This window comes from Vigna unguiculata, chromosome 3, assembly GCF_004118075.2.
Source record: "Vigna unguiculata cultivar IT97K-499-35 chromosome 3, ASM411807v1, whole genome shotgun sequence".
NCBI classification, from domain to species: Eukaryota; Viridiplantae; Streptophyta; class Magnoliopsida; order Fabales; family Fabaceae; genus Vigna; species Vigna unguiculata.
In genome coordinates this window covers 38,400,601-38,472,689 of record NC_040281.1, presented here as the reverse complement: position 1 = coordinate 38,472,689, position 72,089 = coordinate 38,400,601, and the positions used below count along the sequence as shown (strand labels likewise).

General features: G+C 30.9%; 2 protein-coding genes across 2 annotated transcripts; both read left to right on the top strand.

Moving 5' to 3' along the window:
- The first annotated feature begins 36,885 nt into the window (after positions 1–36,885).
- LOC114177490 (zinc-finger homeodomain protein 1-like) lies at positions 36,886–38,211 on the top strand. The gene has a single exon (XM_028062858.1). The coding sequence runs from the start codon at positions 37,102–37,104 to the stop codon at positions 37,855–37,857; it is 756 nt and encodes a 251-aa protein (XP_027918659.1). The 5' UTR covers positions 36,886–37,101; the 3' UTR covers positions 37,858–38,211.
- Positions 38,212–46,316: 8,105 nt separating this feature from the next.
- LOC114179371 (ATP-dependent 6-phosphofructokinase 5, chloroplastic-like) lies at positions 46,317–53,529 on the top strand. Its single transcript, XM_028065696.1, has 13 exons — positions 46,317–46,874; positions 47,414–47,504; positions 48,013–48,086; positions 49,476–49,587; positions 50,266–50,361; positions 50,486–50,587; positions 50,702–50,776; positions 51,034–51,174; positions 51,273–51,389; positions 51,469–51,573; positions 51,682–51,762; positions 52,675–52,803; positions 52,953–53,529. Exons 1-13 carry the CDS (start codon positions 46,561–46,563, stop codon positions 53,118–53,120), a joined length of 1,605 nt encoding a protein of 534 aa, XP_027921497.1. The 5' UTR covers positions 46,317–46,560; the 3' UTR covers positions 53,121–53,529.
- Positions 53,530–72,089: the final 18,560 nt, after the last annotated feature.

Genomic DNA, 72,089 nt, shown 5'->3' with positions numbered 1-72,089 from the left:
ACTGACACTTGACACGAATGGTAAGACTCTTACAATTTTCAAAATTAGAATATATAATTATGAGTTGTTTAAACTCACAATCAACATTTAATATATTCAAACCCATCTATTAAAAATTCACTTAAATATAACAATATGTATGTATTTTTGATGTTATAGTTTCAGTTTATAAAAATCATTGTATATGTATGAACTTTTTCAAGAACTTTCTTTGCATTCTTTTAAATTTTTTGGAAAAAGATTGTTTGACATCATTTGACGACCATTTGACAATTTGTATAAGGGTAAAATAGTCTTAACAAAAGTTAACTTTTATATTTTTAGAAGAAAGAGAAAGTAAATAGTTATGAGAGGTGGTGTCAAATGATAGTAAAAAAAAGAATGGTGTCAACATGAGTGTCCAAATTTTTTAGTTTATTTTTCATTTGTTTTTTTGATCAAAGATCACTAATGAACTCAAGGCGAAGAAATCTACAACATTAACCAATCAAAATCTTAAACAAAATTAATTGTTTGTCAATTTTTTTTTGTCTTTTAAGAATTTTGTTGCATATGAGGTGTTTTGGACTTGCATGTAGCATTTAAGGGTTCAAGATAAATCTTTGTTCAAGTAGGATTGTTAGGGTGTGTTCTGATAATTGATTAGAGTTTTCTATGTGTAGGTAGAGCAATCTATGTGAGGTAGAGTTTGTGTGGAACATTTTTTTTTTAATTAGGAGTGTCTATCCAGTTAAGGAAAGTTAGTTTATTTATAATGATTGTTTTGTTTTAAATTGATGAATTGAAGATGATTAATTTAAATTGTTGTTATTACTTTGAAATGTGATTTTGGTTAATTGGAATTGTTGTTTGTGGAGCTAATTTAATTTGGTTAGGATGATCCAATTTACTCTACCTAAGGGCCATTTTGAACTAAACCAAGTATTTTAAAGTAAGAAAGAGCCCGTCTCGACCATAGCCCTAGGTTGGACTATCTTGTTCGTCGGTCTCGACCGATTTGTCTCGTCAGTTGGCCTGACAGGGTCTTCTCGGTTGTCTATCGGAGTAGTTTCGGCTCGTCTTGTTCGTTGATCCGGGACGACTCATTTCGGCCTTCAACCCGACCCAACATGTCTCACTATTTGGTTCGACCCGACCTGGTCGCCCAATCTCGACCTTCGGTCCGACTTGGTCTGAGACGACTCTACTTAATTTTTAACTCAGACTCAGAATATTATTTTTAAAAGTTAATTAAAATATTTTAGTGAACTAAACCCACGTCGACTCTCGCTCTATTCCACTTAAGAGGAGGCTTTGGAAACTTTTAGATTTTTTTTTACCCTCTCATTTGGGATTTCCTTAAAGGGCGCTTAACAAAAAAAATCTAGAACTGACCATAGATCATTGGCCAAATTGACACCTCTATAAACAAATATTTTTTAACTTTTACACTTTTTCAAAACAAGTGTTTGATATATGAGTATCTAAGTGTGTTAATCTTAAATATGTGTGAAACAGGTGAATATATATGAACTTAGAAAATATAAGAATTTTAAAAATGATTAGAATATAATTAGGAGATAGAAGGGTTAACCAAAAGTAAAAGTGAAAGCAGAGAGGTCTGTAACAGTGATTGTTCAACTCTTGTTTCTTAAAACAGTAGCATTTTTTTGCTCTTTCGGCATGGAAGTGTTTTGGCACTAATCATTATTAGAGTGCCATCATTATTCACTCTGTAATGTCCTAATCAACATATCCACTTAATTATGCACAAACCACCCTTCCATGGCCCACTTAGATCTTTCTTCTGCACGCGCCAATGTCATTTCATTTTAGATTACCATTCACTTTTCTTTATAAATTAATTCAACTCCTAACCCCACACCATGCAAACAAATATTTTAGGAAGCATATGTTTTTTTTTTCTTTTATCTATACCATTCAATTACCAAACTTTTTTAGCTTATGCTACTCTATCCCTAAAACATCATTGCACAAAACGATAATCTCATCATTACTTCTTAAAGTCCATCTTAAATATTTTAAAATAACACATTGCATCACTCACACGCATAATTTCATTTGCGTATTTAACTTTTAATTATGTTTCTGATTTTTCTTTTTGCTTTCAAATAGTAGTACCCATTGAAGCTGAAATGGGAGGGTAAATGATTACATTCTAATTATATTCTTCTAGAGTAGGTAGGGGCTGTCTTAGGTTAATAAACTGTCATATTAGTTCCAGAATTATTTAACGTATGCATTGAATTTCATTGGTTTAATAACTTTATTATAGTGCAAAACAACAAATATATGTTTTAATGATCTTGATGTAGAAGTAGTATTTGGAGAAGGTACGTGAGAATGATTACCATGTTAGTGTAAGTTGAACATGGTTTATTTTATGGTACCAAAACAGTGATCAGAACCACTAAACCAATTCATAATGTTTAGAATTGTCAAACACTAAAACTAAAAGTATGCATTTCAACTGTTTGATTAAATAACACTTCATTAAAGTTGTGTCATTGAATGATTATCTGCTTTAATTTCCTGGCATTCTTAACAAGAAGTTCGTGGAAAGGCATATATGTGTCGGTGTGCTCAACCTATAGGGATTATTATGGACCTTAATATTGTAGGCTATCATTAGTTCTCGTTTTAGCCTCAAGATTGGTCTAATCTTGCTTTAATTTCTGGATCTTTTTTGAAATATTTTATCCTTAGAATGCTTTTGAATCTTCCATAAATTGTGTGTATATGCTCTCAAAAGCAATATTTGCCAATAACAATTTTATGTTGTGAACAATCCAAGAATTTTAAAGGCGCATTATTGTTCATACATAAATAAATTTGTAATATTAAAAATAAATTTTATTAAATTTCAAGTGTTCATAAATTTAACTATTTTAATTGAATTTCTATTAATTTAAAAAAGTGATTATTTAATTTTGGGTTAAATATGTTTTTGGTTCCTTAACTCTCAATTAATTTTGAAATTAACTCATTTTGAAACTTTGGACCAATTTAGTATTTCATAATTCGAAATATGTGGATTTAGTCTTTTTAATCAAATTTTGTTAATTTTTTTTGATATTTCAAGCGCGTCTCATAATAGTATTTGACTTAATATTAAAGCAAAAAGTGTGTCAAACATTATAAATTCACGTATTCCGAAAAATGAAAGACTAAATTGATCCAAAATTTTGAAATGAATTAATTCCAAAATTCACTTAAAGTTAAAGAATCAAAAACATGTTTAACCCTTTAATTTTTTATACTTTTTTGAATAAATTTTAACTATTTTTTTCATTAACTGTGTAATATGATTGTTAGTTTGTTTCCTTATTTATCTATGTAGTAGAAGGTGTGAGATTTTATGATTAATATAGAAGAATAATATTATTAAAATAAAATTAAAATAAAATTGCAAATGAATCTATTGTTTTAATTGAAAATGGATTAATTAGTGAAACTTTTTATACTTTTTCAATGTTTTTTCGTGACACATACTAACAAAAAAAATATTGTTATCCAAACATATTTTTAATTAAATCATATTTATCATTTTATATTACATGCAATATCATTTTATATTGATACAACTTTTATAAAATGATTAAATAAGATAGTAGAATAAACTAAAAATCACGTCCCTCAATTAATAAAAGATTTATATAATACTCATGTTAGTTTTCTAAACCTATATTAGCTTGTTAGTTTTAGTATAATCTCAAATAAAACAGAAATAATTTAGTCTTAAACTCATATTCTTTTTTAAATGATTAAAAAGATACTTAATCTTTAAAAGTAATTAATAACTCAACTTTGAGAGCTATCTTTAATTAGTTAAAGAAGTGTAAAAAATATGATAAAACACTACATATATAAAACAACAAAGAAAAATGATGATATATTTTTTTAAATGACGTCTATTTTTTAAATTATTGATGAAGATTAGACAATAGTGAAGTTAGAACCGTCATGTGTTATTTTATAGATGACAATTCTTTTAATGAAAAATCACTTATGTTGTGTTTGGATTGGGATGTGGATTTGGGAAGAGTGAATTTGCATTGATTTGAGTTGATTGGTAGGTAAATATGAAAATGTTTGAATTAAGAAAAATATAATATGATTTGAGTGAGTATGAGTGGAAAATGTATAATGTGATTGATAAAATTTAATAAATTATAATTTTTAATAGAGTAAATTGTATGATTACCATTTTAAATAAATTATTATTATTGTCAATGATAACTTCAAATAATTTATAATATAGACTACTTAATTTATATTTCCACATTTATTTAAATTTATTTTATTTTATATATAATTAATTCATTTACAAAAGATATTTATTTGAATAATAATAATATTATTATATATATATATATATATATATATATATATATATATATATATATATATATGTAGACACACACGGTGAATTCTTAAAATTATGTATATGTGAAAAAGAAGAAAGACAAGTTACAATTAACTACATCATTATTAAATACATTTAAGGGGAATTTTTAAATAACTCATTGTTACAATGAAGTAAGTTTGATGAAGACCGAAATTGTATTAAAGGTTTATTAAGAATATTTGGTGGTATTCATATGATTCTTTATATTTGTAATCGTTAGAGCAGAATTATACTATTCTAAAAGTGATTTTTAATTTATAAAATAACTTGAATATGCAAATAAATGTTAACAAAGAAGAAGAAAAAAAGAGAAATATACAAAAAGACATACAATCAAAATGTCAATTCAATAATCAAATTACCATTCTCTCTTGTAGAGATGGCAAATAAACCCGTCTCTGTGGGTATTGCCCGAACCCGTCCCCGTTTTGACAGGGAATCTTCGCATTGACTGGGTATGGGTATGGGTATGGAGAATCCCCGACTTTTTCAATTGGATATGGGGATGGGTATGGGGATGTACATATCACCGCCATAATACCCGTCCCCGCCATATCTCCGTCTCCGTTTAAATTATTAAAATATTCATAATTAATTAAGTAACTCTCTCTCTCTCTATATATATATATATACTTTCTATTTTTTATTTCTTTTAATTATTTGGTTTGTCATGAAATTAATTCGCATCTCCAATATATTTTTTATCTTATCATAACCTTTATGTAATTATGTTAAAATGATGTATGTTAATTAAAATTTTTTTATGCCTTACATTTGAATATTTCTATTATTTTTTAATATTTTTTTTATTATATATTTTCCTTTCACATAAGAATGTTTATACTCTCAATTTAAGGTAATATAAAAAAAATTCTTTACTTATTATTATTAATTTTTGTTTAATTTGAAGAACTCTTTTGTTTCATTAAAATAATTTTCGTTATTTTTCAACTATTGAGTATATATGTTGATATTTGAAAATTTTTCTTAGTTCTCTAAGGTATTTTTCATCTTATCATACCTTAATTATACATTTGATTTCCTTTGTGCGATTTCTTTCGATAGTCTCTCAAATTATTTCTAAAACACACATTTGTTAGTTTTTTAATATTTTTATTTATTGTTTATTTTCATCATGTAGAATAATATTTCGATATATTCTATCTAATTATTTTTTATTTTATAACTCATTATTAATCATACTGTAATTTTTTCACTTTAAATTATGTTTGAAGTGGTTAAAATTATATATATATATATATATATATATATATATATATATATATATATAATGATATTTAGGAATAATATATGATAATTCACTACAAGAAAAACATGAAATAGTGACTAATTTAGTCATTAACCCATATCAATCACTATTTTTCGTCATTGGTGGTAGTAGTTGATTTATTGTCTGAATCAGTGATTAAATTAGTGACTGATTCAATGATCGAATCGGTACTTGATTTAGTGACCAATTTAATTACTAATTTATTTGTAATTTAGTGACAAATTTTTTGGGCACTAATGATATTTCTTTTTAATTTTAACCACTTCAAACATAATTTAATAATTTGTTCTCTAAGGTATTTTTCATCTTATCATACCTTAATTATACATTTGATTTCCTTTGTGCGATTTCTTTCGATAGTCTCTTAAATTATTTCTAAAACACACATTTGTTAGTTTTTTAATATTTTTATTTATTGTTCATTTCATCATGTAGAATAATATTTCGATATATTCTATCTATTTTTTTATAACTCATTATTAATCATACTGTAATTTTTTTACTTTAATTTTATAAATAACTTTTATTTACTACAATATAAAAATTTAATGTAATTGCTATGAATATTTTTTTGTCACTATCCAACATATATTGAAGTTCAAAAGATACAAAATCTATGTCAAAATTTTATTATTGTGTTTATTATTTGTTCTTTGTGTCATTTTGATCAAGTGATGTATTATAACTTTTATTAGTGTACTAGCGTAAACACAGGCGCTATCGCGCCTATGTGTATGCATTTTTTAAACTAAAATGTTATTAAGTTAATATATAAACTAAAATTATAATATTAGTAGATGATAATATTGTAATGTTATTAAGTTTATATATAAACTAAAATTATATTTATTAAAAATAAAGTGAAGTATATCAGAACAGATGAAAAAATAACCATTGATAAATAAAGAAGAAGAGAAGAAGCAGAGATAGTCGATTTTATAAAAAACTTATAAAAGTAATGGTCAATTTTTAAAAATTTAATAAACTATTATATTTAAAGGGTAAAATTGGTATTTTGAAATGTGGACATAAAAAGAAGAATCTCCTTTATATATTGTTATAGATAAAAAAGAGATTCATTAGAATTTAAAAAATTGAAGTAAACAAACATTTAAAATATATTTTAATTTGAATATTTGTTTTCCTTTTATATTTTTTTGAAATATTTTTTAATTTTATCAACTAAGTTTCATTAATGTTGTAGTTTGCAAATTTAATAAATGTTTTGGTTCTCATGAAATTTTATTTGGTATTCTAATATAAAATGTAGACAATTATAATTTATTTCAAAGTATTTGATATGGAAGAAAGAATCATCCTCCTAATATTGAATATTTGATAATATCATATTTTCTTTACCGTAATTTTTTTCTCTTATAAAAATTAATATTGAAGTTGTTAGAACACGGGTACGGGTATGGATACGAGATTATACCCGTTACCCGGTAGGGATGGGGATGGGACAAAAGTTTAATACCCGTTGGGTTTGGGTATGGGGATGAGGATGAATTTTTTCTGCGAAGATGGATATGGAATAGTGAAACCCGTCCTCGCCCCGCCCCGTTGCTATCCCTACTCTCTTGTCCTAAATTCCAGACAGCAAAATATTAAGCGTTTAAAATACCACCTACAAAAGGCGATAAAGATGTGAAAATATATATTTATTCAAATTATATTTTATTATAGCTTAAATGTAAGAAAACGTATTTTTTGTCTCTTCATTCAAATAATAAATAAAGTCTTAATTTTTGATTTTATTTTGTGGCTTTATTCTCTGGAAAAAAACCATTGGGGTAGTGACAAAACAGATGTAGCAAATGATAGGAGACAAAAGTGAGTGGGGACAGAGATGAAAGGAAGAGAAAGCCTAAAAGCGTAAGTAAAAATCACTTAAATTGAGAAGATGATGCAATCGTGATAGATTTGAAATTAGACAGAAGAAGTGATGGAATATTGCATTTAGGTAGAAAGTGGAGTAAGCACTTGGCAGTGTCAGCCCAAATGTAGCATAAGAAACGAGTGATCAACAAAAAAACAACACAACCTATGTACCTACATACTAATAATAATACACCCTCTTCCTCTTCCACTGCTCTTTTTGCTCCCCCATCAAACCTTTCCTTTCTCCTACATCCAAACAACCTTCAATATTTCATCTTTCTCTGTCCCTTTTTTCCTCATAAATGTTTATTTTCTTCCTCTTGTCTTCTTCCCCTATCTCTTCTACTCTGTCTCGGCTCCTTAGTACCTCTGCTTCTTTTTGTAAAGCCTGAGAAACACTGCCATGTCGCTTCAATCACTCCTCTTGGATTAACTTAATCATCTTACTTTGAATCATTTTTCATTATTAATATGTGAAGTCTGAATATGTTTGAGCTATAGTTGGAAAAGTAGTTTGTTATGATATGAAGTGAGAAAGCATGGTTGTGGTAGTGATGAAAGGGTGAAGGGAAGCTTTAAGCAGATGATGATTACAATTTACAGTAGTGTTGAAATTGAAAACAAAAAGTTGGTGCCGTGGGTTAGTTATGGGTCTTTCTGTTGGCACTTAAAAATAAAAGTGGTTATTCTAATTATGGTTGTGTTAAGAGACGACCAGATTGCAGTTATGTTCGTAGGTAATCATTCTCGTTGGCTTCTTTGTATCTTGTTTTGGTTTGCGTCTACAGTGTTGGGATTCATATACTGCACGAAACACCCAATTTCATGATAAAATGGAAAACGCTTCAGAGATGAAAAGGAAAGAGCGAGCATTCCTTTGTCCCTGCTTCTTGTTTCAATAGCATGCTGTAGAATCTCTCGTATATATATGTATGATGAGTTTAAAACAGTGAAAAGTAGAAAGCAGAGGAAGGAGAGTGGTTTTTGTTGGTGGGTGAAGCTCGGATATGTCTGGGCCACATTTTGACTGAATACTATATGTAATAATAATGTTAATCTATGCGTACAATTTGTGTGTTTGTTTCCTTATTTATTTATGTTTTATTGAAAATTTTCTTACTGTTATTATCGAAAATGAGCACAACCTTGTGTAATGATGTTAGACCGATGATCAACAATATAAATAACTAAAAATGGAACATTCATCTGCAAAATATTATTCGATGTTCAAGAGAGGAAAAACATAAGAGAATATAAATATAAAAAAGTATATAGAATTAAATGTATTCCATATAAAAATGCCTCGTATTTATAGATAGACATAAATAATTAAGGTAATTAATTGTAATATCATTGACAAATTAGCCTTTAATATAATATCAGATTTGTAGATGATGATCCGTTTAATTTATTATTATATCAATTACTTATTGACATTATATTTGATTGTCATAATATTGAGTCACTGTAACATCCCGATTTCAGCAGCTTAAAACTAATAAAAAGGGAGTTTCATCATAGTTCCAAAACAGATAATCCAGTGTACACAATATAATAATACGGTCTTACAAAAGGTATGACTATAAAAATATATCACTTATACACTTAAACTAAACTAATAAACTATGTACTACTGACTACTAGTAAAACTCCCACTGGAAACCTCCTCTTCAACACTAACACGATGACTCTTCATCCTCCAGAAGTGCCTTTGACACTGCAACCACATCTGCTCCCACCGAATAGGTGATCATCGCAAAAGGAAACATACAACACAAGACAGGAACACAAAAAGCAAGGGTAAGCTAATCTGATTAAGGAATCATGCAGTTCAATTATAAACAGAAACCATGCAATCTTTCTCATTATCACCAGAATCATATAGACCACCACAACACATATACATGACTCTAGACTCAATATCTGGATCATGTAAGCGACATCAGATCTCTTGGTGGCTTGCACCTGTGACGGTTCCCAAACTTTGCAAAGTTTGGACACAAGGGGTTATCACCCAACCACTCCCAAGGTAAGTCCCATCACCTCTATGGCGGATCGGGTCCATAGACCAGGACCTCCTGCTACTCCCCCCGACGTAATCCATCATACTCTACATGAGTCTTAATGGTTACTAGGAGCGTCAGGATACCAACCAAAACTGAGTCCTTATGTCCTTACATACACTAAAACATTCCTCTTAGAATTTCCTTTGAAATCCTAGTTCAACCATTTCTTCTCATATTCCAACTTCATGCAATTTCACCATACATATTACCAGTCATAACAATTCATGCATATCATAACTAAGTTCATATTTTAACATTCAAACATAGCTTCATCCATTAGAAACAAAGAAATAACACTCAACTGCAGGGGTTCTCGCCCAAGCTAGAAGGTCTCGCCTAGGCAAAAAGGCTCTCTCGCTTAGGCGAGTCATTCTCGCCTGAGCGAGGCTCAAAACAGAGAACAACCTAAACTCTAGATGAATTCTCGCTCAGGCTAAGTTGTCTCGCTTAGACGAGAGTGACTCTCGCTCAAACGAGACTGGCTCGCCTAGGCGAGATCTCGCGCAGAAACAGGGGATGAGTTTCTGGTGTTTTCGCTCAGGCGAGAGCTGCTCGCTTAGGCGAAAATACTAGATTCCCAATCTGTTCTCACATGCAACAGTAAAGAAATCTAGCACAATCCAAGCATACACTCAATTACACAATTCAAGCATTTATACAACAATCAATCATGCAATTCAAAGTCATCAGAATGATTTCTAGATGAAATTCAAGTAAAACAGTTAGCTTCCCTTACCTATTATCCTATTTAGACAACTTTATAAACGTCAACGCCTTAAAAACGTCAACACCATTAACTCCACAGGATGCTCTATCTACACATAGAAACATCACAAGAACGATCAGGACATACCGTTATGATCACTGATCAGCAGAGACTCATACTGATGATTAAAACGTCGCATACAAGCGGAAGAGGGCCTGCATGCAACAGAAAATAGAAAAAGACTAAAAAATAGCGAAAACTCAACTTACGCGAACGGAGAAACTGATCGGTCCAATTTGAAGAGCTCGCCGAGAGGATCAATCCTACGGTCTCGGTTCTTCAATCAGACGACCAGAGAGACAGAACCTCTAGAGAGAAGTCAGAGAACTCTAGAAAAGTGGTTTCTAGAGAGATGGTGTGTTTTAAAATAATGAAACTCATTTATAACAATTCTATTTATACTAAAACCTTTTAATATTAAAATAATCGAGTCTCACTATTTTTAAACCACTATCACTTTTAGCACAACTGGTAGCATCTGCTGGTGAGCCAGAGGTGTTAAAGGTCAGGTTGGGGGTTCGATTCCCACTGGCAACAACCCACCCAGTATGAATGGACGGAGAAGGGTGATGGGTTTGGGTGCATTGGACTGTAGTAACCTGATAGCCTCTAGGGCCCGAGGAGGGGTAGCCAGGGATGTTACAGTCACGGGACGTATAGTTTATGCATTAAAAGAGGATTATTTTGGAGGGATATAATTATTTATTTGATTTAATTTAAGTTATGGAGGAAGTAAACAACTTTAGGTAGAGATGTCAAAAATATTTGTGTATGTGAATATTCGGAGCAGATAGTTAAAATCTGTGGGTATTTATTATTTTGATTGAAATATGATCAAAGTGGTTGAGTTGTTATGGTTCTTGGTTATCCGAGCTTAAACCGAGTTGTCTGTCGAGTGAGGTTAGTCGAATATTTGTCAACTTGTTGTTTATTAGAAGAATTAGTGAAAACGTTAATTAGAGTTCACTTCTTTCGTCCACATTAACTTGAAATGGGTTGTAACTGCCATGTCAGAGTGGTTTTGACACGTTAGTGAAGTGACGTTTTGGCATCAAGGTATTTTTCTTGGGGTTTTTATGTTTCCTTTTTTTCAAACTTCACTTAAGTTTCCATTTCTCTCACCTTTTGGAACATTACTTTCTACTCTCAAATCCCAAGGGTTCGAGCGTTCTTCTGGACTCGTGCTATGCGTAATTTTAGTAATCTAAATCTTAGATACCTTTGCAATCTCTTCTTCCTTTTAAGTAAAGGTGGGCAAATGATCCAAATTTTGAGATCCAAACCATTATAATCCATATCCATATTGTTTTTAGGTTCATTAAAATGGATTTATCTCAAATCCAAATCCATATTTTTGGATTTTAAATCCAATCCATTTAATCGAATTTGGATTCGATAATTTTTTGGACTTTGAAAATCAAAATTTCAATCCATTTAATTGGATTTGGATTTTGAAAATCCATATCTTAATCGATTTAATTAAATTTGGATTGGACCTAACCAAAATTTGGTGGAGTTGACTCTGACCAAAATTTGTTAAGCTAGCTTGGTTCGAATATTAGTCAAGTCGATCGAAGGTCGAAGGTCAACTAGGTCGACCCCGGTCGACAGTTGGCCAAGTCAGTTCTAATGAAGGTTAGTCGAGTCAGCCTTAGGTCAAAGGTCAGCCGAGTTGTCCCTGGCCAAACCCAAAGGTCAACTTAGTCAACCCTGTCCAAGGGTCGAACAAGGTGGTCGTGGCTCAATCGAGTTAGCCCCAACCGAGGGTCAGTCGAGTCGACCTAAGCCAAGGGTCAATCGAGTCGACCCTAGCTGAATGTGTGGTTGTTTTTGTTGCAAGTGGATCTAAACGAAGTTTCTTGTTTGTATTTGTCTTCAAGAGTAAGTTAGTAAACGTCATATTAGTTTTACCATCAAGGGTAATTTAGTAAACTTTATATTCTATCTATTTTAACTTTTTATTTTATATATCACATCACTCAAATCACTAACAAACTTTCACAAAATTCACTCCTAAATCCTCTCACTTTAACCTCTAAATCCATTCAAAAGAGCACACAACTTCATCCAAATTCATCTTCATACTCTCTGCCAAATCCTTATCTTTTCAAAGGAACACACCCTCAGTGAAGATATATTAACTTGGGGTGAGGGAGAGGATGAATTTAAGTGGATTAAAGGGTGAAGTTTGTGTTATTATTTTTAAGGGATTTAAGGGTGAAAGTGATAACTAGATTTGGAGGTAAAGTTTGTGAAAGTTTCAGAGTGATTTGATTGATGTGATAGATTAAAAATTAAGTTTAATTGAAAGACAAATAAGATTACCAAATTGCCTTGATGTTGAAAGTAATTTAAATTTATATTTAGGTTAGTTAGATTTATTTTATAACAAATATTAAATGAATAAATAAAAAGAGGTAATTATTTTAATAAAAAGAATAAAAATACAATATATTTACATATTGATTTTTTTAGTAAACAATTTAGAAATTTGGAGTATTAATTATTGTTGTAACCGTAATTTTAAAAGCTATTTTTTTACATCATAATTATGGATGGTATAAGAGTTTTTTACTCTCAATCACCCCTAAATCAGCACAATTGAGGAGAGATGGGAAAATCAAAGAATCACACAATTCATCCCCTTTCCTCGCTCTCAAATACCATAAAATGAATATGTTTATCATCCTCAAATTATGTCTCATTATTATCTTTGAATAATAAATCTTCACAAGTGAACATAGTTGATAATGTTCATTTTTACCTCTTTTGTGTGTTTATTGTCATGAATAAATCAACTCTTTCTTAACTTTTATCTTGTTATATCCTCAAGTTTAGTGTGTTTTGCATTGTTTTCTGTTTTAGTTATTTTATGCTTGTTTTGCCTCTAATCTCTCTTACAAGTGTGTTAAATAAGTTAACAGGAAGCATTTGTGGTGGAGGAAAACAAGCAAGAACTTAAGGGAGAATGATTGGACAAGAAAAGATTAATTTTGAAGCAAATAATCGCGTTGGACGCCATTGGAATCACGCCCAATGCTTCAAATACATAATGCTGTCAAACTGCCCAAGGCTGAGCGGTGGCAAACTGGGGCTAAGTGCCACAAGGCTGAGCGGTGAAAAGTGAGGCTGAGCGCCATTCAATTCGCAAAATTTGGCGTTGAGCGCTGCTGAGACAAGGCTGAGCGGTGACGTCGCTTACATGTCAAAAAATGGGTTTTTAATCTTGTTTCTCGCGAGGGTTTGGACCATTCCTCATTTTGCACGATAGAGAAGCACTTTTAGGTGCTTGCTAGGGGTGTTGGGAAGCTCTCCCACTCCTCCTTGGATCTTCTCCTCCATTCATGGTGGTTTTCCCCCCTTTTGGGGTTGGAGAGGAATATGAGTTATGAATCGGAGGTGTTGATGCGAAGGGGAGGCACAATTGGAGCATGTAGCAGCTGCTAAGAACCTTGGGAGAGAGGGCTTGCATCTTTTCTTTAGTTTTCTTCTCTTTCTTATCCCTCTAATTTGTTAAACCTAGGTACCATGAAAAGTTAAACCTATTTGTTGATATTTGATGTAATGAGCTGAATTTTTGTGTATTTTGTAATGTTAATCCATATACTTTTTCATTTCTATATTAGCATTTGATTTTCATGCTTAAAAAAATATATAAAGTTATACATATCGGTTGATAAATTATATTTATATTATCATAATTAAAAAAAATACTATAAAGGTTAACCGTGGGCTTAAAAGGAGACTTTTTTTCTTTTCGTTTTGAAAAATTACAGCAGTGCAAGAGATCAAACCCTAACACATATTGAGAGACAATTTCCTAACTGCAACCTAATATATGAAGCCGAACACAATCACCTGCACCAACCCAAATCCTAAACCCAACAGCCACAACTTTTGACCTCCTTAACATAAGATATTCAATCATTAGAAGAAGAAAAAATCTTATCTGTTTTTGTAGGAGAAGTTCCAACATTTCCCTCGCTAAGTTAATACATGTTCCAATTTTTTGTAACTTCATTAGCTCCACATCGACAAAGAAGAGGTGAATTATATTTATATCACTCAAAAAAGTTGCTTGTGAATTCGTGACTATAGAAGAATTTGCCCTACACTTGCACACACACCGGAATCTTTTCTCATTACATAGATTGAGGAATATTGAAATCTAATTTTCGTAATTTGAAAAAATAAATACCCCTTTTAATCCAACTAAGCACAATTATATTTTTTTAAAAAACAACATTATTTCTGATCGGAAGTTATTTCCTGGTAAAAAGATAAAAGTTGAAGATACTTCTCAACAACAGAATAATAAACTGTATTTTAGATGAAAAACTATAAGTTCGTATTAAAGTGTATTTTGATCAAATTTATATTTAGGAGTCACGAAATCGCAGAGATTGAACTGATCTGTATGTAAAACTTGGTGAGGTTTACAAATTTTGGACTGGTCAATAGTATATCATTTACAGGTATCTCTTAAAATTTGAGAATAATAATAATTTATTTAACTTTTAATAAAAATACTTATATAAAAACATATTCAAAATTTCGTTTTCAAAAAATTCAATTAATGTAGCTTCCCGTATATCATTTAAAAATATAAAAGGACAAGTCCATTTATATCATTTAAATAACTTAATACAAATGACTAATTATGATAAGGAAAAATATCGGTGTTCAATTTTTACATCCATGTAACAACCGTGAATAGTAATATTAATATTATATTAAGTTATTTAGGTTAAATATAAATTAAAGTATTGAATATAAAATAAAAAAAGGGATCGTAGAATGGGAGTGTAAAAAATTTAGACTGTCAACTGATTAAGACTCGTAGGATAAATACATATTGTACGAAAATGCTATAGAATGTGAGGGGAACAGCTTTAATAAAGAATGAATTCAACCCATTACTCCTTAGGCTTCATATGTATTATTTGTTAAGAGACGTATTAGATGAATAATGGGTCATCTCGCCATTAGTAGAGAATAGAGTCATCAGCATTATATTTAAAAGCTCATAAGAGAATGATCCTAATATATCAATATTTCATGTTTTTTTATATTTATTATGTGCTCAAAGTGACTTTAAAGTAATCATATCATTAGATCTTAGAGATAAGAAAAAGATATTTGACGGTAAAAAGAAAAAAGAAAAATAACGCAAAGATACTATAAGAAAATCTAAAAATATCAACCGTCAAAAATTGTTGGTGATTACAAAAATTGTAGGTAAAGTAAAATTATTAAGGAATAAAATTTCGTCCTAAAATTAATAAATTCATCTAATTATTAATGATAAAAAATTCGTCAACTATTATATGTTGATAACTAGTAATGGTTCTATTCATTGGTAATCTTTTGTGAATAAATCTACATCGATAATTATTAACAAAACTTTTTCTTCGATAATGTAACATTCTATAAATTCTTTAATTGGGATTGAGCTTTTATAAAATACACTCAATTACTTTACTATGAAGAAACTTTAGTATAAATAGGAATAAGTTAAATAGAATTAATTCATTTTATAAAAATTATTATCTCTTTAGAAGAAGAATCCTCTCCTTTCGTATTTCTTTTTTATAAAGTTTCTAACTCCTTATCCATCCTTTTGAAGGTTAGAGTGTACCATAGGACTTTTGAAGAAGAGACCTACGCTTTTATCTAATTGTTTATCGAACAAAGTAATTTTTCTTTTGCTCCTTTTAGAGTTGTTTGGGTTTTTTGTTATGCATGTGTGGGAGTTAGAATGCATGTATGGTTTGGGAGGCATTGTCGAATCTATGTTTAATTAGGATCATTAAGGTATGATTGAATCGTTCATATGCGTCTTATCTATCGCTCTTATTAGGGGTGCTTAGTGTCAAATGAGTTTTGTAGTGCTCTTTAACAGTTAAGGGAAGTTAGTTATTTAAAATCTATTTTGTTTTAGTATAGAATTGTCATGTTAGTAAAATTAATGTGTCATTTGAATTGGCTAATTTGAAAGGTTTGATATTGAGTTTATGTTGAATTGTTTGTGTTATGTGAGATTTATATGTGAAAGCATGAATTGTTGACATTTTTATCTCAAGGATTGATAAATTGAACTTCTTTGATTTCAAGTGGTGTATTTGACAAGTTGGTTTTTGATTAGCGATTTTGAAGAGAAAAGTAAAATGTCATTTGAAACCTAAAATAATATATTTATCATTCACTTCAGCTATGTTATAACTTTGTTTCAATTGGTATTAGAGATTGTGTTTGTCTTTGTAGAATTGGGATTTTGTTGTTAGTAGGAACTTCTCTATAAGAGCTTTGATTAATTCGATTTGACACTTCTTGAGTTAAGAGATTGGTATATTAAAATATTATGAAGTTTATTAAGTGGGGGAATAGCTCAAGAAAAGTCAAATTGCTCAATTAAAATTCAAAGAGCAAGTTCAATTTTTTGATGTATCGTTGGGCACTCTGGTAGAACCATTTGGCGCCACTTGGATAGTGGCCTCTAATTTAACTGGCATAACTTTTGTACTCATGGGTGCCACTAAAGTCAATGAGCTCACTGACTTGTGGACGTTGGGTGCCACTAATGACCGTCAAACGCTACTTCCAATATTTAAAGCGTGGGAGCTCTAGGGGTGCTCTTGTTAGACAAGCTTTGGGCTTGCTGGATGTCAAAAGGTAGAGTGGGACGCCACATAGTTGACCCTGGGCGCAAATCTTCTAAAGGCACCATTGTTTGAGTTGCACTGGGTGGAAGTCAGATAACTTTTATTGTTTGTTTAGACTTGAATAAATTGTTGTTTGATACATATTGTCACAACCGAAATCACGACGGGACGACGAACCAAAAATAAAATTTGTAAAAACAGAGTTTGGAGTTGCCACCATAGTTATTATAGGAAACTATGGAAAACCATAAAAAAGAGCAAGATCTGCAAAAAACCAAAATTTGGGTCCGGGAGTCGGTTACGCGTGGGGAAGGTATTAGCACCCCACAACGCCCGTCCACCTTTAATTAAATATGCAAAAGTTATGTGGTTTTTTGAAATATTTAATTTTCCCCAAAATTAGTAATAAAAGAATGTACAAAAAAAAAACTAAAATATTTTTTTGAATTTTTGGGACCGACGAGGATTAATCCTCGCTCCTACGTATCTCCATGTGAATTGGAGAATCAGGGTTATGTAGTTCTTTATGAAAAACTATTTGGAAAATTATTGAAAAATGGTTCAATTTGTTTTATAATTTTGAAAACTTTTTATTCAACATTTTAGTATTATTTTATTATTGGTGTCACGCAACGCGAGCGGTCGAACAGACACTGAAAATAATTTTTTTTTTCTAATCTTTATATTTTTTATTTTTTTAATCATTTATAAATTTTTAATATTTTTTTAAAGTTATTTTAAAGTAGTTGTGGATGTCATTGCGACAAGAGTAACCAAATAGATATAAAAGAGTAAACAAAGAAAGTTATATTTTATTTTTCGATCATCTGTATATATTTTTTAGAAAAAAAAAAGAAACGAAAGTCTAAAATAGGTGTCAAGCAACGCGAGCGGTCGAACAGACACCAAAAAAATGGGAAAAAATTAATGATTTAAAAAGAATAATAAAAAAAATTGATAAAAATAAATCAAAAGAAAAAAAATGAACTAGCAGTTACGTACCTTAAAAAATGTTCAATATCTCCTCACCTTTTCTCTTTTTCTTATTCTTTGCCTCCTTTTCTAATATTTTTGTTCTTTTCTAGAGAGATAAAGATGAGAGGTGTATGTCTATGTGGGTGGTAACGAGAGAAAGAGAGAGTGTAGAAAATGTTTTTTTTCTTTTTTCTACCTCCTTCAATATGTTTTTTTTTTAAAGAGATTAAAAAGAGGTGTGTATGTGGGAGTGGTGATGGGAAAGAATTAGAGTAATGTAGAGAATTTCTTTTTCTGGTCATGACAAAGTGCGTATTTATATTCACAACTTGCAATGTCAATGCAATCTCAGCCTTAATTGTACCGAACAATATAAGGAAGGAATCATGATAGTAGCAAATTATGAGTATCAAATCGCAACAAAACAGAGCACAACATCAATCATCATCAATAACAAATCAGAGCACAAATTAATAATATTGATTCTTACCATTTGAAGAGATATTGCTTCTAATTATTATTATATAATTAATTTCTCTGTCAAGAACAAAGGTAAAAAATATTTGAGTTATTGAGCTCATGAAAATTAATAACAAATTGGGCTCTTCCTCCTTTTTTTTTCTTCTTTTTTTTTCTCTCTTTTTTCTTTTTTTTTTCTAAAGTTGATGTTTGAAAATCTTTTTGAAGAAAATTTTGTTTCACATTTTTTTTATTTTCCATTAACTAAAAAACCTTTTTTTATTATTTTTTTATTTTTTTCGAAAATAAATTTATTCACCCGGACGAAATTGGGTGTTGACAACTGCCCCTCTTTACTTAGATTTTATTAGATAATTTGAAAATTTGACTTTTTCATATTATTGTAATAAAAGATAAGTAAAGATAAAAACACTAATTTCGTTTGGGTTTCAAAAGAAGACAAATTTGAAGACAAATTTGACCATACCAAGTACAGGGTCTCGGTTTGACACACTAATTCTTTTTTTTTTTTTTTACTTTTTGAAAAAACCGAATTAGACCAATCCCGTTGAGAGGGTTTATTCAAAAGATTCGGTGACCATTATCATGTAGAGGGTCTCAATTTGAAAATTTTCTTTTTTTTTAATCTTTTTTAGAAAAGATTAGACCAATTCCGAGGAGAGGTCTATATCCAAAAGATTCAGTGACCATTACCATGTAGATGGTCACGATTTGACAAACCATATTCTTTTTGTACTTTGACTTTTTGAAAAAGAGATTAGACCAATCCCGAGGAGAGGGTATATATCTAAAGGATTCGATGACCATTACCATGTAGAGGGTCCCGATCCGGAAAAAAAACAATGACCATTGCCTCGTAGATGGCCTCAATGTGACATAAGAAATTAATGACCATTGCCTCCCAGAGGGTCTTGATGTAAAGAGATCGATGACCATTGCCTCACAGAGGGCCTCGATGTGACATAAGAAATCAATGACCATTGCCTCGTAGAGGGTCTTGATGTAAAGAGATCGATGACCATTGCCTTGCAAAGGGCCTCGATGTGACACGAGAAATCAATGACCCTTGCTTTGCAGAGGGTCTTGATGTAAAGAGATCGATGACCATTGCCTCGTAGAGGGCCTCGATGTAAAGAGATTGATGACCATTGCCTCGCAGAGGGTCTTGATGTAAAGAAAAGGAAATCAATGACCATTGCCTCGCAGAGGGTCTTGATATATATAAAAGAAGAACCTGAATTTTGCTTTTGAACTGTCGACAAACACCAAGTGAATGCCTAACGTTTTTGAGACTTAAACAAAAAATATCGTTTCTGACTTTTTCTTTTTTCTGTAAATGATTTTCAACGATTTTGTGGAGTATGATGAATGATTTGATGATGCATGAAATGTTATGATTTTCTTTTTTAAACTATATGATATGCTTGCATGGATGCGTGAATGCATGAGTGGAATTTGCTCTATTTTTCATTTCTTCATAAATCTAAGAAATGTTGGAGGAGTTATGCATATGCACACGTTATGAATCATTGATGATGTATGACATGCTATGATTTTCTTTTTAAACTTAGTGGATGCGTGGATGCATGGATGCATGGGTGAATTTTACTTTATTAAAAAAGATGAATTACTCATGTATACATGACTTGGTATGATGTATGAATTTTTCTTTTGCATTTTTTTTGAAAATAATATTCGAATTGATTCCCATATCATTGTTATTTCTAATTCATGGAGTCATTCTACTTTGATTTTTTTTTTTACTTTTCTAAATCATTTCCTTGGTCTAATCAATTTACTAACAAACACTTTTTTAATCATTTCTTTGAAACATTATTTGAATGACATGCATGAAATTGTGTCAAGGGCTTGAAAAGGTTTGGATGAGGTGATGAAGATTAACTAGGGAGTTGCCCCAATTTGAATTGGTCTCGGGGCACAAAATGTGTTTGGGCTTTCCCCAGTTACTAATGGTATGAAGAAAATGATGGGGACTTCAAAAATTTGCCCCTAGTATGAGAGCCTAGGATGGTCTTATGGTGCAAAAGCGTGTTTGGTTTTTCCCAGTTGAGGAGGTGGAAAAATGATAGGGTCTTCACAAGTTGCCCCTAATGTGATCACAATCTTCAATATAAATAAATGCCCCAATTCAAAATGAATGATGGGAACATATGAATCACAAAAAAAGTGATTGCCCCAATTTGAGTTTGGGATTGATAAAGATGGATTATGTTAAGGTTGGTCAAGGTTTAGGCTTAGAGCGGATGATACTGTAGGAGCAAAGATGAAGTTTCATGAAGAATGAATTGAAAGGGGACAACCCAATTTTAACCAGATTGCTTGTATTGATTTTGGAGCTTTGAAAACATGTCAACCAAACATAAACTGCCTCGGTGTTTAAAAGAAAATCTCTGAACACACTTTTTCAATCTTTTTTTTTTACCTTTTTTATAGAACAAACCGGTTAGCAAATCAAAATTTTCTTCTAAATTAAAACCTTCGAAAGATAACGACCAATCTTTGATCTGTGTGAACTTTATTAGGCTTGTATCGTGGCCAAGGCTAGGGGTATGGAAGTGAATGATAGTAAAGGCCCAAACAAGTGATGTGAGGGTTGTTTCAAACAAGGATCTTTGAATAATGTTTCATTCAAAATTTGTTTGACTTCTTTTTGTTCACCTTTTTTTTTATATCTTTCTTGATATGACCAATAATTCTTTTTTTTTATATATTTTTGTATTGGTGAACTACTAGCCAGATGAAACAAATGCAATTATTATGTCAACCCTAAGTGGGAGGGTGATCCTTGTTTAGGGTAATTTGAAAGAAATTTTTTGGAAGGCTCAAATTTGATAGCAAAGGATAATCAATTTTGTTTTTTTTATAAAGAAACATGGCCACACATCATTTCAAATCATGGTTGTTTTTCTCAAAAAAAAACAAAAAATTAATTCAGAGGAAAATAATTTAGTTCATGTAACAGGATGTCCCTTGTTTTGTTTTTTTTTTTCACTTTTTTTCGTCTTATTTTTTGCCTTGACTGTCCTTCAAAGTTTTTAGTCTAGCGAACTTTTCTTCCTTTTGTTTTTCTGTGTGTTCAGAGAATTTATGGTAATCCTTTTTAAGATATGTGTCCCCTTTATGATAATTCTCTATGAAAAATAAAACAAGGTTTATGATGGAAGAGAGATGGGAAGGAAGATAGATTTGAGCAATTTCATGTATGCAAGACTATATGATGCTTCAAAAGACATGATAACAAACAAAATTTTATTTCTTTATTCAATCCACTGATTTGACCAAAGAATGTTTTATTATTTTTCATCATTTTTCATAAGAAAGATTCCAAGAATTTGGTAATAAGAGAAGTGGGAAACAATTTGAACTTATTGTAGTGTAAATTTTTTTTTAAAATTTATGCTGATGCATGCTATGTGTTTGAATCTTTGGATAACGTATCATGAATGACCACAAAATGGAATGCAATGCATGTTTGTTGTGCCTCAGAGGGCACTTATTCACATGATATGCTAATGGCTAATGAAATGTATGTTTATGGCTAATAATGGTGTGATTGTGATGCATTTATTATTATATACAAGGAAAGGTGAGGGTAAAAGATGCAAATAGTCTCCCTTTAGTGTCTCTATTTAACATGGGTTTGATGCTTAAAGTTATAAGGGAAAGTATATGTGCTCACAAGGATAGTTCCCTAATACCTAAATATCAAGGTCACTAGAGCTATGGCCCACTTCATGGCATTTCCCACGACAGTTGGTAAACAACAAGAAGTGGGAGTACCAATGAAGCAAACAACTCTAGCTGGGGTTCTCACATTGACCACTTGGGAAGTACATCCACTATGACACTGCTACACAATCCTCTCTAATTCTAAGCAACTCAGACCCGGGTATAGGACCCCACTCATGTAATGAATAAAATGTGTGTGTGAAAGGAGAACACAATGCATACCTAAACCCACACCTGGCAATTATTCCAAATACAAAAATAAAGAAGATTGAATATACACATACAATTATTTTAAATATAAAAAAAGATAAAAAACACATACCCAAAAAAAATAATGAGAAAAGAAAAAATATGAAGAAAAACCACATCAATCTTGCACATCTAAATAAATGGTCTGACTCTCTAGCGTCCTCAGTGGAGTTGCCATCTATAGCAACCCAAATCGCTACGGGACGACGAACCAAAAAAAATATTTGTGAAAACAGAGTTTGGAGTCGCTACCATAGTTATTATAGGAAACTATGGAAAACCATAAAAAAGAGCAAAGTCTGCGAAAAACCAAAATTTGGGTCCGAGAGTCGGTTACGTGTGGGGAAGGTATTAGCACCCCACAACGTCCGTCCTAATACGGTACCTTTAATTAAATATGCAAAAGTTATGTGGTTTTTCGAAATATTTAATTTTCCCCAAAATTAGTAATAAAAGAATGTACAAAAAAAACTAAAATATTTTTTTGAATTTTTGGGCTCGATGAGGATTAATCCTCGCTCCTACGTATCTCCATGTGAACTGGAGAATCAGAGTTACGTAGTTCTTTATGAAAAACTATTTGGAAAATTATTTGAAAAATGGTTCAATTTGTTTTATAATTTTGAAAACCTTTTATTCAACATTTTAGTATTATTTTATTATTGGTGTCACGCGACGTGAGCGGCCGAACAGACACTAAAAATAAATTCTTTTTTTCTAATCTTTTATTTTTTAATTTTTTAATCATTTATAAATTTTTAATATTTTTTTAAAGTTATTTTAAAGTAGTTGTGGATGTCATTGCGACGAGAGCAACCAAATAGATATAAAAGAGTAAACAAAGAAAGTTATATTTTATTTTTAGATCATCTGTATATATTTTTTAGAAAAAAAGAAAGAAACGAAAGTCTAAAATAGGTGTCATGCAACGTGAGCGATCGAACAGACACTAAAAAAATGGGAAAAAAAATTAATGATTTAAAAAGAATAATAATAAAAAAATTGATAAAAATAAATCAAAAGAAAAAAAAATGAACTAGCAGTTACGTACCTTAAAATATGTTCAATATCTCCTCACATTTTCTCTTTTTCTTATTCTTTGCCTCCTTTTCTAATATTTTTGTTTGTTCTTTTCTAGAGAGAGATAAAGATGAGAGGTGTCTGTCTATGTGGGTGGTAATGAGAGAAAGAGAGAGTGTAGAAAATGTTTTTTTCTTTTTCTTTTTTTTACCTCCTTCAATATGTTCTTTTTTTTTTTTTGAAAAAAAGAGATTAAAAAGAGGTGTGTATGTGGGAGTGGTGATGGGAAATAATCAGAGTAGTGTAGAGAATTTTTTTTTTCTGGTCATGACAGAGTGTGTATTTATATTCACAACTTGCAATGTCAATGCAATCTCAACCTTAATTGTAGCTAACAATATAAGGAAGGAATTGATCATAGTAGCAAATTATGAGTATCAAATCACAGCAAAACAGAGCACAAAATCAATCATCATCAATACCAAATCAGAGCACAAAATTAATCTCAATTAATAATATTGATTATTACCATTTGAAGAGATATTGCTTCTAATTATTATTATATAATTAATTTCTCTATCAGCAACAAATCAGAGCACAAAATTAATCCCAACTAATAATTTTAATTCTTACCATTTGAAGAGATATTGCTTCTAATTATTATTATATAATTAAATAATTAATTTCTCTATCAGGAACAAAGGTAGAAAATATTTGAGTTATTGGGCTCATGAAAATTAATAACAAATTGGGCTCTTCCTCTTTTTTTTCTTCTTTTTTTTCTCTCTTTTTTTTTCTGAAGTTGATATTTGAAAATCTTTTTGAAGAAAATTTTGTTTCACATTTTTTTTATTTTCCATTAACTAAAAAAACCCTTTTTTTATTTTTTTATTTTTATTTTTTTCAAAAATAAATTTATTCACCCGGACGAAATTGGGTTTGACACATATGAATGTATATGAAATTATGGTAAGGATGTTTGATTATTGATTGTGGAATGATTTCCAGTTAAGGAAGCATTCTACTCATGTTTTAGGTATGAACGTCAAAATGGGCCGCTCGGCTCGATCCGGCCCGACCCACCATGGGTTGGTTACTTGGTGGACCAATGCAACCCGACTCACTTATAAGCGAGTCGAAAAACTTCGAACCCAACCCAGCCCACCATGGGTTTGTGGGTTAAACGGGTTAGCTCACTAGCCCACTTAATTAAAATAAAATCTAATTTTTTATAAATCACAACATTTTCATCTCTTGAAGGATCTTCTTTATCCCCATCTATTTGGAGTTGAAGTTAGGTTTCTATTTGTCAACCCACTAATGTGTTTGGTTAAAAAAGTAGTCTAACATTGGAAAGTTTAACATAATGTGTGACCATACGGGTTGGTGGGCCAATCCGGCTCACCACGAGTTTAACCCAGGTGAGTCGAGTTTTTGGTGGGTAGAATAAAAATTGACCCATACTGATATTTATAAAAAAAAATTCAACCCAATCCAACCTAGATAAAAAATTGTGTTACATATGACTTATTTTAGTAATAAAATCGTATGATATAAGTGCACCACTTGTCCTTATTTATGACTTCTTCTTTTTACCATTTTAATAAAATTAAAAAGAATTCACACAAGTTTAGAAAATATTGTACCATACCTATGCTACCTTGAGCTAAAAACAGAAAATATATATAAAAAAAGAATATATTGTAGGTAATTAAAATAAAAAAACTTTATATGACCAGACTACAGAGCGCACATATTCTCTCTCTTGCGATGTTTGAAGGTGATGGTACGACCATAACCAGCGTCCTGCCACAAAACATCCTCACTCTTCCCCCACTTGTTACCTCCTATGTGGGAATGAAACAAAACCCCCACCTCTGTCCCATCACCCACGCGCATCTCCACGCGCCGCCAGTCATTCCCCTTCCGTTGTGGTGGGTCCCACTCACCTTACGTCAGTCCGTTTCAGGGTACGGGAATGCGTGCACCCTGAAATTGACCCTCGCATCGCAGAGTTTCAGCGTTGGGCATTGGCGTTTTCCCTCACGCGCGCCCTTGCCCACAACCCCTTTCTTTTCATTTCAATTTGAATTCCTTAGATCACAAGCGTTTCCCTTTGTTTTTTCTTTTCCCTTTTTCTCATTTGTCCTCGCCTCATGCTTCCTCCTGCAACCACTGCACAATGCCACTGTACCAACCACACACTCTCTCTCTCTCTCTCTCATCAAACTCTTCTTTCTCTTCAAATTCACCCGTTCACCTGCAACAACGCAATCACATGTTTTCATCTTCTCTTCCAGTCTTTCACTATTTATTATTTTTTTCTGCCATTCTTAATCCTTCATTTTTATTTTATTAGAAATTAACTTTTATGCATACGGAGCACGTCACTGAATACCCACTTCTTGTTCCATATCTAACACAACTAGTTGCTTACATTCCAAAACTCATGTACGTCATTGAATAAATTCAGACCCTGTTCAAAGATTGATAAATTCATTTATACAATATTACTAAGTAAATATATATATCATGATAACTTAAAAGACTTTATTACTTTATATTAGCTCAATAAGTTCTTCATCGATTCTCACAAGTTTTCAAATATTTTATCTCTTAAAATCAATTTTCTAATGTTATTTTTAACATGAAACTAATCAATTTATGTAAAGAAATACAAATATTAAAATAATTACATTATAAAACACATTTTAAGGTAATCAAATCATATCATCGACTAAAATATTGCACAGTATAAATGAATTAATTGCAACCCTTTTGAAAAAAAATAGCAATTAAAAATAATTTGAATTCGTATTCATATTTTTCTAAATCAAATAATAATTTTTCTTCAAGGATCTCCGCATATGCTCTATTATGATGGGAGTAATTATTATAAGAAATTCCTATGGAGTACTATTTTTTTTCCTTCTATTCTCTTTCTCCTTCTCTTCTATTTCTATCATTAACCTTCTATGGAAGATCTTTTGTTTATCTATTCTTCTCCACTTTTGTCATAAAAACGTGTCAAAATCATCTTCCTAAACAATTTATATACATACATATACACAAACACACAAATATTACATCTACTTGCCTTTTAGAATAATTCAGTTCCATGTTCATAGAAATTTATATACATCACAAAATAAAATAAAATAAAACATAATGTATCACTTATCTCTTGTAAAACTTGTTTACTTGTTATATCATTTACTCCCATTAGAGTCACAATCAAAGAGTTTCATTCTTAATAGGACAATTATTAAGAAGAATATTGTTGTAGATGATATCAATTGTTAAATGATAAAGGCCTTTTGGCCTAGTGATAAACACCCAATCCGGTATAATTCATATCTTTTATCTTATGGTAGTATCAAATCTTCACTAGTTTCACTACAAGAAAACAATCAAATAGTGACCAATTTTATGACTAAAAAATATGTTTAGAAACTAATTTAGAGACCAATTATTTTGGTAGCCAAAATCTAAGTAGCTAATGTTAGTGACCAATTTAGAGACTAATTCATAATAAAAACTAGTTTAATTGTCAATTTAGAGAACAATTATAATTTTTTGAAATTATTTTAGTTACTAATAATTTTTAGTTTATAAATTGGTATCTAAAGTGATTATTATAGTAACTAATTACTTTTATTACTAAAATTGATCATTAAAATTAATCAAAGATTTTCTTGTAGTGTTTTCCTTACCTAAAATTCTAGCTACTCCAACACAACTTCAATAAGTTCTAGTTTAACATAAGAAGCTCTCTTTTTCTTCAAAAAAAAAAAACACAAATACTCAAATTAAAGGTATCATTATGACCTTAAACTAGCATAGATTTATCTTTGTCCATAAAATCCCACATGCAACCATATATCCCTAGGCATTGCAAACCACCCACCATGTAATCAACTCAAGAAAAAAAGACAATGAGAAACTTAATCTAAACAAGATTTAGATGGGTAGATTCTTCTCCTCTTTGTTAACATCACTAGGACAAGCTTGAATTTTGAAAAAGATGAATGAATTGCTCTGAAACTTAGAGAAGGTAGATGAAATATGTTTCAGAAATATGGTGGGTTTTAGAAAATGAAGTTTGAATAGTTAAATTTTTTTATTTATATTTTGTTTTTACTTAATAATTAAAATATTCATACTTCACCTTATTTAAATAAATTATAATTTTATACAAATTTAACTCAATTCTTACATTCTCCAAAAAAAAAAATCATCCTAAAAAAATTCACTTGCTGAAAAAGTGATAATGATAGGCTTCTCTCATGTCCTCCTCCAACATCCATATGGAATCATTAGACTTAACATCCTATAACATTTTTATTATATTGATGGTCCTCAATCTTGATTGGTTATTAAAAGACAAAGACTAGTTGACTTGCACATAATTCAACTCCAAAACATATCAGAGATGTACTTCCCCAACTAAGATACATGAAATGAGTTGTGCAAGTTTGCCAATTAAGAAGGCGAGACAATTTCATGACTGCTGATTGCATTGATTTATTTGATAATTTGATATGACCCAATGAACTTAGGAGATAACTAGAGGATTTCATGGCCCTTCGACATCCATGGTAGGTGTAACTCTAAAAACCACATGATTCCCAACTACAAAATTCAAATATTGTCTCCTTTGATCTGCATATGACTTTTGTTGACTCTAAGAGGCCTCATCATCTCTTGCATTGGTCGAAAATTCTCAATGGTTTGTGAAGTAATTATGGTTCGCTTCTTATCCATCTTGACATTAACACAAATGAGTTATGCACTTTCTTATACAAAGCATCCACTAGTGCAAAATAGACATATTAGAACAGAATATTAAAGTGGTTGAAAGGGAACCGATCTAAAACAAAACACGGTGGCAATTTTGTAAATAAAAGGAAGTATATTAGATCGGTTGTTTATTTAACCGATCTAATATTTACATATTAGATCGGTTACAAGGAGAACCGATCTAATATGTGACTATTAGATCGGTTAAATAAACAATCGATCTAATATCATTACGCGAAAACCCTATTTTTTTCGTGTTCTTCCTTTGCGCCTCCACTTCTCTTCTTCTCTTCGAGGAACTCTCATTTTTGCCACCATGGTTGCCGCTCATCATTAGGGTTTTGGATACGAAGCTTTCCGTTGCCATCATCGCGTCTAACTGTTGTTTTCATCTCTTCTTCCATTGTTGAAGCTCCACTTGACCTCCTTCGTTGGTATGCCGCTGCGCCATGTGTTGAAGCACCACTCCATCTCGCGCCGCACACTTTCAGCCCAGGTATTAGATCTAGCTTCACTCCTTCCGCAGAACCACACCCAAAAATCGTTCTATCTCTTTCGTTCTTGATTTGAGTTTTTTTGTTCTTTTTTGTTTCTTTCTTGTCAGATCTGTAGAGTCTTCTTCCCAACGACGTCACTATTATTCTTTGCACATATTTTCTTGATGAATTTGAAGTGTATTTGGGATCAAAGATCAAAGGCAAAGATGATGACAATTTGGAAACAGACATTGATGAACACCGCTGATGTTTCAAAAATGTTTTTTTTTTGGATATTAAATCGGTTGTTGCAGAACTGATCTAATATGTCTTCGACATATTACATCGGTGTATATTAGATTGGTTGTAGAACCGATTTAACATGTGCTTCAGAACCGATCTAATATACATATTTTGTACTAGTGATCATCCCAATACTAGTACGAAAATTGTTGTTGTAAGTGAACTTTACCAAGGACAGTATATGATCCCAACTTCTCAAGTAATTCAATGCATAAGTTCTCAACAAATTTTCTAATCATCCTTTATATTGACATTCTATTTGAGGAAGATATGAAAAATTCATTCACAACCAAGTTCCCAAAGCTTCATGCTAAGTCTTCCAAAACCTAAATGAAAACCTCAAATCCTACTTTGATATAATGTTGAAAGGAATTTCATGCAGTCTCACTATCTTTTTGATATATAATTGTGCAAATTTAGCCATGGAGATTATCAATCTCACTAGAAGAAAAAAAAGCGCTCTCTCTCAATTAATCTAATATCATTCGGATGGAATCATGTCTTCTCATTGATCATAGTAAGACAAATGTTAAGCAAGAAATAATTTTAATTTACATTCATAGATAAATAATCTCATTAGTGTTAACCAAAAAATAATATTATCAACGTCCCACTTATATAATCTAAAAAATAGTTCCATTGATATCAATAAAAAAATCTCCATTAATATAAATTGAAAATAACTTTGCTAATATATCGGTCAAGAAAACCCTTGTTATGAAAGTAAAATTGAAGTACATTTTGATCAATCTAGTTGAAAAACAATTGTGAGTAACATAAATTGAAAATCATTTCAATTGATATCAACAAAAAAATAACCGTATCAACCTCTATTTCAAAGTCGACTTAAATTAACCAAAAAAATAGACTCATTTGCATGATACGAAAAGCCCTAACTGAGATCAAGAAAAGAATATCATGTCAATTGATCGAGGAAGCTTTTATTATCAATGGTGGATAAATAAACTTGACCTATGTTTTGAGTGAAAACAACCTTGAATGACATAATTTGAAAATAATACCAATTGACATTAATTGAATAAATTATGTTTGTCACTGGCTGTTAACTATTGTGATATGGACAAATTAAAGCTCTAACTATGTTAGTTAAGAAGTAACATTTACCTACATCAATACTAAAATAAACTCATATGACATCGATAAAAAAATAATATTAAGTTCATAACATCGTAGTATTATCTAAGTTGAGGATGTCCTGATTAAAAACAAGTCAACATGTTTCATTCAAAATTGAGTCAAACAAAAAACATAAAAAGAAAAGTCATTAATTTGAGAGATCATAAACTATGAAAATTTTGAAGTCCTTACTTTTTTAAAATATATTTTTAATTTCTTTAATTCTAAGTAATCTAGTTATTATTAAAAAAATAGAATACTTTAAATTCTCTTAAACCACTCCATTCAAATGTCATATTACTTTTTATGAAATATTTCAACATTCTATAAAATATTTCATTAACTTGAAAAAAAATCCATCCTATAAATCCTTTAGAGGAGAGAAGAGAATATTATAAAAGACAATTACAAAAATAATAAGATTAAAGAGTGTGAAGTTGAACTTAAATTCTACTTAATTATTTTATATCGTCCTCTACTATACTTTCAAAATAATTTTATGTTGAGGGGGCATGCCCCCCAAAATTTTGTTTTTTTTTAAATTTATGTAGTTAAAAATTTTGAAATCTTTTAAATTACGTATACCCAAACATTTTAATTTTTTTTAAATGATGTAGTTAAAATTTTTGAAAATTTTTAAATTATGTATAGTATTTTAAACTTTTTGAAATTATGTGTAATATACGAAGAATCAAAGAAAATTAAAATAATTTTTTTTATTTGATTTATAAATCATAATATTTAATATTAATTAATAACAAAATCTGAAATCAAATATAATAAAGAATAAAAAATTTTATTAAAATATTTTTTATTTGTCTTTTGAGTTTCTCATGTATTGTTCTCATCTTTCACTTTTACCTGTTTTTTATTTAAACAGTAAATGAATGGTTGTTCATTACAAAAAAACACTAATTACCAACAGTCATATTCCGTCAGTAAAGCACAATATCCGTCAGTAATTTAGTTTTACCGACAAAATTTTGACAGACAAATATCCGTCGGTAAAAGGTCAGTCTGTAATAGTTACCGATGAATTTTATGTCTGTCGGTAATTACCGACGGACTATTCCGTCGGTAATTACCGACGGACATAAATCCATCGGTAAAGATTATCGAAGAAGATTTCGTCGGTAATTCCTTCAGAAATGGACTCATGAAAATGTTGTCTTGTGCACATTACCGATGGATATATCCGTCGGTAAATCCTTCGATTAGAAAAGACAGCACTGCAGAGTCATTTGTATAGTTCGATTTACCACACCAATTTAACTAATCAGACCTGTTAATTCAACACAATCAGACCTGTCAATTCAACACAATCAAACCTGCCAATTCAGTACAGACCTGTATATTTACAAATCACTCATATAGACTATATAAATTCATACAAGATGTCTAATAAGAAACTTCCAAATTCAATATAAACAATAAAACATAACCTCTGGTGCACAACACAATGTCAAATGTACACTAACTTTAAACATAAATGTCAGAAGTCATAAACTCTAATAATCTACATAGTCATTAGAATCAGCAGGGTCTTCAGGGTCTAGAATTGGGTTGGGCTGCACTTGGCTGGGGTGCACTTGGCCGGGCTGCTCAATGCTTGGTTGGATTGTTGTAGGTTGTGCAGGTGCATGCTATTGCTAAGACTGTGTTAGGTTGGATACAACCTATCGAAGGACTTGTTGGTCAGGAGGTAGAAGTGTGAGGAGTATGTTCTGAAATTGACCCTTCAATTCTGCATAAGCCTGATCATTTTCTTGCAATCGTTGATCAGTTGCTTTTAGTTTTTCATCAGTTTCTTGTAGTCGTTGTTTGAGGAAGGTAACTTCTTCAGCACTGGAAGTGGATGCAGTAGATTGGGGCTTCATGCCACTGCTTCCACCTACAAGTTGTCTTATCCCATATATTCTTCCTTTATTCTTACCCCCGACAACCTCAACCCAACACTTTGTCCTAATCATATCATCTGCAGCAGGATCATCAATGATATCTTCTGATCCACCAGCACATGAGCCTTGTTTAGATCTGACCTGTGAAAGTCTATTCTCAAATTGTTCTTATATTAAATAAAATAATGAGAAGTTAGTTAAATAAGATAAAAATTAAAGTTTTGTTATAATAAATTTGAAGTGTTTGCTTACAATGTCCTCCGAGATCTTTCATCAACAAACTGGTCAGTTCCTTTGCGCATATGAGTTTGTTGAAACACCTCATCAATATAAGCAGCTCGTCCTAGCTCCTTTGCCAGTAACCAAAAAAATACATATACAAAAATTCTAAAAATGATACAATTCCAATAACTTAAGAATGGAGGTTTGTTTACCATACGAATGACATGCTCATGGGTGGTAATGGAACCCCCAGTGTGTAGGCTTCCACCCTTTTCGGAACCTCAGTTCCTTTGGGTTGTCACATACTTATTGTGGTACGCAGGAGAATTCCAATGTGCTAGCAAATTATTCCAAACATCATCTCCAAGCCAGTAAGGCCGTTGACCTGCATTTCTAGCCTCTCTAAACATCTCAGATAGTCTATGAGATGCTTTATTGTGAAAAATTTTATGAATTTCTGCTTCATGCTCAGGTTTCCACTACACCTTCCTCTATGACAATGAATAAAGTGCAAATTACCAATAATAGTGAAAAGACAGTTCAATGTTAACCTACATAAGGAATGAGAAGAGAATAAGTGTGATGATGTGTTACCTTAAAACGTTGCCAAAAATGTTCTTTGTCTACTGAAGGTATTGCTCCCCATGACAGCCAAGCTGTCATAAATTGTTGCTTAATAGACCGTGTGATGGCCTGGGAAGCAACTCTAAAAGGAAGAAACCTGCATATTCATTAAACAAAAGTCATACAAAAGAACACAAGTTGTAATGAAATAAATTTTTAACTTGATAGAAATGAACTACAAATTGTCAAAATGAGCTAAGACATCCCAAATCAGTAAATGAAATATGAAGCAATGGAACAAACACATTGTAAGTGATATGTGAATGATGAAAACTAAGTTAAAAATCAGATACAAGGACAAAGTTGTCTGCTCGGGTTAAACAATGGGAATTGCAAGCATTAAACCTCTAATCATTTGGTACAATATTAAGGACATACCAAAAACTTCTAATATTAGAGGAGAGATGCTTATAAACAGTTCTATATCTCTAAAAGTATCATATTTATGATCAAAATTTCATTTATCAATTGCTAAATATAATATTTCTGCTAAAAAGGGAAATCACGAAAGCTATTAGCTTTATTTGCTGTATTGGGAGCCAAGGAACGATATGTCAGAATCAAACAAAATCACGAAAGCACAAAACATCATTTTCCTAATACAACAGAATCAAACAAAATCAAGGGATGCAATTGTTTGGGTAAATTGAAGCACAAAGATATCATTCTCCTAATACTCTGACAACCACCAAAACACACATTGTTTGGGTAAATCGAAGCAATTCGTACCTCTCCTCCTCGACGGAGTGGCAGTGACACCGAAAGACCTCCTCCTTGACGGACGGTGCTTCCACTACACACGGCGGCGTCCCTCCACGACAGAACTGAAACTTCCGCTACCCACGACGGCGAGCTTCCGTAGCGAGACTCAGGCGACGAACCTCACGACAGGCGACGAACCACGACTCCGATCGGACTCGCTGGGCAGTGGAGAAGGCAAGGTTGTTGATTGGCACAGTGAGGGGCAGTGGACCGGACTCGCACGCGAAGAGAGCAGAGAAGAGAAGTGGGAAATGAAAACAGGAAAGAAGAATCCCAATTCTTAATTCTGATTTCATTGACTACATTACCGATGGCACAGATCCGTCGGTAATCCGTTGGTGCACTAAAAAAGGATATTATCGATGGCTCAGATCCGTCGGTAAATTACCAAATGAGCATCCGTCGGTAAACACATTCAACAATCTGTATCCGTCGTAATATATCCGTCGGTAATTAACGTTTTTCTGGTAGTGGTTCTACTCTCATCTCTTATATGTTCTCTTTCCTTCTTGAATTTTTTTTTGTCTCATTTAATAGTAAAATATTAGTTTAATAATTAACATTATTTTTTATCTTACGAACTTTTTGTATATTCAATTTTATGAATATAGAAGAAAAAAATATTGCACTATGTGTTTTTTTATAACCGATTTTTAATTGTAGCTTGATTATCTTGAATTTTTATTTTAGTATTTACATCTCAATTTTTTATTAGATTATGACAAATTATTTTTTAGTCTTAATCTTAAAAAGAATATATTAATGAAGAATAAAAGAACAAATTCATATTTTAAAAGTAATAAAAAGGGAAACTATCCGTAAAGATGAGAACAGTACAAATTCAACACTTTCACATATATTTTGAACTATGATACTAATGACCCAATTGTCCAATTATAAAAGATTTTTCTTAAAGTTCAAAGAATTACAGGTAAGTTATTACTATAATAGAAAAATTATTTTTTGTAACGAATAGTATCAAAACAATATTGTTGAATAAAGATGGAAGGTGATTTTTTTGCTGACAATATGTTTATTTTCATTGAAAAAGAAATAGCTAGAAATTTTAGTTCTGATTCAATTATTGGTGAGTTCAAGAATATGAAAGAACAAATGACAATAATTATGATTTCTTTTTATAGTTATGATTATACTAAATTATGTATTCATTATCTTTGTCTTAGTGACAATAATTAAATATATAAATTTTGATTGTATTATTTTGGCTACCCCTAAAATATTAATCAAGATCCGCGACGATCTCTCTAGGTATTATCCAAATATATAATCATTTTGACGAAGAATCTCCATATTGACTGGGTACGGGTATGAGTATAGGTAATACTCAATTTTTTCAATTGAATATGAAGACGATGATGAGTATGCACATACCCATCCTATTCTCATTTCCATACTCGTCGTAATACTCATCTTATCATTTATACATTTGTTTTTTCTTAGTGTGATTTTGTTGAATGGAACATCAAATTATTTCTAAGACACACATTTGGTTATTTTTACTTCTTTTTAATATATTTATTTATTGTTTATTTTTATCATGTAAAATATTGTTTTGATGATTTTTTTATATGATTTTTTCTAATTGATTATCATAGGGTTAAATATGTTTTTAGCCCCTTAACTTTCACTAAAAATTGGAATTAGTCTATCTTCAAAAGTTTGACCCAATTTAGTCCCTCAACTTTAGAAATGCATGTATTTAGTCCTTTTAGTCATGAATTTAGTCCTTTTAACAATTTTTTTTAAAGTTTATTTGACCTTTCAAACATGTTTATTAGCTAGTATTGAAGCGAAAATGTGTCAACGGTATAAATAACTCAAATACTATCATGAAACGTGTTTGAAACATCAAATGAACTTAACAAAATTTGGTTAAAATGACTAAATTCACACATTTTTAAAGTTGGGGCACTAAATTGGACAAAAGTTTTAAAGAGGAACTAAATCCAATTTTTACTCAAGGGTAAGGCATCAAAAATATATTTAACCAATTATCATAAGTGTAATTTTATCACCATAATTGTATAAAAATATTTTATTTACCATAATATAATAACTTAATATCATTGTCATGAATCTTATTTATCACCATCCAACATAGATTAAAGTTCAAAAGATAAAAGATATATGCTAAATTTTAGTTATTATTAGTCTAATTTTTGTTTTTTTTTTATGATTTCATTCGAGTGAGTGATGTATATAATTTTTGTTAGTGTGTGAAAGAAAATATTCCATTAGAATTAAAAAAAGTAAAAATCATTAAAAAATATACTACTATAAAGATATTTGTTTTTAATTACTTGATATTAAAATAATAAAAAATGGGTACGAACTTACCTGATGGGAATGATATGAGAAAAAAATAGATGAAAATAAATTCTTTTTTACAAAATGAGGATAAGATAACGAAGTTCCTCAATATAATTATCATCCTAATTCTACACTTCCAAAATATATTAATATATATTGATTTTAATATTTTAAAATATATTAAAATTTTATTTAATATATCAAAATAAATATATTTTTATATTGAAATTGAGAGTAAATTTCTATATATGATTAAATGCACCATAATCACATATTCATATCATTCCCCAGTAATCTGTATGATGGCGTCTGTATATAATACATCTATCAATAGATTGTTATGAACGGTTAAAATCAGTGGTCACCTTAAACCTCATCTTTAACTACTCCCCTAAAACTTCGCTACTTTATTATTCAAACAATTAATCATACCTCGTAATAAAGAATTACATTTATTGCAGGAATAAATTAAGATGTCTTTTAAATATACTGTTTGACTTCTTCGAACTAAATTACATTGTTACATAAATACATGTTGTAAAAGAGACGCTAAAGTTCAAGTATAATTAAAGTCTACACTAAACAAACTATTTTAGATTATTTGATTGAAAAATGAAATGATAATACACAGATACACGAAAAATTAAAATTTTGAAACCATATCCAAAGAGGATTGGAGAAATTTGAATCCATATCCAAAGAGGCAAATAGTGTTTGAGATTAAGGTTTTCCACCAATAAGCAATTTATGTGTGATATAATAAACATGAATAGTGGTATGAAAAAAAAAAGAATAAAAAATAAGCGAGGTAAGTGGATTTAGGCCGTGGAAGACAAGGATCGAGAATTAAGAGTGGCGAGGGAGAAAACAGAGAAGCGGAAAAAGTGTATGGAACTGCCATTAATGAGTTCTTTGTTTGTTTCCTCTCCAACACTTGCTTATTAAGCTCCGTCACCCTCTGCGATCTCACCCTTCAGACCATAATTCTCAACCTCCCAAAATGGATTTCGAGGACCATGACGAAGCTCAGCTGGGGATGCCCGGACCCACCTATGATCACTCGCCGTTCAACCCCTGCCGAGTCAAAATGCCAACTCACACCGCCCAGGAAGACCCGCTGCCGCCGGCGGCCACTCCACCACCCACCGTCAACCGAAACAGCGCCAGGGGAAAGTACAAGGAGTGCCTCAAGAACCACGCCGTCGGAATCGGCGGCCACGCGCTCGACGGCTGCGGCGAGTTCATGGCGGCGGGCGCCGAGGGTACCCTGGATGCCCTCAAATGCGCTGCCTGCAACTGCCACCGCAACTTCCACCGGAAGGACCCGTCGGAGAGCTCCTTCCTAGTGCCCTTCCAGCAGCGCCGCCACCAGCCGCCGCCGCAGTTCGCGGCGGCCTACTACCGGGCCCCGGCGGGGTACTTGCAGGTGGCGGGGCCGCATCGTGGAGGCCTTGCCACGCTGGCACTCCCGTCCACGTCAGGTGCGGGCGGTGGGGCCCAGAGCCCGAGGGAGGACCAGGAAGATGTGTCGGACCCAAGTGGTGGTGGTAGCGGGTCCAACAAGAAGAGGTTCAGAACCAAGTTCACTCTGGAACAGAAAGACAAGATGCTCGCTTTCGCTGAAAAACTGGGTTGGAGGATTCAGAAGCACGACGAGAGTGTCGTGCAGGAGTTCTGTTCCCAAACTGGTGTTCCGCGTCACGTCCTCAAGGTTTGGATGCATAACAACAAGCACACCCTTGGTAAGAAGCCCTAGAACAAATATAAATCAACACCCCCGTCTCTCTCTCTCTTTCTCTCTCTATGTCCTACCCTTTCCCTCTCTCTCTCTATATATCTATATCTACATATATGTATGTTCCTATATATCTAGTTACCATCACAACCACCATTCCAAGCTGGAAGCTCAACGTTGAAGCTCGGAAATTGCGTTGCTGAGTGTCTTACAAGTCCGCTAGCTCTAGCTCATCAGGATCATAGTTCTTAGGGTTTTTGCTTTTCTTTTGGTTTCAACTTGTTTAATTTTCTTATGACATTGGAGAAGGACGGGGGTATTTTCCTTATTCCCTTTGCAAAGTATATTAGTAATTAATGTTTTGAGTTACATTCTAATTGGAGCAGCATTGTTATTAGTGGTTATATGTTTTATGGTCAGTGGTTTTTGTTTGTGCATGTTTGTGTTGCTTTGAAGAATGTGTGGGGTGGAAGCGTTTTTGGTAATTGTATTGCGTTGGTGAGGGATGATGGAGTGCATGAATGATGGCGACGATGACGAAGGTGAACATTGGTTTTGTTTTGTGGAGTGTGAATCTGGTATCCTAAGACAGATGTTGGAAGGAGGAAGTTTCTCGGTACCATCAATGCCTTCTCTCACCTGCATTTTCCGTTTTACATGTCTTTCTATACGTCTTGGCTCTCTTCTGCTAACTGCAAAGTGCGCTAAGCTTTTCAGCTCCTCCCACGCACTGAAAAAAGTTTCTCAATCCACTGCCTGCAACCTTCATGCATTTCCTTTCGTTATTTCCGTTGTTTTCGCCAGCTTTTGTTCTTTTCTTCCATCCCTTATGCATAAAGGAATTAAGCTACTTAATATTATTATTATAAATGTGCTGTGTTTCTGTCCCCTACACTGGACTCTATTCTTTTGAGCTTCTCTGTTCACTATTTACCAAGTGAAAAAACATTCACCTCTCCACCAATTCAGACACTCTATTTTCTCTCCGTCGTTCAACTTAAAATAAACAATATTCAAAATCTCACTCACCCGTTCTTCATTCAACAACCATAAATGCGTTGAATGTGCGAAAATGAGTTGACGCTAGCTAGATGGAGAGAGTACTATTAATAGAGAGACACAACTTTTTTGTGCCACTCTTGAATCCAACAACCACTATTGAGGGATAATCTTGACATTCTGACACAAACACTAACTGTAATAAATATGGTGAAGTGTTAGTAATTAGGAGAATGTGATTAGTTAGGGTAACGATAGAGAAAGATGGTTAATTTGGTAATTGTTTGTTGTTGTTGATGTTTTTGAAGTATAGTATAGGAGGAAAAATGGTGTTTGTTGTTGAGGAGTGGAAAGTGTTTGGTTGTTTTGGGGGCTTAAGCATGAGTTAAAGCTGCGTGGTTGATATCTGTGGTCCACTGTCCACTATGGCACTATGTAATGAAAACCTTGGTCATAGTTTAGGCTTATCAGACAGTGAGAAAAGACTTTATATAGCCTTATACCCCTCCCATATGCAGACATGTTTATGACTTTTGTCTATATGCTCCCTTCGCCGATTCTATTACTGCACAACCACATGATTTCTCGATTCTCACTCTCTTATCTCTCTCAAAATCACAACACCATGCTTCCATTCATCTCAAAAACCCTTTTTTTTTTTTTTTTGTTATACTCTTTTACTCAACTTCCCATTCAACTAATTAACCTAATAAACCAATATCGTCTTGTCTCTCTCACTAATCGTCGTTGCTCCTAATATCCCATGTCACATCCACCTCCGTTTCGGACAACCAAAACAAATGGACAAAGATATGTTACAACTTCAAAACTTGTATTTTTCATTCAGTTAAAACAATCCAACATTATTTCTTTTTCTTCCTCTTAAATTTCCTTTCTCTTTCTTCACTTTCTATTTAAAAACGTTTAATGCTATTATTCATATATCTTTTGTAATGTAGCACTGATTCAGTGTTTTTCCAAGAGTCGCTATGTAGTGTTACAAAGCTGTTGATATTGGGCTCTCTATACAGAATGTAGGAATTCACAACATAATTCAAACTTGTTACTTCCCACTGGGGAACCTCAAGCATGTTACCTTGGGATGTCTTTGGGTTTTAATCAGTGTTCACTTTTTAAGAAAATAAAATTTGATTTTTTTTTTTACAAGCTATAGTATTATTCTCCCAAAAGATATACTTTTAATCACTTTAAAAGGAGAGAGTAACATGTGTTAACAAATAAAGTTCATAGCTTTGAAAAAAACAAATAAAGTTCATATAACATTTTTCTTAGCGTTAATCTCCTTTCGTATATCAGATTCATGTCGAGATTGATGCAAATTGAAAACAATAGGGGGGGAAAGTATCACCGTATATTTGGTTTTACATCAGTTAACTATATTAAATTTTATTAGTTTCCTGATTTTTTTTTTGTATAACTACCATGTTCCCAAAAAAATGTAATAAAACATCAGACATTAATTAAAGTGAAAATATTTTGAATAAACATCTTCCAAACAAGTAGTTAAAATTTACTTATATTTAAAAATAAATAAAAAATGTAATATTTAGAACGGCAATTCGAATACATTCTTAGATCAGTTTAAGGTTGCTTCACTACAGACATGATATATACTTTCCAAAAATCGGAAGTAAGATTTTATGTCTTTTTTCATTAAACGTCCATTTGTAAGTTTGTAAGTGTGTTTAAAACTACACTTAAGCATTACTTTAACAAAAATGGTTCAAATTAGGGGTTGATATCACAAAACTTAATTAGTCCTGACTTTGTTCACCCTTTTTAATCCATATTATCTTTTACTTTGTTACACGCGCATTCCATTTGGTATTTAAACTGAGGATTAAATTAACTATAGTGTTTATGAATTTAGTAAATAAAGTTATTGATATTTGATAAGGAAGAAGTCATTGAAATCTACCTAGCACTTGAACTTCAAGAACTTTATAATAAACGAAATAATTTAAAATAAATATATTTATAATTATTCTAGTCAAAAGGTTCAGAGTCTGATCAGTAAGAACATTTAAAGTGTCCTGCCTTTCTTCTTTTTCAAGATTTTTTTTGTATGTATCTTTCTGACTCTTTGAATTGTCTTCCAATTCAAAAAGAGGAACCTCGAGAGAGAAGAAATATAAGACACTTTGAGTGCTCTAACTGATCAGATTCTGAATTTTTTAGCTAGAATAATAAAAAATAAATATTCTTAAAAATATTACACCTATGTCTACAAAGTTATCATCTCTCCCCATGTCTCAAGCTCCCATTCCAACAAGAATATTTGCATTATTGGCATCTCTAATTTTAAACCACATAGTCACAGCCCAATAATCCTTCTAAGCATGCATGTTAAGCAAGTTTCCCTCACTTTGCAAAGCATATTTTAGTTTTACAAAAGTTTCTCTTTATTGAGAAAATTATCAAAAGCAAGTTTATCATGTATTAGTAGTTTAAACATATTGATTATCGCATAGAAGTACCTTTTCTCCCATTAAAAAAAAAGAAGAAATCAAACAACCTAAGATGTTAAGGAAATTAAAGGAAAAAATAGAACTCAAATGTAACTCAATAATTAAAGTTGGGTCTACATGAGCTTACAAAAAGAAAAAGAAATTAAAAGAAAGGGTGGTGATAGTGTTCCTTAACTTCCTTTTTGGTAGTAAATCGAAGTTTTATTTACATATATATTAAAAGAAAATGGTGAAGAAAAAAGCATTTATAAAGATACAAAAAAACTGCAGAGAAGCTATTATTCTTCATGAGGAGTCAATTCAGAGGTGCAGTTGTGTAAGATTGGGAGGGACCTCATATAGATTCGTTTGTATTCACAGTCTTTTTCCCAAAAGCCAAATTCAGGTTTTGAAAGGGAAAAAGAGAAAGTTTTCAAGTAATTATAGTTTTTTTTTTTATCAATTAAACAAACTGATATTAGGCTTTGTTATTAAATAGACAAAATTTTTGAGTAAATTGTTATATAAAATATATACTGTGTAATATACAGAAAATGAGTGTTGTTGACCTTCAAATGTTGGCTTGATCACTGTTCCCAATATCGAAACAATGAAACTAAGCTTTGAGAATGATTCAAAACGACTATGTTTTGTTATGTCAATGCCCCCACAAAGTAAAAAAGATACCCCTATGTCTTAGTTCTTGGCTCTCTCTTTCTCCCTTTTCAGGAACTGTGTTAATTAGAAACCCAGCATTATAATAATAAGAAAATGTCCACCAATTAGCACCATGCATTTCATAAGAGATTGAAAAATTGTAGTAGAAAATAAAAATCTCATCATAACCATAATTTGAATGATAGTTATGAATCAGACATTACAAGACAGTGTATTATTTGGTGAAAAATGAACGCCACAGAACTATAAAATAACATTCAAACCTAAAGAACAAAATAATTCAACCCAGGTCGGACATTCCGTTAGTATGTATGATTACAATGACCCATTGATTTTGTCTTCCCAGAGACAGACTTGTCAAGGTTAGATCTTGCATTCTCATCATGTCACTTTTCAAAATATCTTATGCATTCATTGCATAAGATATTAATATATGAGAAAATTAATTTTAAATAATATCTAAAGCATACCTAACTAATTTAGTTGAAAAAAATTATTATAGCTAAAAGGGATCGTTAATATAGTTAGAGATAACATCAATTATTTCTTATTATATTGGTTAAGTAAATCAAATTGATACAAAATCTTTAAATAATTAAGTTATAAGTCTTTTTAATTAATGTTCATTTTTATTTAATATTATACAATAACTTATACTTAAAATCTAAGCACCGAGCTCATAATGTAGTTTAAGTATTTCAGGATTTATAGGAAGGGTTGGTATATGAAAAAGAAATTGAGGTATTTCATAGAGTTTCCAAGATGTAAAAAAAAAAAATGCTTCACGTTTTTATAGATAAAACTTCTCAAACTATAAAAGCAAACGCAAAATGACTTTCAAAAAGAACGAAGATATCTTCTATCCTCCAACATAAAAGAATTCATTCCATGTGCCTTAAGAAAAAAATTGACTTCTATAAGATGATAGATTATGAAATTGCCAATGAAATATAACTCTCTAAAAAGTTATTTGTGAAGGGTATGACCAGTGATGACTACAAAATCAACATGTATGAATTATTTAGGATTTAAGGATGGAAAACAATGAATCTATAGAGGAAATTTTAGACAATTATGCTATCCACAAAAACAGGTTAGAAAACTACTACAAAGTTTACAGAAGTTAGATATCTTGTGGCTTGTTTCATTGTTTCATGAAGAAAAGAAGAAATGTGGTTATTTAAATTATATTTTACATCATCTAATTATAAACATGTCCTTTATTAATGTTCCGATCACAAATCTGAACATCGTTAGGAACAATCATCACATTCTCGAGGTATTGTCAGCTTTGGAACGTGGAACTCCGTCACAGTTTTGGCCTTAAAAGATGCTTCGAAGGATAAAGAAAAGAAATAATATTTAAATTGGTCTTGACCTCGACTCCTAAGATATATCATTACTAAAAATTATCATATTATATGGGAATTTTCTTACAAATTTGTTAAAATAATTTGCAAGAAAAAAAATTTTCCTGCTATTTTTTCTAAGAATTTTAATTTACAGGTAATTTCTTCGTGCGTAATTATTTTCTATAAAATTATAAAATTCGCAAGTATTTCCTACAAAATTGGTTGTGAAAAATATTTTATACAAAACATTTTGCAAAAAAATTGGCAGCAATTTTCTACAAATTTTTTTTCATAACAAAATTTATAAGTATTTTCTATAAAAAAAAAATCAAAACAAAATTGATAGGAAATATGAGTTTTTTTAATAGTGTATAAAACTTATTAAAATTAATATTATGTTTTGTTAAAATAGTGATTTCAAGAGTTGTTTATAGTTCCTTATATTATCAACATATCAATTCCCAAGAAAAAAATAAGCTTATTGAAAACAATGAAAAATAGAAAAATACTGAGTAGAAAGAAAGATTCTATAGTTAAAAATGGAAAAAATATATTTTATAGCTAAATATATTTAACTTATTTTTTATAAATTTAGTTATTTATATTACATTGACCAATTTAATATGTGAAATTGATCGAGTTAAAAGAACATATTATGTTGGTTTATGTTGTTCCAGTATACCTAATAAATCTCATATTGCTTAGGAGTCTATGTTAAGCGCAATTTAAATATTTTTTTCTCCTTTTACCCTCCAAAGCGACTTTTAAGTGCAAAATCATGATGAAGCTCTATGCTCCAAAACAGACAATGTCTTGAAAACGCGGTTGTTGTTCCTAACAGTCACGAAAGTGTGGTGAAAGCTCCGCTTGGATATGAATAGTTATTCCCATTTAATTTGATGACGCAAAATCAAATATGCACACACTTAATTATGTTGTAAATATTTTTAAACACTTTTCTTTCCTCTTTTAGCTTGAAATCTAATAGTAAGAGTCTCATTTTTTTTTTATTAATCTGCCACTTTCGTCTCTTCTACCACTCATTTTTACTCTTTTCCTTCCTTTTACCCTATCTTTCATATCTTATAAACCACTCATTTTTACTTTTTTTCACTCTTTCTTCATCTACTATTTTTTTATCTCTTCCAAACTATTAGTGTATCTCAATTTATGTAATATTATTCCCATTTTATATCTTTCACAAACAAATGATTTATTCAACGGATTTATTTTAGTATGACATCCTAGAAGCATATGTTTAGTGGCTCAATCGCATGACTTTGAATCTACGTATTCAACTCTTGTTTGAAAAACTTAGAGTTCCATATATAGGTTAAAACAAGGTCCCAAAGCTTGGTAAAAAAATCTTATTACCACTTTGATGGTTTTGGTTTTGTTTAAAGCAAGTGTGATCCCTCTTTATTAATAGTCAAAAATATGATATAGGTTGTCTTTAAGTTTCGGGATATGATATAATTTTTATAGGCTCCTCTTTCACACTAGTCCAATATATAATATTTAGACTAAATTTTTTTCTCAAGTAACTTGGTGATCTTGATTTTTTTTTTTGTTAAGTAAAATGTCTCTCTAATGATTCTCTTCTTCTCTATCAAACTAAATATATTCATAATCTACTTGACAAAGTTGGAACATCAACTATTAAAGGAATCACCATTCGTCTACAAGAAGGATTGGAAATTTCTAAGTATGGCTCTAAATACATCAATGATCCTCCACTATATCAATCAATTGTTGGTGCTTGATATATAATAGTAACTAAACTTAAAATTACTTATAGTTTTAATTAAGTTTGTCCATTCAAAGCACACCTTATTGGAACGTTGGAAAGTTGTCAAAAGAACATTTTGCTATCGAAAGACATAATTTCCTATGGTTTACCCCTTCAACCTGCATCTACACCTGATGAGTATTGTTTATCTGCTATTACTATGATTTAGATTGAACCTCTGATATTGACAATAGAGTGAAATTATATATTTGTTTTTGCTAATGAAGAAAGTGTTGGAATGTTTGTTAATTTTTATTCATATTCATGCATGTAATCAAATTGGTGTCATTCTTTCAAACCTGTGTCGGACTTGATTTTTGTTTCTTACATAACAAACTTAATATTACGGATTATTTTTAATAACCTTATATTTGCGGGAGAATGTTAGTGTATCTCAATTTATACTATGTTAATTTGTTAACATGATTTTGTTAATTTATTATTCTAAAAGTAACAATTTTATGTTATATTGTTTAAGTTTTTATTTCAATGAATGTCATACATCTTTCTCATTGTTACATATAAATGTATATTGTTGAAACTAATCAGTGCCTTTCTGCTCTTATGATCGATGTGAAACGTAAAAAAATATCAAAGGTGACAAATTTATAAAAAGAAAAACACTAAAATAGTACAATTTTGATTTTAAATTTATTAATATATATAATTTTAAAGTTGTACCAACTTGATATTATTTTAATTTATTATAATTTATCTTTTAATTTTAATTAAAATCGGGTCGACCATTAATATAATTAATTATTAAATTAATAAGATTTCAAATTGATTAATTATTAAAATAAGATTTCAAAATAATTAATTATTAAATTAATAAGATTTCAAAATTACATCATTTTAATAATTTTGAAAATAAAATCTCACTTTATGCATTTGTTGGCAAATTTAGTTTTAGAATAAGTTTTACTAATTTAAAAAGTTTAAAACTTGATCTAAACAATTGAAGAAAAGGAAACTGGTGACCGAGAAAGTTGGAAAGGAGAGGCGGGTGTTGAATGGTAGGAGAGAAAGACATAGAAAATTAAGAATAATATGAATAAAGTCTAAAAGGAATAGATTCTAAATATAAAAAAAAAAAAGGTAAAATTTGTTTAAACTGTGAGTAATGTTACCTTAGTTTATTAATAATTTAGAAAAAGAGTGATAGTCAAAAGTTTCTCTTTCCATGTTAGAACATCTTCGTAGTTTTCCATCACTAACGTCAAGGTCCAGCAAGTGTTTGACAACAAGTGCACTCACTGTTCTCTCCTCTGTTTCCTAGGTCAAGTCCAACCAAACTCCCCTGTCTCTCTCACTCTTCCTCGTTCTCTCCGACCCATCTCTTACCAATTACCATTGTTTACTTCTCCTTTCAACACTCATCAATCTCTCTCTCTCTCTGGTTTTGGATTCTTCTCACCCCAAAACAAGTTCCTTTCTGATGGGTTCCATCTCGCACGTGATCACCACCAATCCTACTCTCCCTCACCTACCCTTTACACGTTCCACCGCACTACGCTTTTCGTGCTTCAATCCCCGCTTCCTCCGGTTGCCACCCACCGGAGTCGCCGGGAAAGTCGGTGTCTTTGCGGAGGTGAGCAGCCCGAGTCGCACCACTTCCGCCATTGATTTCAGCGACCCAGATTGGAAAACAAAGTTCCAGCAAGATTGGAAGGCTCGTTTCAGACTTCCCCATCTCACCGACATCTTCCCAGATGCTCCTCCCATTCCTTCCACCTTTTGTCTCAAAATGAGGTTGGTTGGTTGGTAGGTCTAGTTTTCTTTCCTTTACCCTCTGTTTGCTACCACGGAAACATTGCTGTGATTGGGGTGAGGGTTTTTAAGTTTTAAAATCCTACCAATCATGATTGTTGGTGGAAGTATAGAATTGAGGGAAACGTAAAATGAGAACCGAAGAAGATGATGAGACAGCATCTTGGCCCTGTTTTCAAATACTCGTTTTGAAAAACAATTTTCGAGAGTTATTACATTTTGGATTAGAAATTGATGAATCAATAGTGTAGAATTGTTTAGGAGAACAGTTTTTTAAATCAAAGATGTGAAGAGAATTATACAAGCCTTGTCTCTCTTCCTCTTTTTCATTTTTTCTTCAACAAGTTAAAAAATACATTATTCTCCCTTTTGTTCTTCTCTGTTTTCCTTACTTTCTTTCATATTTCTTTTTCTTTGTCGTCAACGGAATAAATAAAATTCATTATTATTTGTCTTTTTCTCTGTTTGCTTTCTTTCCTCCCATGAGTATTGTATTTGTTAATGTGTTTTGTCTGTGACAGAACTTCGATTGATAGAGACTTTCCTGGTCATTATTCTTCGGATGAGGATTGGCATGGATATATTAATAATAATGACAGAGTGCTTCTTAAGGTATGGTGGTTTTTGTTACAAAATTCACTGGAAGAGTTTGGTTAATCAATTACTGTTGATGGTTCAGGCTTGTATCAATTGAGCTACAGTATCGTTGCCATTCCTTTTTCTTTTATTTTTTCATTATATTTGGGCTCTTTGTGTTGCTTTGACGTATTTGTGATCTTATTAGCTCTTCATTTAGGCGCATGGTATGATATTACGAATCTAAAACTACTATATGACTAGCATGAATTGAGAGCTTGAGTTGTGCTTCCAGGTCGTGTATTGTTTGGAAAGTTGTTTCCATCTGTTATCGACATAGTTATTGAATCCCTCACTTTGATTTATTTTACACTGTTTATTAATTTTCGGTTGTCCTTGCGTTGTTGTCTTCTGTTGAGATTGCATGTAATTGAATTACAGTGAAATGCTACCATCGGATATTGATTGATGCTTTCATTCAATCAAGTTTAAAAAGTAGTAGTTGATCTTGGAAGTTTATTTTCTGTGCTCTTTTCTCTTTCAGACTATATACTATTCGTCACCAACATCTGCTGGTGCTGAGTGCCTTGATCCTGATTGTACGTGGGTGGAACAATGGTAACACATTTGATTCATTAATTTAAAACTTGAGTTTAGTGATTGATTAAACAGATTCCAGTCAGCGCAACTTGGACACATGTTTGAAATGCTGGACAGGAGTTGTAAGTGTTCAATAAATGGCATTTAAAACTTTAACATACCAAAATGTTTCTTTGAAAGTTTATCTAAAATGAAGATAAATTTGATGGCTTTGAGAATTCAATGTCTCTTTCCTTCAGGATATCATAATCACATATCAATGTCTCTTAACCTTTGATGATTTTTTGTATCTTTGAGATAGAATTGTATACATTCCTCAATTGTTCATATTTAGTATTATTTAGCATTGTCCAGAGAGGTTAGCGACACCAATGAATATTTCTACTGGGCTAATTAGAAACCAAATTTTCCATAACATATTGTATAAAGGTCTTTTATGATGATTTCTTCTACTTTTTCTTGTGTCTTTTTGGATTATCTTTAATTTGATCCATCTTTTTCTCATTTGAGTCTCCATTGGTCCTCCTCTTACTGGCCAAACTGACATGGGCTAGTTTTCATATCTCGTAGATAGTTGTTTCTCTAAATTTCTATAAGATACATTCTTAAACCTATTTTTCTTGCACCTTGACTCATTAACCTCATCATTTTGTTTACTTTTGATGGCATTTCACTGCCCAACTTTCACTACCACAGTGCATTACTAGCCATATAGCTATTCAGTGGGGTTTTTCCTTTGAGTTAGTAGTTCTCCATTTCATTTTCTCAAATTGAATTCCATGTATGTCACCTTAATCAATCTTCTCTCTACTTGGTAGTTTATTCTGCAACTTGTTGCCTGGTGTGATCTCCACTTTTTTCCTCCTAAAAACTGCTGATTGGCATTAAACAGAACTTGCATTCTGAATACTCCGTTTTACTAAAACTCAATATATAACCTGTTGATTACGCACCAATGCATAGTTTACTTATGTAAAAATGTCTCAAACGGAGTTGTTACTGACAAGGTTGCCTAATCCTATTATGGATGAATAAAACCATGTGTTTTTTTTTTTTTTTTTTTTCTTTTTCTTTCATATGATAACAGGAAATTATCCTTCAAAAATGCATATACTAATTTGAGTGATAGGTGCTTCAAAATTTGATATACAATATGATAACAATTAAATGAAGGTTCAAAACATGCAAAATTTGTTGGACATTAGGATGTGAAAAGCACTATTGCTTTAATAAAACCAACAATTTACTTTTTCCTATTTTTTATTTGGATTATCAAATGGTTGTTTCACTTCTAGTTTCTGGTCTCTCAATATGTTAGTACATCTTCTGGTGTATGATGTTATTTACTTATATTAGCTTATATACCAAGAGGTTTTCTAATATTATTAAGTTCTGAAATCTTTTTAGGGTCCATCGAGCTGGGCCTCGGGAAAAGATATACTATAAACCAGAAGAAGTAAAGGCAGCAATTATTACTTGTGGAGGGCTCTGCCCTGGTCTTAACGATGTCATTAGACAGGTTAGTTTGTGATTATGTTGCCTTTCATATAATTAACCTAAAGTTTTGAATATAGTAAATCCCTAAGGCTGTGATTAAGTTTTGAAAGTTAGGGTAGTGAAAAGTTCCCAGATGAATGAAACATTTTAATTTATATTCCTCTTTTCATTTGATGATCACCAAATATTCTGACCTATAAAATGCTCATACGTAAGATATTGACTAATTGTGTTTACTGAACAAACAATTTGGAGTCTGAAAAAAATATAGAGAAAGAAGAAAGGACTCTGCATTAAGCTAGAATAGAAAATAAAAATTGTACACATGTACATACCTAAAGGAGCACTCTCTTCTTTTACTCTAGATATTACAGTCGTTTCTCAAACAAAAACTACATCCATACCTCCTTCATTAAGAGGGTCATTTATAGTAGAAAAACCAATACTGCAGCTAGCTGCCGGATAACCATCTAACCAACTAATATGTCCTCGTATTCCTCCTCCTACAATACACTTATAGGGTCTGTTTGTGATAGTTCATTGTGTTGCCTATTTGTGTATAATTCCAGGTAGTTTTATGTATAATGTACAAAATGTTCCTATTTCAGCTCCTTTTTAAACTTAGTTCTGGTTATTTTGGTCACTTGTATATTCTTTTTTTTTTCTCCGTGTAATGGCTTTAATAATGACTGTTCTGCAGATTGTAATCACCCTTGAAATATATGGCGTGAAAAACATTGTGGGGATTCCCTTTGGCTATCGAGGATTTTCCGACAAAGAATTGACTGAAGTACCGGTAATCTCATTTTTCCCTCATTTCTGATTTTGGTGTAGCAGGTGATTCATCTAAAGCTACAGTCTGTAGAACACGAGTTATTCTTTCTAGTGCCTCTTGACTGTTTTGGGGCTTTCATTTGCAGTTATCGAGAAGAGTAGTGCAGAATATTCATCTTTCTGGTGGAAGCCTGTTGGGAGTCTCACGAGGAGGTCCTGCAGTCAGTGATATTGTGGACAGTTTGGAGGTGGTTTCTTGTTAACAAACTGATTGAAAATTTCAGAGAAGTATAAGGCTTTTTATGATACAGGTGCTATTTTGTTATATTAATATTCTCAAATGTGTATATTATTGATTTCAGGAACGAGGGATCAACATGCTTTTTGTATTGGGTGGAAATGGTACACATGCTGGTGCAAATGCAATTCACCTCGAGGTTGTTAATCCTTAGACCTTTCATCTCCTGGTTTCACGCAATTTTGAGTTTGACTTAACTTTTCGGTTTTTGTTTTTTGTGTAGTTCAGTTTTGACATTAAGATGGACATTACTATTCTGTTATTTGAAATGTGAATTTTGTGATATTGTAGTAGGCTGTTCAGAAAGTTTTTGGATGATGTTTTAATTTTTGGGCTTGACATGCTACTTTGTGGTTGTCTTTATTTATATGAGCTGAGATATTTTCTTCCATGTAGTGCTGCAAAAGACGGTTGAAGGTATCTGTAATAGGCGTGCCCAAAACTATTGACAATGATATTTTATTGATGGATAAAACTTTTGGCTTTGATACTGCTGTTGAAGAAGCACAAAGGGCAATAAATTCTGCATACATTGAGGTATATAACTCTTTATTCTTTGTCATGTAGACCCAATTCATTGATAGTTTCTTGTCAGTACATAAAATATCTGCACATCTTCCCTTATTTATTATTAGGCACATAGTGCATATCATGGAATTGGGGTTGTGAAATTGATGGGCCGTAGCAGTGGATTCATAGCAATGCAGGCTTCCTTGTCTAGTGGACAGGTCGATATATGCTTGATTCCTGAGGTATATAAGATAAATTAGTTCGATGGTCTCATTTTCTGACATACTGATAAACTTACAGAAATTTTGACATGGTTCCAAGGTACCGTTCAATTTTCATGGACCTCGTGGAGTATTGAGTCATCTCAAGTTCCTTTTAGAAACGAAGGGATCAGCTGTTGTCTGTGTGGCAGAGGGAGCTGGACAGGTTATTTAATTAATAGAATCAATGTCATATTGAGAATACTGCCAAAAAATTCACTGCATTTTACATTCAGATGTAGAAACTTAAATTTGTTATTTGATTCTTATGCAGAATTTACTCCAAAAGACAAATGCTACAGATGCATCAGGAAATGTTGTATTTGGAGATATTGGAGTATATATTCAACAAGAGGTTTGTATTATGTTTATGGGGGATACAGAAATCTAAAAGGATGTACCTGATTATAGATTTTTTTTTTCTTATTTTGTTATACATTGTAAATTTTGAAACAAATATAAAGAAATAACATCTAAGCTGGCTAGAATTACTATCAAGTTAATGTGACACTAGATCAGTGTATTCTAAACTATCTATCTATTACTATCTTTGTGATTTTGGTCTCTTGGTACAGCAAAACTAAACAATATTCTGTAAATATTCAAATTGAATTTGAAGCCAATTTCCACCCAGTAAGAAGTAAAATCCTTGAAGTTGAGATGATACTATTTGTGAAAGGAAGGTTTGGGAAAAGTGAAAATAGAATTTTCATATTTTAAGGCAACAATTATGAAAATCTGTTTATGCAAGTAGCAACGTGATGACTTAACATCTTTCCAGTTGTCTATGATTATGGTAGCTGTTTAAGAGTGTTATTATTTCTGAAAAAATCACCTCTTTGTTCCTAAGCATAATTAGCTTTGGGACAGGGAAAGTTTCCTTTAGAACACATTGTTTTGAAAGCTTTACATGTTCTGACATGACATAAACCAGCATACGATAATACCTTTTGTCACACTACGTCCTGTTGTCAACTAGGCTTAGGCCAAAAGGTAAAGCTTGTCTGTGACTTCATTATGAAACAAGTGAAACGTGTAATTCTTTGAATCTTTCAATATTTAAACTTTTAATGACGTCGTAAATTTCTGATCTTTCGCTGCTATTTTTTGGTGTAACGTCCACTGTGTTATTTTGGTTTATGCTGTGTACTATGGTTGTATGTGAAATTGAACAAATGTATAACGTTCTTTTGTAAAGTACATATCTGCCTTCATTTAAAGTTTGTTTTTTCCTATATACTTTATGCTGATCGCTGTTTTGTTTCAGACAAAAAAGTATTTCAAGGAAATTGGTATTCATGCTGATGTAAAATACATTGATCCAACGTACATGATCCGTGCAATTCGGGCAAATGCATCAGATGGAATTCTATGCACTGTACTTGGACAAAATGCTGTGAGTCACACTCTCTCTGTGTCATTTTTTTTTTATATATTTTTGCAATAAAAGCAGATAGGTTTGAATTTTGATCTTGTGCAAGCTATGTAACATGTGTATTTATGTTGTTTTCCATTTGATACTGATTCACAGATTCTGCTTTGCAGGTTCATGGTGCGTTTGCAGGATATAGTGGTATTACAGTAGGCTTATGTAACACTCACTATGCTTACTTTCCCATCCCCGAAGTGATATCTCATCCTAGGCTGGTGGACCCCAACAGTCGAATGTGGCATCGTTGCTTAACTTCAACAGGTCAACCTGACTTCATATAATAATTTACACTTTTTTTTCCCAATAAATTCAAGAGGCTGGGAAATTCAGGTTTCCAAAGGGCTTATCATAGGAAAGACAAAGACAACTTCAAAACATGTGGTTATTTGTTGAACAGTAACATGAGAAAATAATACTAAGGATGCCATTTCCTCTTAATTGAAAAACTGGTTATTTGTATAGTATGGCAGTTTCAAGTCCTGCCAGTTGCATTCAAATTAAATTTTAGTGTGGAATCACCAAGCACTCATCAATTTGTAAGTGGTATCATTGTTTAATCGATTTTAGGGGGCACATTTTTAATGAGAGAGTACTTTGGCAGATGAACTGTAATGTTTTTCAAATTCACTCCTAACGTTCACCGTTGTTTGAATCCTTGAATCCATACAATTCTTGGACTGATATTTGTTATTCTTCTGATGTGAAGAATTATATTTTTGGTGCTGGTAGTAGAAAAATTTGGAAAGGTAGAGTGATCTTCAGTTTGTATTTATCTAACCATTCTTCTGGGGACAAAAGTAAAGACTCCATTTTTTTTTCTCCAATGTAAGGATAATCAGTTCTTGTGACAAGAGAAGTAATGAAAGCATCATATTTTTCATAAAGATCAACCAATATTGACCGTGACAATAACTTTTTGTTGCCAGATTGAGTTAAAAGAAATAGGTGTATTAAAGGTATTCATAAGAAAAGAAGGAGCAGTTGAAGTATACTTAAGAGTTAGAAAAAAAGGGGTGGAAGCCATGGTAGAAGCTTAAGCTATTGATACCATGTAAAACAGGAAAAGAAAGATGAGAAAGAAATAGAGAAGATCTGATTTTATTAATGGAAAAGAGTATATGCACTGCAAAGCAAAAGAACAGCCTAAATAAAAGCTGATACAAAACAAAATTATAGATAACAATATCAATTATATGACTAATGTATTATCACTCTTCAATTTTTGTTAGCATTATTTACAACTTAATGCATAAAGATTACTAACCTGTAAATAACACAAATATGTACGGTAATAAATACTATAAGGAGAAAAGATGGTGACAACACCTTTACATGATAAAAACAAAAATCATTCTAAAAGACTTTTCTAGTTGATAAATAGCTAAATGAAAAGCTCTTTTAAAAATATCTATAGAAATAAAATCTATTAATTACTCAATTTAATATTTCAGATTTAATTCCAATCGTTAATTAAAATTATTTTATTTCTAAATTATATTTTAAAAAATAAGATTATCATTTTTTTAATTAAGAAATAAGAAAAAATTAAATTTCAACTTGGTAATTTTTGTATAAAATATCAAATAATATTTTGGTTAATTGAATTCAAATTATTATATTTCAAAATATTATTTATTTATTACACTATTTAAAAAGAAAGAGTTAGTCCGGAATTAAGTTCTGAAATCCATATTGGATTCTGTTTCAAAATTGATCTACTTTTATACATAACTAGCTAGGTTTGGATTAATTACACAAAAATGAATTTGAATTCTAATTGAATAATTGTTGTTTGTGAGAAGCTTAATCATTTTATTGGGAGTTTTGTTTGTTTCTTATTTTATAAAATGTTTCCAATATTAATAATTTTTTTAATTAATTAGGTGTAAATAAACCCTAACTATGTAATCGATTCCTATCATATTTATCCCTGGATAATATATCAAAATTATACAGAGACAATTGTTGAATAATTTTGATATTCATACTTTTTGCTTTTTCTAATATGTTAATAAATTGTAAAAATAGTATAAGTAATAAAAATCCAAGTTTCCTTTTACCCCAATTTAAATATGATCCCCTTATTTATGTCTTTTATATTATTTTATTAAATTAAAAAGATATTTGAATTACGTTGATAACATCTTACTATTATTTTGATTTTATTATTAATTTTTTGTATATATATTTTTTTAATTGATATGTATGTAATATAAGAAATAGCTTTAAAAAAATTATATAGGAATCATTAGAATACTTATTGAAAAATTAATATAAAATATGTATAAATAATATATATATATATATATATATATATATTAATTGTACAATTTAATATATCATAGAAATAATTAATGTACAATTTTATATATCCTATGATTAATTGTACATTAATATAATTTATATATTAATTTACATTAAATATATATAATGATATACTAATTTTATTTTAATAATAAAAAGTATATATTAATTATACAATTAATTTCATGTTAAAAATTAATATGTATAATTAATATTATTTTTATATAATTTTTTATTAAATTATTAATTGTACATTTAATTTAATAAATGTACATTTTATGTACAATTAATCATAGGTATAATTTTATCAAATTTAATTGTACATTTTAAAAAGATAATTAAAATTTTGATTAAAAAATTAATTTTAGAAAATTTTAATTATTTTTTATATTTCAATCATTCATTTAATATATTAGTATATGTATTGTTTATCTATATGATATTTTTATGGGTATAAGTTATGATTTTAAAGGTGTATTAATGTTTTTTTTAACATAACATTTCTTGTTTTATAAAGATATCAATTAACCAGTACTGTACTCGTTATGAGAAGGTTAGCATTAGTAATCGAAAGTAATTTATTCACAATATACTTCATAGCTAGATATGATTTTTTTTTTCAAAATAAATTCATGAATATTTTAATTTCTAACTGTGAAATTAAATATGAACCTTTAATAAATAAACCTTAATCTAAAATACTTTTGTACTAATTTTCTAAACTCTTGTTCCAACTCCAAAATTATTATCTCTACTCCCTCATATTTATAAAATATATATTATCATCAAAAAAATAGACACAAAGTTGTAAGAATAAGCTATTTTTTATAAGAATAAATTCAAATAGAAAGAAACAATAATTTTTAATAATTTAAACAGATTATATCTTATCACAAAACTTATCTATCTAAAACTTGAAATAAAATAAAATTTGTAAAAGAAACAATAATTTATAATAAAAATTATCAAAATAAATCTTGATGAAAATCACTTCTTAACTTAATTTTTCTCATTTTTTCATTTAAACCGATCCATTGCTTCAACCCAACAACTCATTCAACAATACCATTTCATTATATGAACCAACCCAAAAACGCATATATTTCACATACATCGAATCAAATACCAGGTATCAACCCACATAACTATCAACCTAAAATAACTAAAACAACCAGATAAATTTAGACTCTATTTTCGGGAAAGACTAGTGCATTGAATAGACTCGTGAGACTCTGCACTTGTCATGCTTGCTGCCAAATCCTCTATTGACCAATGTCCCTAAACCAAGTCATGACAAGGTAATCCCAGTAGTTCCCTAAGTATGATCTTCTTCGTATCATATCGTCTGCCATGTAGAGCCTTTTTTGACTCACACCACCTAGATATTTGACTCTATGTGAGTGAGATACTAGTTGAGTAAGAATAGTCTCACTCTTGGAATCCCCTTTCATTACACTTGGACTTAACCAAAATTAGTATTTTTTTCCTTGGAAATACTAATTTGACTACCACACATACTACACCTTTACATACACAGAAACACTAGTGAAGATAACTTCATACAATCATAATTATCTTTCACTAGCATACAAAAAAACTATTTAACAACCCTATAAGATCTCACTTCTATAACAATCATATACATACCACATATATCAAAGATGAAAATACAATGCCACATTCAAATTCATAAAGAACCCATTTTTATAGATTTTAACTTTTTAATAAACTTTTTGAAAAAAATATCATTTATATATTTATTGGTTCTCACAATTTTCATAATTATATTAATATTTTTATTAAAGTCACATGATATTTTAAATATAATTTGTTATATTTCTTAGTTATATTATATTTTTTATTTTCTAGTACTTTAATAATACACATAATTTGTTTTGTTATTTATAAATATAACTTCAAGGATCATTTTGAATAAATAATTTAAAATATTTAAAATTGTTAAAATAGTTGTGTGTGAAAATACCTGGCAGAATAAGTTGTTACTTATATTTTACTTGTTCCATTTTTAAAAGTAAAATATCAAATACTGAATTATGTTTGCATAAACAAATTATGATATTCCTTTCAAATTATGATGCACCTTACTCAAGACGCACTATTTTGTACAATTCCATTATTCATGTTTAATACTTTTTGTTTTGAGAAATCTTATCACAATCTAAATAATTAAAATTAAATTAAATTCAAATCTAGTCCAAACCATCTAAAAATTGAATTCAAATAAAATACAGATTTATATTGTGCAAAACAAGATTTTATAGATTTAAATTCAAATAATTGGATTGTATAAGTCTATTTTAAATATATATTTTATAAATTAAAGTTTAAATATTTATGATTTAGTTTATTTAAGTTTAAAATTAGATATTGAGTTGTAAGAGAGGAACACAATTGTACAAAAATAAATAATTAATATTTGATTTGATATATGAAAGGATAAAATGCAAAAATAAACATTTTAAAGTGAATATTTTACACAATAAATATATTATATAATTTTTATACCTTTATCAAACTTGGTTTAGAAGATTAGTTATAGTTAGAAGTTTTATACTCTTACATCATTAGAATCGTTTGAAGTAGTAAAGTTAATCTGTTTTCTTGAAAAACTTATGCAGGATTATGTGGTACATGTATATTTCAGATTTTTTCTTTTTTTTTGAAAAAAAAAAAAAAACAGTTCGTACCAAAATCGTCATAATAAATTAATTTCTAACAACTGGGAAGAACTATGGTTGCTGACACACTTTTATTTATTGTTTCTTTTAATTTAAACATTAACAACGAGTATAATGGATCGTTCTTGTTTTTTAATTTTTAAAAATAGTTGATATCTACAACCACCACTATTTTTCAAACTTTTAATGATGATTTGGAAATTGGAATTATCGTGAATTTTTCGCTTTATAACAATGTCTCATATAATAATGATTAAAAAACCTAGAGTTTTATTTGAATGACGTTAAAAACCCTTTTCACACTAACACATTCAACAAATTTTAACATTATATTACACAAAATATTAGCTATTAAGCAAAATAATTATATTATTTAAAAGAATATATCATTTTTAGAAAAAAGATATTAGAAAACCTAAAAGAGCTTACTCATGACCATTGATCCACTCAAAGCTTAGTCACAGTGGCGCACTAATAAGTGTTTTAGTTCCACAACCAACACTGTATACACGTGCACTCAAATCACACGCCACAAAACCGACGCATGCAAACCCCTCTTCCAATTATTCTTAATTTCTTGCATTAATATATAGTTTTAGGGTTTCAAGAAAGTTGTCTGCCCCAGTTCCTCTCATATGCAATGCATATTATATCCTCTCGGGATCCATTATAATAAATACCTACTTTCTGCATTCGTTAGATTATATGGTTAAGAAGTGTTATTATATTTATATAAATTTCATTGTGTCGAATTATCAGCCTCGTTTGAGTGAAAGTGTCTTCATCAAACTGAAAGTTTAAGATTAGGACCTATTATGACTGAATTTTTCTTAATCTAATTCGCCTTTAATTTAGTTAATGTAAATTACTTAGGTTTTGGATATGTACAAACGCAAAACAAGAAAATTTTTAAATAATAATCAATTTTAATTATTAAAAATATGTTTAAATATCAATTTAGAGAATAAATTTTTAATTAATGACTAATTTTTTTAGATAAAATCTTGTTAATGTTATTAATTAATTTATATATAAATTTATAATAAAAACTATTTTAATTATCAATATAAAAGTTAATTATAATTTTTTATTTATAATAGAAACTATTTTAGTTACCAATAATTTTTAGTTAATAAATTGGTATAAAAATTAAACACTACTATAATTATTTATTTTTAGTCATTAAAATTGGTCATTATTTAATAATTTTTCTTGTATGGTTTACTTAAATTTTAAATTATTTAATTTTAATTTTTTGACTACTATAATAAATTAAATGAATTACATTTAGACAAAATATTAAATTGCACTATAAGATAAGTATCATCAATAAACATATAATAATATAATACACTAATATTTGATTATTAAATAAATGGGATTTTTTTTGTTAAAAGTAGAATATATTTATTACTTAAATTTAAATTTATTAAAATATAATTAAAATTAAATATAAATATTTTATTTCGTAAAATGGAATAATAATATTTTATTGTAAAAATTTATCAAATTATTTATGTATTTTTCTAATAAAATACATTTCAAACAATATATAAATTCAAATGCAATAATCAATACATGAAAATAAAATAAATATTACAAAATAAAATGTAACATCCCAATTTTTAGTCGTTTAAAAAAATTACTAAAATTAAAACATTTTATTATGAATATTTCAGAGACTAGATAGTTCAATGTATATGGTATACTAGTACATTCATATCAGATAGAACTACAATAATATTACACACATACATTTTCAAGTTACTATATTGTCCTACTATTAATAAATTATACCTAATAAGATATAATCTCACTCGGCCACCCAAATTAATAGCACCTCAACCACAAGAGGTACCACTACACCTGCATATTCGTCTACTCACACTAATAAGGTGATCATTACAAAAGAAAACAGACAATACAAAGGAAAGAACATAAAAGAAGGGTAAGCGAACTGAATAAGAGAATATAAATGCATTATAAAATAACCCATATACATACAAATTTCCATATTGAACAGATGTAGCGCAACCACGCAACATATCATATTATGAATCAAACTCTTCTAGACTCAATATTATTCGGATACGTGCTCTTGAGTCATACTAGTGAAGCCATGCACCTGTGGTGAAATAATGAAATAACCTATTCTCCCGAACTGCTCTCCCCGAGCTACCACACACAGGGTTAATCCCTTTTATAGTCAAAAGAAAAAATGGAACCATCCTTATGACAGGATTTCCTACTACTCTCACCATCTAACCATTCCTCTATGTGAGGATGAATAGCTAGAAAAGTTCAAAATAGCTTCACCAAAATGGAACAATACTAATTGTTAAGGTATATAGTAATGAAACACATCACCAATGAGATATCCTCCTCTGGAAACACCTTACAACAGTTTACTACATACCTTTGTTTCATAATATAAACCAATCATATACATTTTTAATCACATTTTCATATTCACAAATCAACCAATTACAATCTCAAATATATACATACATAAAGTACATCAAAACAGTGAAAATTATTTCTCTAACCAAAGACAACAAAATAAAGATCCCACCGGTCAAAATGAAGAATCATGTGTCTAGAATTAGCTGCCAAAATTTTAGCTTGATTTGACGGTTAACGAAGCGGAAATCTTCATTTTACCAAGAGGATGCAATATTGAAAAATTGGGTAGCATCCAGCACCAAAAAGTGGTGCTCAGCCCCAAAAAATGGCACTCAATGTCAATCGATTCGTAAAAACGAGCGTTGAACGCTACCATGTGAGGCTTAGCGTTTTATCAAATATCAGCAACATCAATTTTGCAAATTTTTGCAATCTAGGCATATTTCATAGCTCAAATTGGTATTCTCCTTTAGATATTGTTTTAAAATAGTCTTTAAACCATGGAGTCGATAGCAATTTGATCAATGACTCAGATTCTAAACTTTCCAATTACTACCAATTCAAGCAATAACATAGAGATCAAGAATCACACATCAATTTAAACACAAAAATAATCAATCAAAATCAAATCAATTCAGAACACCAACAATCCAAGGAGAAGTTCACAAATCACATATTACTCAATTCAACACAAGCTTAAAGTTAGTTCCCTTACTTGTTATTCAGCTTAAATCACTCTAAAAACACCAAACACCACTAACTTCACATGATGTTTTATCTATAGATAGAAACATCACAAGAATGCTCAGAACCTACCATTATAATCACTAATTAGTAGAGACTCATACAAATGATTAAAAGGACGCATGGAAGTGGAATATGACTCACATGCAAAAAAAATAGAAATAGACCAAGAAAAAGGGTTGAAACTCAACTTACACGATCGGAGAAACTGATCGGTCCAAATTGAAGAGCTCGTCGCGACGATCACTTCTACGGTCTCGGTTCTTCAATCAGATGACCAAAGAGGAAGAACTCTTATAGAGAAGTTAGAGAACTCTAGAAAAGTTGTTTCTAGACAAATTGTGTGTTTTAAAATAATGAAACTCACATATAATCATTCTATTTATACTAAAACCTTTTAATATTAAAATAACCGAGTCTCGCTATTTTTAAACTACTATCACTTTTAAAACATACTTCTGACTTCTATTTGTAGTTTTCTACATGGACCTATGATTAGGCTTGGCTTAAACTAATTACTAAACTGTTTAGCATTATTGCAAGAGTACCTATTTATCTATGACATCGTCTGGTGTTGCTTGCCGCATGGCTCCGTTGAGGTGACTGTCTGATCATTGAAGTGTATATTCAAAATCTTCAAAGTGATCACCACATCATAGTGATATATATCGAGCATCGCATCTTGAATGGTTGGCAGAACATTGATGCATAAATCTTCATGATCTCCGCAATGATCGCCACATTCAGGGCTAGCTAATTGCTACATCAAGAAGATCATGATCTGTTCTACAGGCTCGTACCGTAGAGGTGTCAATTTGGCCCCTAGCCCATTGGACAGCCCTGGCCCACTCTTCATAAAGCCCCTTTTTAGGAGGCCCCCAAATGAGGGTGCCAAAAAAAAGTCCCAGCCCCCAAAACCCCCTCTCTAGTGGGTTAGGGCTAGGGCTAAGGTGGGTTAACCCCTAAATAATACTACATTAAGACAGAGTCAAAGATCAAGTTGAGAAACCTGGACGGACTCGACGATCCGGACGGGCTCGACGATCCGGACGGACTCGACGACCCAGACGAGCCCAATGACCAGGACGGGCCCGACGACCAGGACGGGCCCGACGACCTAAACAGGCCCGACAATCCAGATGGGCCCGATGAGCCGGATGGGACCGACGATCCAGACGGGCCCTACGACCCAGACGAGCCCAACCACCGGACGGACCCAACGATCCTAACAGGCCGGAAGACCCGAACGGGCTCAACGACCCAGACGGGCCCGATGATCCAGACAGGCCCAATGACCCGAACCGGCCCGACGACCTGGACGGGCCCGACGACCCAGACGGGTGACAACTTGAACGGGCGCGATGACCTGGACGAACCTGATGAAAAGGACGGGCCCGACAACCTGAACGGGCCCGACGACCTAGACAGACCCAACGACCCGAACGGGCCCGACGACCCAAACGGGGCCAATGATCCGGACGAGCCCGATGATCCAACAGCCCAACAACCCAAACGGGCCCGATGACCCGAAGGGAATCGACGACCTGGACGAGCCCAATGACCCAGACGGGCCTGTCCACCCAAACAGGCCTAACGACTTGAACGAGCCTGACGACCCGGATGGCCCGGCGACCCAGACCGGCCCGACGAAATGGATGGGCCTAATCGGGTCGTTGGGTTTGTCTAGATCATTGGGTTCGTCCGGATCGTCGTTCTTGTCCGGGTCGTTAGACCCGTTTGAGTCGTTCGGCCTGTTTGGATCATCGGGCGTGTTTTGGTCGTTGGGACCATTCGGTTCGTTCAGGTCGTCCAGGTCGTCGGGCCCGTTCGGATCGTTGGGTACGTCTGGGTCGTTGGGCCCGTTTGGGTTGTTGGGTCCGTTTAGGTCGTCAGACCCGTCCGGGTTGTCGGGCTCGTCCATTTCATCGGGCCCATCTGGGTTGTCGGGCCTGTCTGGGTTGTCAGGCCCATTCAGGTCATCGGGCTCATATAGGTCGTCGGCTTCGTCTGGGGTATTGGGCCCATTCATGTCGTCGACCCCGTACGTGTCGTCGGGCTCGTCTAGGTCGTCGGGCCTATCTAGATCGTAGGGCCCGTTCAGGTCGTCGGGTCCATACGGGTCGTCTGGCCCATTCGGGTCGTTGGGCATGTTTGGATCATTGGGCTCGTTCTGGTCGTCGAGCTCGTCCTGGCCGTCAAGCCCATTCGGATCGGTGGGCACGTCTGGGTGGTTGGGCCAGTCCAGGTCATCGGGCCCGTCTAGGTCGTCGTGCCCATCCGGCTCGTTGGGCTCGTCTGGGTTTTCGGGCTCGTCCGTGTCGTCGAGCCCATCTGGGTCATCGGGCCTTCCTAGGTCGTAGGACTCGTCCGGGTCATCGGGTCCATACGGGTCGTCTGGCCCGTTCGGATCGTCAATCTTGTTTGGGTCATAGGACCCGTCTGGTTCGTCGGGCCCGTTCGTATTGTCGGGTTTGTCCTAGTTGTCGGGCCCGTTCGGGTCGTCCGTGTCGTCGGGCCCGTTCGGGTCGTCTGGGTTGTCGAGTCCATTCGGGTCGTTGGGCCTGTTTGGATCATCAGACCCGTTCGAGTTGTTGTTCTTGTCGAGGTCGTCGGGCAGGTCCGGGTTGTTCGACCTATTCGAGTCATTGTGCTTGTCCGATTCTTTGGGCCTGTCCCACAGATAGTAATATATTTTAAAAAATAATATATTTTTCATATGGGAATATGAAAGCCCATGAGCTGGTTCTGGTGCACAGGGCTTTTGTAGGGTTTTGGCCCTATGGGCTTCTTTGTTGGAGGCTTTTTTCAATGTGGGCTTTTTTGGCCCGAGCCCACATGGGCCAGGACCAAATCCTGTGGGCTGGGCCAAATTGACACCTCTACTCGTACGCTTGCGACTTGGTCGCTCGAGTAGCTTCAACTGATGATAGGGATTTGTTGAGACCGATCGGTTACTCATCGTGTAGATAACTTTGGATGTAGTGTTTTATAACTTATAACTTCTACGGTATTATACTAGAGCATCCAACCTCAAACAAGGTCTTCAACTGGTCAATCAGTCAATCCAGTAAAGTATTTGGTTGGTTGACCGATCCATACAGTACTATTTATTCATAGTTTACTTAATACCATATATAATTCTTTGATGATGTTTAATTAAAAATTGGTTTGGAAAATTAAAAATATAAAAAGTACATATACTAAACAAAAATTTTGTACATTAAAGAATAAAAAACTATATATTTTTTTGGTAAAAAAAAAAGTTAAGTTTAATTTATATGAAAAGAATTATTTTTTATATTGAAAGTATTAATACACATTATAAATGGAATATTAATAATGTTTATAATTAAAACTTAATTTTAATGATGATTAAAATATTTATTAATATTATATTAAAAAGAAATATTTTATATATAATGTTTCAAAAATATTTCCTAAATATTTTCTCATAAAATTTTTCTTCAATCTTTTAATTAAAATTATAAGATCTGGGACAAAAATTATATTTTTTTTACGTAATATTAAACTCTATCCTGTAGTAAAAGAGTTCATTACATATTTAGTGTATTTATTTTTCTTGCTTTTTTAATAAAACATGTTGTTTAAAATATATTTCTTTCGATTAATGTAAGTGTTTTTTATGTTTTGTTTACAAGTATTTACTTGATTTTATTATATTAATTAAAATATTAATGTAATTAAAAGTAAAATATTACCAAGTGTAATTTTCTTTATAAGAAAAATTATAAATATATATATATATATATATATAACTTATCTTTATAATTTTTTGATGAAATCTATTTTTGTTGAAAATTATTGAACTTTGAAATTTGATATTTTCTGTTTTTGAAAAATTTATTATTTAGTAAAAATATAGATATTTAATAATAATAATAATAATAATAATAATGTTTCAAAAAGCATAACCGTAATGGTATTATTACATAGCTTAAACATTTAGAAATAATTAACAATTTCTTAAATATAATCATTGCACAATTAAGAATTAACTGAAAAAAATTAATATCAATAAATGAAAAAAATTAACTGCAAGTTAATGAATAAAAAGTTAAAAGGCAGATATTTTTAAAAATTAAATGAAATTAATAAAACAAATCACCGTTATAGAATTTTTTTTGACACTAATTGTTTATTTTAATTTTTATGTACATAATTAAATAAAATAAAATTTAAATTAAATATAATGTATCATAGGAAAAAATAGGAGAGAATTTTTAGCTCCATTTGACAAAAGTGAAAATAGTTAGACAGAGACTTTAATAAAAATTTTAAATAATAATTAATTTTAATAATAAAAATAATTTGTTACTATAATAACATAATATCAATTTATAAACTAAAAATTATTAATAATTAATAATTTTTAAATTGGTTTTCAAAAATGTTAATAAAATGGATTGGTCTTTAAATACTCTAAATATGTTACTAAATTTTTTTTAATTAAAACTTTAATAACTAATATTAGAGACTAATTTAAAATTTAAATCATTATAATGATTAATTTTATAAAAAAAAAATAGTTACGAATAATTTATAAATTAATAATTAAATTAGTTATTATAGCAAACTATTAGTTTTTTCATTAAAATTTGTTATAATTTAGAAATTTTCTTCTATGGAACATGAAAAAGTGTTGCAAATGTTTGGTTTTGTATCTTCATTGTAATACTTGCGTGCCTGATGATTGAGAGTGAAAAAACACAAAAATAAGGGAACCTTTTTTTATCAATGAGATTAAGTGTGAATCAAAGTTTCATGAGAGAGAAATGCTGAATTTCTTGAAAGCCCATATCATGAAAACTGGAAAAACAGTGCTAAAAAAATATGCCCTTTCGATTATTGAGATTAAGCGTGAATCAAGTTTCATGATAGAAAACACATAATGAGTCTTTGGGAACATGGTAAAATCTTGGAAGCTGGAAATATAATATTAAAAATAAGTTAAATATATTTTAGTCTCTCACTCAAATATTAGTGAAAATTGAAATTATTATTTTTTTTAATTTTTGACCAATTTATTTTTTTATCTCTATAAATACGTGAATTTAGTGATTCTAACTTATTTAACATTTCAAACACATTTCATTATAGAACTCAGATTATTTACACCGTTTACACATCTTCGTTTCAATGTTAACTCAACTATTATCATGCAAAGCGTTTGAAAGATAGAAAAAAAAATTTAGTTAAAAGATTAAATTTACGCATTTCTAAAATTAGAAGACTAAATTATTTATAATAAATTACTTTATTAAAAATTTATATTTTTTTTATAAATTCGTGTGATTAAAATTTAAAAAATATATTTAATTTAATAAATTTATAAATTAATCGGAAATAAAAAATTTGAATAGTGATTATAATAATTAAAATATATTTTAATTATGTTAACAGAAAAATTATCATAATACAATATTATAACTATGATTATTTTTTAAATTAATTTTGATAAATGTATATTTATTTGGTTAAAATAATTTATGGAATATTTTTTATGTGTAATAAGTTAGAAAAATAAAATTTATATACATAGATTTATTTTAATTAAGAAAGAAACTTATTTAATTTACTTTTATAAATTTTGTTATGTTAACATGAATTAATTTATAAATATATTTCTCATATATTTTGTAATTATTTAAAATATACATAGATTTATTTAATTTAGAAAGAAAGTAATTTAATTTGCTTTTATAAATTTTTATAAAAGTCTGTCTAAATAAAATTTAACTATATTGATTGGAGGTTGTTTAGTTAGATTATTAGGTGAAGAGACGTGCAACTTTTGACAATTGCACATCCATGATGGTGGTGATGAAACTTATCCTAGTGTGTTCTATTCAATTATCCCCGTGTTTGATGTCTTATGATGCATAATTATGCTTCATAGTTGTCATTAATTGTTGTACTTAACAGGTTTAGTTTAAAAGTTAAATCCACAATTATTTGGTCCCATAAAATCACCTCTTGCTTTACCTATTTTCTTGTCATAAAGCTTTATTTGTATCACCCATTTGCCATGAATGGCTGTGCTACCAACCAATTACTCAAAAAGAAGTTCAAGTCTGATTGGGTCGTTGCATTTTCATTACAAATTTATCAAATGTTGTAATGCATAGATTTTCATTACAAATGCATAGATACATTTTCAATTCAATGTTATATCATCTAATGTTATCTACTGTCTTACAATTTACATCATTTGTGAGTAATAGTTATTGGTGGCACTCTTATGGCATATGCACATTATTCACATATATTTCCAATATTTACCACATTAAGCTCCTCACTTGAGGAAGAGGATTGTGACGAGACACGAAAAGGAGGCTTTGCATTTTGGATGTTAAAAGTTCTAGTGTTGATTTTCCATCACTTTCTTTGTGCTTTTTTATAAAAGTGTTTATTTTTTACCATCATCTTTGACATGTCTTTTTTAAAGGGAAAAAGAAAAATGGTTACTTTGTATAAGAACTATAAGAGATTCCAACTTATGGCATTATGCGGTTGTGGTTATGCAATGTGCCAAATCAAAGTATTTGAAGTTTAGAGCAGTCACATTAGCTTATTATGAGTACTCCTACTTATTATATATAATTTTTAATACTAGTATAACGTGTTGAAAAGTCTTATTTACATCATATATTTTACAAAAGACCTGTGAATAAGTTATAATGAATTTAATTAGGTCAATGTCACTGAATCTAATTTTCTAAACAAATTATTTCTTAAAGATTAATATTAAAGAAAATAAAAAATAGTAAATCATAAGTCATATATCAAAAATAAATAAACTCACAAAATATACATAACTATTTTACATATCTTTTTAATAGAATAATAAATTATAAGAATATTAATTTAGGATCGAATATGTTTTTTTTTTCTAAACTATTTACCAAAATTGTATTTCATACATACTTTATGTATTAATTTTGTCTTTACACTTTATAAAAGTATGTAAAATGTCCTCAATAATAAATGATTGTCGATACTGGAATCTCAATAAACGTTATGGTGGAAGATGTTGCCACTCCTTTCCTTTCGATGTTCCCTCTTGTGCAAGCGTGGGTCTTAAAAAACACCCTCCCCTTCCTCCAGAAAACTATCGTGATCTGTATTGTCGTTGGTAAAGATGTTCTTGCATCCTCCAATAAAATCTTAATCATGAACATTCTTCCAATTATTAAATTCCTTCACAACACTCTCCTATTGCAAACCACACCGTCATCTAAGTGTCCAACCCACACCTGATCCCTTACCCTTGCCCCACCCTCCATGTCCATTTGCACCACCTCCATATCAACCTCCGCCAGCCTTTGTAACCACCATCAGGACCACCTTCGTATCCAGCACCACTAAGCACATCACCTCTAAGCCTAATTCTAGGTATGTCACCATCAACTTAGAGAGACTTATAGCAAGGAGAGCGATAGAGTTGCATTAAAGAGACATAGACTCTAAAACCATTAATTGTCATTTGTTGTCAGAGATACTTTACATTATTTTATAAAGTGTAAGGACAAAATTGGTACATACTTTGAAGCAGACACGGAATACAATTTTAGTCAATAGTTTGGATAGAAAACATATTTGACACATTAATTTAAATAATATTGTATGTCACAACAATAAATGTTAAAGTTCACACTTTCATAATCTTCTATATACTTGAAGGTGAAATACAATTAATCTAAACAAGAAGTGTTAATCGAGGATAAAAGCAACATTGAAGGATGAACTTTGTTTGTAGGATATACTTGGAGGATAAAAGCACTCAATAATATGATTTTAATTGAGTGCCGAAAATAACAAAGCATAAATCATGATCTTACTTTGTTTGTAACACTGAAGCTTTGATAAACAATAGATAATGAAGATGTACGTGTTTGTCAAACAATATTTCACTATACAGTCTCGCTTTGAGTCTGATAAGCATTTACATGATCAAACGATATACGCATAGATTAAGTAAACATTGTATCATATATGAATATCTATATGTTCATTTTATGTTGTAGGAATCTTCTTTTTCTTATGAGCAAAGAGGATTCATTTTAAGTATTATGTCACATAAGCAATATCTTAGAACTTAAGTTACAACTACTTTACTTCATCAACATCCTAACACTTGCTTTGTCAACACTAAAAGAACTATTTGCTTAGTACGATCTATCCTTTACATGATTTCAAGTATAGGTTCTCTAATTAAGACATGTTAAGTTCTGTCATTGCTTGAAGAAGAGAAATGCATTTAATGTATGCATGAGCACATTTAATACATTTTTCACTACAAAGCTCATCGCAAGAAAGAAGGACACTCAAGTGAGTCTAAAGTTGACTCAAGAACTAGAAAAGGATTTGCAACAACTTTTTTCTTCTCGTGTCTATATAAAGACATCTAAGAAGTAGAAGAAAGAGAGAGCTTGAATTGCATATGTGCCAAAATACTAACAAAACATTTTTGTGCCTAAATAGTTTTGTATAAACATTTTTTGTGTTCATATAGTTAATTAGTAGAGAGTGATTAACCTTGTATAGTCAAAAAACACTACCCTTTTTAGTGAGCAAAGCTTATGAGTTGTTGAGCACAAAGACATTTTATTTATCTCAAGCCAGAAATGGTTTATTTAAAGAATACTTGGATAAGTAAAAAATGGCTTGTTGGAAGAATACTTGATTAACTCATAAGTGACTTGTTGAAAGAATAATTGGTTAAGGTATAAATGACTTATTGAAAGAATACTTGGATTAAGCTAAGAGTGGCTTGTTGTGGAAAGAATACTAGGACTGACTATGATTCAAAATAATATTCATGCTTTTTATCCAAGAGTGGTTAATTGTTAAAGAATACTTGGCGGGGTGAGCTAGGAGGGTGCGATCCGAAATAATACTCTTACAGAGTCAGTCGAGAGTGGCTATAACCTGAAAGAATACTCGTCTATATTTCATAATAGTAGACTACTTAGTGAAACTCAAGTACTTGGTCAATCTGCACTATCAGACAAATCAATACAATTATATTGAGTTACTCTTCCTCCCTTAGTCTATCATATTATCTATTATACATGTTAAACTAAGTAAAAGAAGGCGAGCTCTTTAAAACTTAGTTTGTGAAAATCTTTTACAAACCATTTGACTTATATAAACCTATTAACTACATATATTCTAATTATACTACGAAAGACTAAAAAAAATTAAGACATAATTAGACTCTCCTTTTTATGTTTTTCCTATTTTTTACAAGCTTGAAGAATGATGCATGGAGAATAGCAAGGTGACTAATAGATTCACAAGAATTACGAGGGTGTGAGAAATTTGCAACATTTGAAATATATACAATGATGGTCAGAACCATCATTGAAAGATTAAACTTAATTAAAAATTATCATTTGACACTTTATTTTGGGATTTTTTAAGGAGATGCATTAAAAAATGGTTAAATATGTTTTTGGTCCCTTAACTTTTGGTAAAAATTGAAAGTTGTCTCTCTTTGAAACTATAGTCCAATTTAGTCTCCAAAATTACAAAATGCATGAATTTAGTTCTTTTAACAAAATTTTGTTAAGTTTATTTGACATTTAAAACATGTATCATGATAGCATTTGAGTTGTTTAGACTGTTTGATACATTTCCGCTTTAATATTAGTTAAGAAACGTGTTTAAAACATCAAATAAACTTAACAAAATTTAATTAAAAAGATTAAATCTACACATTTATAGAAATGAATGACTAAATTGGTCCGAATTTTAAAAAAAAAATTAATTCTAATTTTCACTAAAATTTTAGAAATCAAATTCATATTTAACCTTATGGAAGAAATTTAACCTCGATTAAAAGACTGTGACAACATCTTAACCCACAAGACTATGTATTCGTAGATTTTTTTTTTTTATATGTTACTATTTTTTTATAATGTAAATTTTTCAACTTTGACACGCCAGTTTTTTTATCATAAAAAGGTGCTGATGATTTTTTTTTTACCTAATGTAAATTTGAGTTTCATAATAACATAATATATATTTTAAAATATTTCATCAAAAATAGTAAATTATGTAGCAATTATTTTTACTAAGCTACAAATTATTACATATGATGAATTTATTATTTTTTATTATAATTATTTTAAAATTATGTTAAGAATAATTTATGCATAAATCATAAATAAATTGTGCGCACTTGTTCAACTTATATTTTGATTTTTTTTTCACTTCATTCTTTATTCTTGTAATCTCTTTTTTTCTTCTCTTAAAGCTATATAACTATAACTTTTCTTATTGAGTCAAGTAATACATTTTTATCACTCATAAACAAGAATGAATATGACTCAATAACAATATACCACTTACTCATAAATCATAATGTCCAATCTTATAAACTTAAAATTACATTATTTTTTAATATAAAGTTTATTATTAATATTAGAAATCATATATTATATTTAAATAATCATGTATTATATATATGTATTTCAAGTTATTATGTAAACATGTTGGTCAAATTTAGCATTTTCTAAATCTAAAATATGATAATTTTTTTATTAAATTATTGAAAAAAAATCTAAGTCTAACTTTTTTAAGTAAATAAACAAGACCCCAACTGACTGTTTAATATATTATTAAATATCTCTAACTCTAAATTTTTAGTCCGGTCGTAGACCTTAGATAATAATAATTTTTTAAATTAAAAAAAAAAGAACTTGTAAAAATTACAACCTTTTAGATACTTCTAAAATAAAATCTAGCATTGTTGTCTGAAGTTAATACTATTGTTGTCTGAAGTTAATACTTTTTTGACTGGTGGGTAACTAAAACAAAAGCTAGTGGGCCTACTGTTAGATAGAGTCATCTCTCTCTCCAATCCCGATATTCCAACAAAGACAAATCTCCGCTTCATTAGTAACTAAATCTTGGTCGCAAATACTGACAACGACCCAAGTCGGTCCAAACCACATTTACCATATTACCTAAACCTAGAGACAAATCCTCAGATCAACTAACTCATTTGATTTTTTTTCTTTTAAGTTCTTACAGGAAAAAAAAAATACCTATTAAGATAAATTAAAAAAAACTATG

Coding starts and splice junctions, on each gene's coding strand:
- LOC114179371 (XM_028065696.1), top strand. CDS start 46,561: ATGGGTTCCATCTCGCACGTGATCACCACCAATCCTACTCTCCCTCAC. Junction 48,087..49,475: donor TGTACGTGGGTGGAACAATG/GTAACACATTTG, acceptor AAATCTTTTTAG/GGTCCATCGAGCTGGGCCTC. Junction 51,763..52,674: donor GAGTATATATTCAACAAGAG/GTTTGTATTATG, acceptor GTTTTGTTTCAG/ACAAAAAAGTATTTCAAGGA.
- LOC114177490 (XM_028062858.1), top strand. CDS start 37,102: ATGGATTTCGAGGACCATGACGAAGCTCAGCTGGGGATGCCCGGACCC.